The sequence below is a fragment of the Dama dama genome, chromosome 22, assembly GCF_033118175.1.
Source record: "Dama dama isolate Ldn47 chromosome 22, ASM3311817v1, whole genome shotgun sequence".
In the NCBI taxonomy this organism is placed as follows: domain Eukaryota; kingdom Metazoa; phylum Chordata; class Mammalia; order Artiodactyla; family Cervidae; genus Dama; species Dama dama.
This window is the reverse complement of record NC_083702.1, coordinates 40,261,972-40,334,060: the sequence shown is the minus strand read 5'-3', so window position 1 is coordinate 40,334,060 and position 72,089 is coordinate 40,261,972. Positions and strand designations below refer to the sequence as shown.

Sequence of the window (72,089 nt, the reverse complement as noted above, 5' to 3'; positions counted from 1 at the left end):
GCACAGGTCACTCGCTATCTCAGACCTATCCCTGAGCTCTGAATACAGTTCCTGGTTCCCAGCACCCGCCTCAGGGCAGGTATCAGCACTTCCGGCCCTATGCCTGCTGTATCAGGAAGGTGGCATCTCCCGGGGCCCCGCCCCCCACCCCTGCTGCCAACCAGCCAACATCTCTATTGTGCCCAAGCTGGATGAATGAATGTTTGAGACACATGCCTGGGTATGAACACTTCTCTATTTCAGAAGAAAAGATTCTAAATAACACTGCACACATGCATGGCATGGGCTTCTGCCCTGCCCCACTCCCAGCAGTTTTCCTTTGGGCCCTTGCTCCTACAGTGGCTTTCTGCTAGCTGCTGTCTGTGGCTAAAAAGGTTCTGCTCTAGAATGTGGTAGTGTGGTCATGGGAAGCACACAAGTTTGAAGGTGCAGGTCTGCTTTCAGAGCTTCATTCTGTCATTTAGGATATCTGACCCTGATTGTGTTACTGGCCAGCTAGGCCTCATCCTCTGGATGAGGTCAGCTAAAAAGCTGTTTGCCCTGGTACTGTGATTAGTTTACCCCAGTACTGTGATTAGATGAAATAAACCATGAATATGACTATGCAAGGCATCTGTAGTAGTAAGTGTTCAATAATTGCTTCTTGTGTGTTTTAAAAAGACTTTAACCATCCTTATAATTTTTCCTTGGAAATTAAGCTAAAGAAGATTATTGATGTCTAGTTGACAAAGTGCCACTTTAGGTTTTTTGTTTGGTTTTTTGGCAGGAGGTGGAGTAGGAAAAGATTGAAGGGTTAGGGGACGACTGTTTTACTGGTTTCTAATCTGACTCTCCCATCTGCTGTTCTGGGCAGTACAGTAGAAACAGCTGCTCAAATGCACAAGGAATGGATGTGCCTGAACCTGCCTCCGACTCCCAGGTGGTAAGGTGTTTTTCGTGTTTGTATTCAGGCCTCTGTGCCTCTGCTTTGGCCCTGTCACAGGTGAAAGGGAATTGCTCGTGTCACTGGGAGCAGACAAACGCAGTGGTTCGCATGAGGTCTACGCTCAGCCATTAGCAGCAGGTATACAGACTCAATTTCCAGATCAATAAACAGCTTGACTTCAAAAATTAAGTGCATTCAACTTTCTTTCCATTGCCCAGAGTACACACAGGGGGTCGAATAACAAGTCAGCAGTCTTTTCAAATCAGTCCAGCTTAGGTCTAGAGCATGCCAGTGCCTGCGTGATGAGAAGAGGAGTCAGACACACTGTGGTGAGATTTTTAGATATTTAAATCGACTGTAGACGCGTCTGCACCCACAGAAAATTCATTGTAACTGTTCATCTTTTTCTCAACAATGTGAAAAGTTACCATAGTGTGGTAAACCTAGGTTTAATCAAAACTTGAGTCCTGAAGTCGACATACTTACTTCCTTGATACCATAAAGAGGAAGGGGAAGTATAACAAGATATTTTAACCGTGGGAGAGGTAATCTGGCATTTTTTTATAAAGTCAGCACTTCAAATAATACTCCAAAGGGGCATCTCCTCTCACCTAGTCTCTAGCAACTGTGTCTGAACTTGCTCTCCACCAGAGCCACTTAGAGTTGTTTGCCATTTAAAATGATAAATACCAGTCATCACATATAATCATTGGTAAGACACTTAAACAAAGCAAAATAAAGATGTCAGGGAAGGAGGCTGACAGGATTTGACTGGTTGCTCAGACAGGAATGCCTGACTTTATTTAAGTCATAATGCCCAGATCCTCAGCTTTGAAGATCCCCAAACTCCCTATTTTGCTGTATTGGAGGTAATCACTAGGGTTCACAGTGGGAGCTAACAGTAACTAAACTCCTAAAAAACTGATGTGCAAAACCAGCTGCCAATTTATAGTTTCATAGTAAGAAACTATAATACCAAGAGGACCAAATGGTCAGCCCAGTTGTCTCCCTTACGGGAATAGACATGAGCAGTGGGCAGCCACGTGTTAGTCTAGGATAATAGAAATCAGAGACCAGGAGCTCACATCAGGATCTGAGAGGTCAAGAAGCCCTTCACTATCATGATAAATGAAAACCCACGTTATAAAACAGTATGTCCAGTGTAACCCCCACTTTGATTATTTGTTTATTTTTCTTTTTTTGTTATGCTGTGTGGCTTATGGGATCTTAGTTCCCCAATCAGAAATCGAACCCAGGCCCTTGAGAGTGAAAGCATGGCATACTTAGCACTGGACCACCAGGGAATTCCCCCACCTTTGTTTAAAAATAAAAACAAACCTGGAAAAACATACATAATGATGTTTTAATAGCAGTTATAATCTCTCTGTAATGGCATTATGAGCAATTTTTATTTTTCTTATATCCACTTTAAATTTTTTCTACAAAGTAATTATGAGTTCCTTTTGAAGAAAGAAAATAAAAGATAAGTTAAAAGTTCAACTTTAGAGTCTTTGTTAAGTAAATCAAGAAAATCTACATGGAAAGCTATGCTGTCATTAAATGTCATGTTGTAGAAGAGTTTTTAATGCTTGAGGAAGTATTAATAGCCGTTAATATTTGTGAGGTGCTTACCATGTGTTAGGCACATGTGCTTTATGTGTCTGAACTCACTTAATTCTGTACCAGGCTTGCAAGGTAGATGAGGAAGCTGAGGCCGAGAAACGTGAGGAAACTTGCCAGTGTCACCCAGCTGATCCCAAGGTCAATTTTCTCTTCCATAAAATTTTCTCTCCCTTCCTGACATTAGCTCATCAGATTGATATTTGAATTCAAGAAGATAACAAATATAAAGAAAAGAATCCAGCGCCCATAACGGGCGTCAGCAAACTTCAGCCACAGTCCAAATCCAGCCCTGTCACCTGGTTTTGTATTTTATGTGAGCCATGAGCTAAGAATTGCTTTCACAGTTTTAAATAGTTGGAAAAAGTGAAATCAGAAAGAGAATAGTATTTTGTGACACGTGAAAATTACATGAAATTCAAGTTTAAGTGTCCAAAAATAAACTTTTACTGGAACACTATCAAGCTTATTCTTATTTGTCTGTGGACGCTTTTCTGCTCTGCTGGGATGAGTAGTTGAGACAGAGCCTGAACCGCAAAACTTAAAATATTTACTATCTGACCCTTTACAGAGAAAGTTTGCCAAAAGCCCCGGGTGAGGTCTAGCACTGATTATAATAGTTACATGAAGAAGCCTAATATTAATCAGTTAAAGCAGTGGTCTCTGACTTTGGCCGCACTTCAGAAGCTCCTTGCATGCTCCACTGGTCGCCCTACCCTGCTCCCCTGCACAACTGAAGCTTATCCTGTAGCAAGGGAGTTGGGAATTTTGTATTTTCATGTGCATACTGTGTCTCATATGTTTGTGTTTACATATATATCCTATTTAATTTTGACAATAGTCCAATGACCCCAGTTTTACAGATGAGGAAACTGAGGGTCACAAAATGAAGGTAGTTTGCTGAAAAAGTATATAGTTTAACAAGTAGCAGTAATACCAATTTTCTGGAGCTGGTTTAGTGAGTATTCTTACTACACATACTGCCTCTCTGCACCTGTCTTGCTGTTTCACATGCTTTGTTTACTGTATTCTCTACAGCTGTTGATCACTTCCTATTTGGGGTTGGCACCCCGATCCCACATAAAAATCAAACATCAGCCCACTAAGAGGAGTAGCTAATCCTCTGGCCAACCACAATTTACTAATGGGCAAAAACTAACCTCCTTTCAGCCCCAGGTAACATTTAAATCTCAGTGTATTTGAACCCAGTTCTTCCGAAACTGACCTTGCTGTCTTATTGAGGGACACTGTTGGTGGATATTCTCAGTGGAGGCAAGCACAATGGCAGGTTGTTGGGGATTTTTGTTTGGACAGGTGTGACTCCATTAAAAACCACACTATGCAGACTTTCACCATTCCACAGGGCACTTGTGTAATCTTGTATGCACTCATTTTTACAAAGTGAAAATGGCTTTTCCTTTGTACTTTTGCATTTGAGTACCTCATGCTTGCTGGTAATGCCAACTAATAGCAAATGAAAGATCCATAAATAATGTTAAATCCAGTGGCAGAGTGTTTCTTAATGCCAAGTATATTAGTAAACTTTGATTCTATTTTTTTTTTTCTTCTTCATGTAGAAGATGTGTTTATTTTTTCATTATTTTCATGGTTCTTTATAGACTGTTACTTCGATTCAGTCTTTTTCCTTCTGGCATATTTAATTTCTCCCTCATTGAGTCCATACCCTTGTGGCCACTCAGTAGGGCAGGGTAGGCCAAGGGGAAGAGAGTGTTGGGTTCTTTGCCAGCACTAGCTTAGAAGCAATGTTGTCTAGTGAGTGACTCTGCTTGCCGAAAGCATGAGCAATACCTCTGGGGCCCAGAATCAGTAGAAGGTGTCGTGCAAAGTTGCTGCTTTCCTGGAAGAGCAAGTCTTAAATAGTTAATGATTGTAAAGAAACTCATTAAGAGAGGCATATTTTACCTCCTTTTCTGTCATCGTTGTAACAGAGGATTCAATCAACTTTAATTTATTCAGCCAGGTGCCTGTGGAAGCTGCCTCGTTTGTTTGGCTTTGTTTTCATGAAATCCCTTGTCAACTGTGTTCCAAGCATCAGTGAGCTAATCCTGCCCCTCTGTCAGATTCACAGTAGACAAAGGCCACTAGCACAGAGTCTCCACAATGAGGACGGCAGAGGATCTATTAATGTGTCAGTTGCCTGTGAATTACAGCCAAGATATTTGCCTAACATATGGCATAAGGTTATCATGTTGTAAAGCATCTCGTTGCAAGTCAAGTATCCATGCCCACTTATAGATGCTCATAACTACTTAGTTGTATAAAAAATTATGCCCAAGGACAAATATCCTTGGGAATTTGATGCAACCACTAAATTACAGTAGAGTTAATCTATTGGGAGCATTTTACTTTTTATAGGATAAAAATAAATCAGAGATGAAATCAGAGCAGCTTTTAGGGATAAAGTGGAAAAACTGCCACATTTAGTTCTAATCCTCAATTAGGACTGAGAGGCGGGGTCTGTGGGCAGTAAGAGTGTTGTGAGCAGAGTCCATTTTATCCACGAAGACATTCAAATGGAAAGGAATAAGATAATGTCATGGAGACAGATATCACCTGGTTTTCTGATTGCCCCTCCATATAGGCCTAAGAGGTTTGGCTTCCACTTTTGCTGATTAGGAATCTTTAATCAGTAGCCCCAAGTTAAAAGAACTCAGATACCAGCTCACTAACAAAGCTCAAAAACAGGAATGTATAAAAGAGAATGCCAAATTATTCATTTCCAATGAGAAATAGAATGGCCCAACTCAACAGTTACTGAGTCAACCTAATCAAAGATCTCTCTTCTGGCCAGTAAGAGAGGCTGACTTTTCCTCTTATTAATTTTCCATCCACTGACCACCTCCCACCCTGATTTCTTGCTATAAATTTCCACTTTTCCTTGTTATGTTTAAAATCAAGCCCAAGCTCTCTTCCATACTTGTAAAAACCCCCTACTGTGATGGTACCTGAATAAAATCTCCCTCATCATTTTTTAATGATGTTTAGAATAATTCTTATAAGGACACAAGTTACATGAGGTAATGACTCACAGTGGGACACCATCTTAACTACAGCTGAACCTTAAACAACACGGGTTCAAACTGCACGGGTCCACAGTACTACACGATCTACAGTCGACTGAGTCCACAGATGTGGAACCAAAGATATGGAGGGCAAACTAAAGTCACATGCAGATTTTGAACTGAGTCATTGTCCCTACCCCTCCACCCCCATCCCAACTCCTTTGTTCGAAGATCAACTGTAACACAACTGCAATGACCTTATTTCCAAATAAGGTCACATCTGAGGTCCCGGGGTCTAGGACTTCAGTGAGTCTTTTGGGAAACACAATTCAGCCCATAACAGGCAACTTCTCCAGAATGCATGGTGGGCATTCTGATGGTGCCTCCCACACTCTTATTCTTTCTTCTGGCAGTGCACCACCCTCCTTCTGTCCCCTCTTTCCAAACCTGAGATTCCACACCTCTGGCCACACAGGACTCAAGCAGGGCCTGTGGCTGGTCAGTTAACACCCTTCCCTCAGATTTCTCTAAGTAGAGTCAGGGTCGGGGAAGCCCTCCCCCACTGGGATGTGGTACTTGGGCATGAAACCTTAGACCTGCTGCGGTATGTCCCCAAATAAGTGGAAAGAACTTGTTTACAGGATGAGCCAATGAAGCCATCAGAGCAAAGAAACTGAGACGGGGGGCAGAGAGCCCAAGCTTGGAGTTCTGGCTCCCAGCTTTCCCCAGGCCCAGCATCAGCTCTTCCAGGGTCATGAGAACTAATCAGGCCCTCTTTGTGCTCAAAGAAGTTTGAGTTGGGACCTATGATTTGGAAGGAAAAGAGTCCCAGGAGAAGACAAAAGATAAAGAGCATTAAGTGGATCCTTGAGGGCTGTATCATTTGGGAAAACCCTGGAGAGAGCCCCTTGGGAAGGATAACTTCCCCCAGAGAAGCAGAGGGGCTAGAACCCTTCTCTTCAGAAGAGAAGGGAACCTTGAGACATACCTGGGGACACTTCGTGGGCTGAGGCAGGTGGCTTGCTACAGGAGAGCCACTGAATCAGAAAACTTGGTGTTAAAACTGAGGTGGACTCAGTTATGACCCTGTGGGACCTGAAGATGCTTGAATTAGCAATGAGAATGCAAGTTATCGAAAGGCTGGCTGACGAGCCTAGAATCCTAGCAAGGGGTATTGACATGAGTTGAATGACTTAACTGTTTACTGGCACCAGGCTCCGACATCTGTTTTCATAATAGAACATGCCTATCAGAAGAATATTAATCTATTCATTATTGAACAAATATTTATTAAGAGACTTTGATGTCCCAGGCACTGCAGTAAGAATGACTATATACTGATATGCAAAAGACGTGAACTCACCTCCCATGGAGTTTTTACTCTACGGAGGAAAAAAGATATTTGACAAATAAATATACTACTAAATGTACAAATTGTAGTAAATGTGAAGAAAAAGTTATGGGAATTGAGAATTTTAGATCAGAAGGTCAAGAAAGACCTCTCTGAGACTATTGAGGCTTGAAGTTGAGTAGAAGTTAGCCAGGTATGGGGAAGGGTGGTAAGGCAGGAAACAAAAGGAGAATCCACATGAAGGAAACAGTGTATGCAAAACCCCTGTATCCAGAAGGAGCTTGACAAGAAATGAGAGAGAAGCATGGCGGAAGAATAACTAGGGTGGGCGTAGAGTGACCTAAGAAGAGCCTAGAGAGATGGGCAAAGGCCTAATATAAAGATCCTAGAGTCTATCCCAACTAATTAATGTTCCAAGGCACCTTTTAAGAAAGAGAAGTGATTGAAGGACATAGAGAAAAGAGAGACCAATTAGGAGGTTGTTTGCAATAGTTCAGATGAGAGAGGATGATGGGTGATGGCAGAGACGTCTGCATTTGAGACACTTGTTGAAGGTAGAATTTATGGCTCTGGGCCTGGTGTACCTATCATAGGCGACATGAAGGAGGCATTGAGAATGACTTTCAAGTTACTGGCTTGAAATTTTGGTGGTTGGTAGTGCCTAAATGAAGTGAGAAATAATAAAGAAGGATGTTGCAAAGAGATAGGCAAGCAGAATCAAAGAGTGATTTCAGGTTCAACATGTTCAGTCTAAGACTCTTGGAGGACTTTCAGGTGGAGATAGAAAATACTAGTTGGATAGTCAGTCTTGTGATATAGGGGAGATCTAGACTGCTGGTAGAAATCTGTGAATGACTGGAAAAAAAGCAATTGGGATAGGATAGTTGAGACTGCCTAAGAACAGAGTATAGAGCAAGAGCAGAACCTAAGGCCTGAGGGAACTTTTTGCAGTGAGTTGTTGGGTATAACGGAGAAGGCAATGGCACCCCACTCCAGTACTCTTGCCTGGAAAATCCCATGGACGGAGGAGCCTGGTAGGCTGCAGTCCATGGGGTCGCTAAGAGTCGGACATGACTGAGCGACTTCACTTTCATTTTTCACTTTCGTGCATTGGAGAAGGAAATGGCAACCCACTCCAGTATTCTTGCCTGGAGAATCCCAGGGACGGGGGAGCCTGGTGGGCTGCCGTCTATGGGGTCGCACAGAGTCGGACACGAATGAAGTGACATAGCAGCAGCAACAGTTGGGTATAAGCCAGTGTGTTAACAAAGGGAACTGAGAAGGCACAGCCAGACAGATGGGAGAAGAACCAAGAGAAGGTAGTGTCACAGATTCTACAAGGAGAGTGATATGAGGAGCCACTCCTCGTGAAGTCCAGTAGGATGAGGATGGAAAGGTATTGAATTTGGTGGTCTCATCAAGAGCTTCCTCAATGGAGCAGTGGGAGGGTAAGGTAGACAGGAAAGGGTAGAAGGGTCAATGGGAGGTGGGCAATGAAGTTAGGAAGAAGTATAGACAGTGCTTTCAAAACCTCTATTTAGGGAATTCCCTGACGGTCCAGTGGTTAGGACTCTGTGTTTCCACTGCCAGGAGGCCTGGGTTCAATCTCTCATCAGGGAACTAAGATCCCACAAACTGCATGGCATAGCCAAACAACAGTAACAACAAAACCCTCTAGGGCTTCCCTGGTGGCTAGGACAGTAGGACGGTAAAGAACCTGCCCGCAATGACAGAGACCCAGGTTTGATCCCTGAGTCAGGAAGATCCCCTGGAGAGGGAATGGCTAACGACTAACACTTTCACTTCACTTTCACCATGGGAGGCAGAGAAATGGTACTGTGACCAAAGAGAGAATATGGGGTGAAAAGGGGCAGGATTTAAATATGAAAGATAATAGAGCATGTGTGTTAGTGGCTTAGTCATGTCCAACTCTATGGGACCCCATGGACTGTAGCCCACCAGGCTCCTCTGTCCATGGGATTTTCCAGGCAAGAATACTGGAGTGAGTTGCCATTTCCTCCTCCATAATAAAGCATATTTGAATGCAAATGAGAATTATTCCCACTGAGTGGGAGATAAAGCACAGAGTCAGGATCAAGGAATTAGCCTGAGAGAAGGCACTCTCCTCCGGGCAGGGTAACACCTGACTCCAGCTGTGTGCTGCTTTTGTTGATGACCTTTCCTCCTCATCCTACTCCTTCTGGTTGGCAGAAGAATGCTTCATTTTCGTGAATCATTTAACTGTGAGTCAGAGTCTACGTCTGTCTTTGTGTTGTGTTTTGGTTTTATAGTTTTGTTCTTTGGAAAGAATTTCCATTTTCCTTAGACACTACACTAATGAGAAATATTCTGTCCCAAGGTAGCCTGGGTGGTGTGATTGGAATACCTAGTAAAATTTATTCTTGCCCCAAAGTATCATTTAGTAAGAACTAATAATAATTAACTTAAGTACAGGAGTTACCTTTAATGAGCATCTTAATTTCACAGATATTACCTCCTTTCATCTTTTTTTTTTCCCAGCCAGGGTTCACAGCTCGTGGGATCTTAGTTTCCCAACTAGGGATGGAGTTCTGGCCCTTGGCAGTGCAAGTGCAGAGCCCTAACCACTGGACCACCAGGGAATTCCCTCCTTTCATCTTTTATTTTTTTACACTAAAAAAAATTTCTTTCATTGGAGTATAGTTGATTTACAATGTTGTGTTAGTTTCAGGTGGACAGCAAAGTGAATCAGTAATACAGATACATATATTCATGCTTTTTTTTTAGATTCTTTTCCCATATAAGTCATTACAGAGTATTGAATAGAGTTCCCTGTGCTCTAATAAGATAGCAGGTCCTTATTACTTACCTATTTTATAAGAAACTCTGACATGGTTTTTATTATTATTATCTCCACTAGGAAAATAAGAAACTGAGACCAGGAGAAGTTAAGTAATTCATAACTTTTTAGAGCCGATAAATGGCAGATGCTTGGTAGTTTAAACCCAAAATTTCAAGAAAAGCTCTAACTGTGTCTTTATAGATGTAGTTTCATTGCCCTTGAGATAGATGTAGATGATGAAACAATCACAGATAATCTGACAACACCCCTCAATTGTCAGCCTCTAAGAACAGGGACAGGGAACGGGGGTAGAAACAAAAAGCCCACATTTGAAGTTCAGCTCTGAAAGCCCCTTGTGGGTGCCCTGAACCCCCATCACCTGGGAATCTTTCACAGATAATCATCATTCCACAGAATTCAGCTCATGTCCTCACAAGCAAAACAGATTGAGAAATGATTTGGTTCCTGTGGACAATCAGACTGGAACCAGGCATGAATTAACTGCAATTAACCAAGAGGAGGCTTATATTGTTACCTTTCTTGTACCAGCACACAAAGTGGAGGGTAGAATAGAGGTTTCTCACAACTTAATTTTCTGAGAATAGTGTTTGCAGTTGGGATAAGATAATAGATATGAAATCCTCTTGAAAACAGTGCATTCACATTGCTGTGTGATGGTGGTGGGGGAAGGGAACTGGCAGCTCATGGTATTACCCTAGAGTTCAGGGTCTGTGAGCCAATGACCCTTCCTCCTCCCAGGGAGTGTGGAGCCTACAGAGCCTCCCTGAATCCCCTAACTGTGGTGCTCCATTTACCAATGGGCCCTTAGCTCTTCCAGCACATGGGAAGCCCAAGAATACTGGAGTGGGAAGCCTATCCCTTCTCCAGCAGATCTTCCCCACCCAGGAATCGAACCGGGGTCTCCTGCATTGCAGGTGGATTCTTTACCAACTGAGCTATGAGGGAGACCCCTCCATCACACCAAAGAGATTCAAAATAGAAGATGGACAGTGTCCTTTAGAAGCTTCACAGTTCAGAAGCCTAAATCGACTCTTTGTTTATGCAAAGTAAACAAAAGTTTTGGAAAATGTCCACCACGTAGTTAAGCTGTAGGACTCCTCGACACACATTTATTGATAGGCAAACTGAGAAAAGCCACCCTTTTTTCAGAAAATGACCCTGTATAAACTAAGAAAATAAAATGATAGGTGCAATATTTGGATTCAAAAGGACCAGGGGTGGGATGGGGTGGGAGGTGGGAGGGAGATTCAAGAGGGAGGAAACATACATATACCTATGGCTGATTCATGTATGGAAGAAACCAGCACAATATTGTAAAACAGTTATCCTCCAATTAAAAATAAATTTTAAAAAAAAGGACTGGGGTACAACCTCATTCCTATCACTTATAAGATGTGAGGTCTTACTTTATTTCTCTCAAGCTCACTTTGCTCAGTGATACAATGAGTATGATAACAATAATAATGCTTAGTTCATAGCAACAGTGTAAAGTAAAGAGATAAAGTTGTCAGGCGAGTTTACGCTCCTCGGTTCTTGTCTTGTCACACTGAAGATTTGGAGTGACGGACATTAAAGCCCTCGGCGTGTCACAGCTCTCAGGTCTTGGACAGACCGTGTTATAGCTCTCAGGTCTTGATCGGACTGTGTTATAGCTCTTAGACAAATCAGTGTTACAGCTCTATTTTATTTAGATAATAATAGCAGGAAAATCCATCTTCAAAGCATGAGGGCATGTCGACCCAAAGACGCAAAGAGAAGAGCGCCACAGCATGCCGGGGCAGGGGGGAGGGAAGAAAGCGCGCATGCACAAGTGGGAGAGAGAAAGAGAGAGAGAGCCTTTGACTCCTCTTTTTATGTTGTTTCTTCCCCCTGGGGCTGCCCTATGCAAATTGGGCTTGGCCATGCAAATTGGGCTTGGCCAGGAGCGCTGTTCCACCTGAAGTCCTCACTCCGGTCCTTGGACCTTCCTTTGTTCTATTTTCGCGGGCTTTTCCCTTCCTTGTCTTTTAGCCACCGCCATTTTGGACTCCTGTTTTCTATTCTAACTACCTAACAAAGTGACAGACTAGGTAAAGCAGGCAAAGTGCTTGGTGTTTCGTGTTATAGCCATTGATCTATAGCTGACAGGCCACAGTCTGTGGGGTCACAGAGTCAGACATGACTGAGCGACTTTCACATTATAGCTGACATGTAGGAAAGTGGGCTTGTAGACATCTTGAGGAAAGTATAAGGAATCAAGTGAGGTTTTGAGAACAGCTGCTACAGAGTGAAGACGTGTTGGTCTGGAGAAGTGGGTGGTGGGTGTGCCAGAGGCTGGGTTCCCTGGGGGCTGTAGAAAGCGGTCTGCCAGCTTAGTCAGATTTGGACTGGAGGCTATAAAGCTTGTGTCCTTTCTGACACATTAAATAAAGTCCCTCGTGTTGGCTTCTAAGTTCAAGGTTTTATAGTTCACCTTGGAGGTAAAAAGCATTTCGCTGCTAGCTTCACTGTTGCTTGTGTACTCGTTCCCCAACACAGGTGCTTTTCATTTCTGAGAACCAGTTTGTCAAGACTAAAGGCTAATGCCTATGCTGTAGGCTTGTCTGGAGAAAAGAAAGCCATTAATGACAGTTAACATATTAATTGCAGAAAGCGCTTCTTTAGGTTTCTGTTGGCAACAAGTTACCAGTCTAACAGAGTAAGTGAAGTGCATCCAGACTCAATTTAAAACCTGGCCAGGCAGGGCTTTTAATCTCCATGCTTCAGGTTTTCGTTATTACCGTTGCCAAAATGCCAAGCTTATAATTTACAAGTATTACCCGTGTGTCACTTAGAAAGAAACCCAAACCTAAAAATAGAAATGAAACTCAGGAAAACACCAACCCAGATAAATGAATCTCATGTTAAGTGCAGAAAGCTTGTAAACTGTGCTCAAGGTTACACTAATTGCTAACTTTCAATTGACTAAAGCAAGTGCATTAACCAGTCAGTATGTCACTGCCCAGAGGAAAGTGACAATTCAAGAGAATTACCTCAGAAAATTTTCTCACAATCATTTCTTGCCCTTTTTTTCTCCTGTCTGATTATTCAGTTCTTAGGTAACAGACTGCTCTTTCTGTAACAGCCATGGTAATACTTCCATTGTGATTACTTTTTATTTATAATATTGATTTGGCTGCACCAGACCTTAGTTGCAGCATGTAGGATCTTTAGTTGCAACATATGGGATCTAGTTCCCTCACCAGGGATTGAACCCCGGGCCCCCTGCATTGGGAGTGTGGAGTCTTAGCCAACGGACCACCAGGGAAGTCCCCATCATTATTACTTTTACCTAAAGCGTTACTACCGTAGGGTCACAGTCATTGATCATCCCTGTGCAGAACTTTGTTACATTGCCACACACGGTGTCCTTAACCCCAATCCTTGTTAGAAATGTGCGTGCCATTGTTCAGGGTAGGAAAAGAGATGGAAGTTAAGGGTAGAGACAGAGTACTCACTGTTAAGAGTAGGCCAGAAGTGAGGATAGTTGCAAACCATTGCATCCAAGCCTAAAACCTTGGACCTCCTTCGTCTTTAGCCCCCAACCCCCACATTCTAGCCAATCACCAAATCTTCATAATGTTTTCTCAATTTTTTTTTTTTTTAAACATTATCCATCCTTTCTTTCCCTTGTGTGATGGTTTGTTTTATATGTCAACTTGGCTAGGCTATACTACCCAATTATTTAATCATATGCTAATCTAAGTTTGGGTTACAGTGAAGGTATTTTATAGATGTGTTAACATCTTCGATCAATTAACTTTAAGTAAGGGAGATTATTTTGTTAATGTGGTTGGGCCTCATACAATCAACTGAAATTGTAGGGGAAGGAAAACTTTTTATCTGCCCTCTTAGGTTGAGTGAATGGGAGCTGCAAATTAAACTGATAAAGACCAATTAACAGGAAGAGAAAATGGAGTTTATTTATGCAATGTGCATATAGCAGGAGAACTCTGTGAGAACTCAAAGGAGTGGTTAGAATTTGGGATTTACATACCATCTTAATACTAGGTGAAGGGAAGATGGAGAAAGGCATTTATGGAAAAACATTTATCTTTATAAAGATAATGGATTTTCAAGAGAACAAACAGGAGATAAGAAAGGTTGTGATGATGTTTGTCTATACAGGTATGAGTAGTCTTTCCTGCTCCTTCAGGGCCATAAGGAAACCTCCTTTGTAGAAGGGGTAGCTCTTTTTCATAGTCTCCCTTCTGGGAATAGATCTACCTTGAAGAAGAATTTATGGTAGCCTAATTTCCCAGAAGTTGCTGCTTTTAGTCAGAAAAGATGAGCTCTGAGAACAATTTTTCTCCATCTGTTGAATTTCAAATATCTTCAACTTAAGATAATCTTTATACCAATATTTGGTTCTGAGTGGACAAAAACTGAGGTTTCCCAGAAAGGAAGTGATTTTGTCTCCTCAACTTCTGCCTGAATTCTAAGTCTTCAGCCTGCGGGCCTGCCCTAAACATTTCAGACTTATCAGCCCCCACAAATGATTACGCCAATTCCTTAAAATCAGTCTCTTTGTATATACATACATACGTCGGTTCTGTTTCTCTGGAGAACTCTGAGAGATACATGGTGCCACTACCGCTAATGAAGGATCTTATCATCTAATATTTATACTAATGGAAACTTACGCAGTCTTCCTATTTGAAGTATTTCTCTGCTCTAAAGTCTTATACATCAACTTTATCTTCCTTTGGTTGCTCTCCTAAGCCTGAGAACACAGCACAACTCATTAAGGAGGCAATCTAGATCCTCAGCATTTGATGGACCCCACCAACTCAGCCTCCTTTTCCAGCACACTTTTTCTTCTAGTCTCCTAGTTCCTGAGTATGCTGTGGGCATTGTCAGCTTCTTATTATCTGCATTTTTTTTATCACCCATTTCCCCATTCCCTTGTTTTCATTTATAGATGTCCTACCATCCCTCCAATGTCTAACTTTTCTGACAAGTCTTCTTTTACCACTTGTATTATTTTCTTATTTCTACTGTAACAAATTATTACAAATTTAGTAGCTTAAAACAACAACACAAATTTGTTCTGTTATAGTTCTGAAAGTCAGAGGTCAAAAATCATTAGGCTAAGGTCAAGATGTCAGGAAGTTTGGTTTCTTCTGAAGGTGGGAATATATTCACTTGCTTTTTTCAGTTTCTAGCTGTCACCTATATTCTTTGGCTTGTGGCCCCTTCATCCATCTTCAAAGCACATCACTTTAATCTCTGCATCTGTCATTGTCAAATGGCTTTCTCTCTCATAATAAAATCTCCCTCTGCCACCTTCTAAGGATGCTTGTGATGAAAGCACTCTCCCCTACTCCAGTCAGCAATGGTTCCCTCACAATTCTTCTCAGTCCACTCAAGCACTTGACTTTTTCTCTTAAGCTGGCTAACTTGCTTCCATTTCATTAACAAAATCAAGGTCATCAAGCAACAGATATCTAAACTTCTCCCACTCCTAGAAATGTGGTTTCTTTTCCCACCATGGCCACATCATTCCCACAGGTCTCAAAGGATGAGATATCCTTCTAGTGCTCCAGGCCAACTCTTCTACCTCTGCCCTTGGTTTTTCTATGTCTTGTTTTCCCAGGACCTTGCTTTATCAGACATGCTCCCTCTTTATCTTCAGCATCTTCCTCTCAACTCATTCTTTGCATTCTTTCAACAAACAATTTATTGAGTGCTATGCAGCATAAGATGCAATGCTGGGTCTCATAGCCTATGAGCATGATCAAGTTATTCACGCTAAAACATAACAAAATGTATAAACAAAAAACTGTCTTTGAACTTTCATTCCTTTCTAGCTTCTCCTTTCTCCTTCCCTTCCTCAAATTAGATCTGTTCATCTATTCCTCTAAACCTGTTGATTTCCCACTTTTCTCAATCTCAGTTTATGTGACCATTATCTAAATTAAAAAAAAACAACCCACTTATTCCAGACGCTATGCTCTCCTTCATATACATCCAATAAATAACCAAATACTTCTTATTTTCCCTCCTTGAAATCTCCCAATCTGTCCTCTTTGGATAGTTCATTTATATCCAATTATGGCCCTTAATGATATTTCGCCTAAACTACAGCACTATAATCTTAAGTAATCAGCCTGCCTGCGGCCTTATTTCCTTTAATCTGTCCTCCATGCTGCACTTAGATATTTAAAAACATGAATCTAATTATGTCATCCCCCTGCTTAAATGCTTTTAATGGCTCCCACTGCTTAGAGCCTAAGTTCAAGCTCTTCATTAGCATGGCTCACAGGCCCTTCATGACCTGACCAAACTTATCCCCCATAAATCCTAATCATGCACTTGACACCGTAATAATTCTGCATGTTCCTTCAACATGGCATGCTTTTTCCCACTTAAGAGCTTTTGTTTATAAGCAGTTATTGTAACTTTGAAAGGCCTGCCCGTGTTTGTTCATCTGTCAATCTCACATTCATCCTTCCAGGTCTGCTCAAGCTGCATTTTCTCCAAATCTTCTCTGAACAACAAGCTGTGCTAAACATTCCAGTCTTGTGTTTCCTTAGTACCTTGTGCATACTTTATCATGTTATGTTGAAATTATCTATTTACCTATCCTAGATCTTTACAAGCTCCTTAAGGACACAGACCATGTGAACTCATAAAGTAATATGGTGAGTATATTTCATTTAATACAGAACTTATATTACTTTGTGTATTTGGGTAATTACTTTTTATGTAACTGTTATATCTCCCTGTGAAACTGGAAGCCCATTAAAGGTAGGAATTATATTTTATAATATTGTGTATCCTTATCAAATAGCTAATGTTCTAAAGATATTAATTAATGATTATTATTGTGAATATTATGAAAAACACCTCAAGGATATACTTTACTATTTGTTCAGTTGCCAAGTTGTGTCCAACTCTTTGCGACCCCATGGACTGTGGCATGCCAGGCTTCCCTGTCCTTCACTATCTCCCGGAGTTTGCTCAATTTCAAGTCCACTGAGTTGGTGATACAATCTAACCATATCATCCTCTGTCACCCCCTCTCCTTTTGCCTTCAGTCTTTCCCAGCATGAGGATCTTTTCCAATAAGTCCGCTCTTCGCATCAGGTGGCCAAAGTATTAGAGCTTTAGCTTTAGCATCAGTCCTTCCAGTGAATATTCAGGGTTGATTTCCTTTAGGATTGACTGGTTTGATCTCATTACTGTTACAGGAACACTTAAGAGTCTTCTCCAGCACCACAGTTCAAAAGCATCTGTTCTTTGACATTCAATTTTCTTATGATCCAACTCTCACACCCATACATGACTACTGGGAAAACCTTAGCTTTGACTATCTGGACCTTTGTTGGCAAAGTGATGTCTTTGCTTTAAATATGTTGTCTAGGTTTGTCAAACTTTTCTTCCAAGGAGCAAGTGTCTTTTAATTTCATGGCTGCAGTCACTGTTCATAGTGTTTTGGAGACCAAATCTGTCACTGTTTCCACTTTTCCTCCTTCTGTTTAAAATGAAATAATGGGACCAAATGCCATGATCTTAGGTTAGTTTTATGTTGAGTTTTAAGGTAATTTTTTCACTCCTCTTTCACCCTCATCAAGAGGTTCTTTAGTTCCTCTTCACTTTCTGCCATTAGAGTGGTATCATCTGAATATCTGAGGTTGTTGATATTTCGCTTGGCAATCTTAACTCTATCATGTAAAGAAAGTAGCCCATTTCAGGGAAAATCTAATTACAACAGATTCTAACAAGACTTCTAAATTCTTGTACTGATCGTTAATGCAAAAGATTGACTGAGAAAAGTGAAGCATCAGTTAGTATGTATTACGCATACACACAAAAACTTTTTTGTTATTATAAAAGTATCCCACTGACAGGCAGAGATATCAACAAAATTGGGCTGCTTTAATAGATAACTTCTTAGGTAAGGAACACTATATTTTATGTGGCATTTGTAGTCAGTCCTGTTCAACCACATTCTTGCTGTGGTCCCCTTAAATCCCCTTCTCCTCCTAGATAAGTTCATCTATTTTTAAAGCACTGCCAGCATGTTCTGGTCTTCTTTTGCTTTCTTACAAATTTAAGGGAATTTGGGAGAGTCAAGGTAAGCTTTTTTTTTTTAGAAATATTATTTCCACTTGGTCCACTACTTGTGAGTGGCTCCATGGTGGTTAAAAAGCTATCTAGTACACATAAAAAGATACTAAACATTGCTAATTATTAGGGAAATGCAAATTAAAACTACAAGGAGTCAGATGGGTCACATGGGTCAGAATAGCCATCATTAAAAATCCTACAAAATGGGGGCTTCCTTAGTAGCTCAACGGTAAAGCATCTGCCTGCCAATGCAGAAGACATGGATTCTATCCTGATTCAGGACAATTTTGAGAAAAAAAAAAATTCTACAAATAACTAATGCTAGAAAGGTATAGAGAAAAGGGAACTTTCCTACACTGTTGGTGGGAATATAAATTGGTGCAGACACTATGGAAAATGGTATGCTCAAAAACAGTTGCTCAAAAACAGTCAAAATAGAGTTGCCATAAGATTCAACAATCCCACTCCTGGACATATAGCCAGACAAAACTATAATTTGAAAGATAATGCACCCCAATATTCATAGCAGCACTATTTATAATAGTCAGGACATGGAAACAACCTAAATGTCCATCAACAGATGAATGTATAAAGAAGATGTGGTACATATATACAGCAGAATATTATTCATCTATAAAAAGAATAAAATAATGCCATTTGCAGCAACATGGATGGACTTAGAGATTATCGTACTAAGTGAAGTAAGTCAGAAAGAGAAAGATAGATACCATATGATGTCACTTACATATGGAATCTAAAATATGACACAAATGAATTTACCTATAAAACAGAAACAGACTCGTAGACATAGAAAACAGACTTACCATTGCCCATGGGGAGGGAAGGTGACAGAGGAGTGGACTGGAAATTTGGGATTAACAGATGCAAACTATTATATGTAGAATGGATGAACAACAATGACCTGTTGCATAGCACACGGAACTATATTCAATATCCTGTGATAAACATAATGGAAAAGAATATGAAAAAGAATGTATATATATGTATAACTAAATCACTGTTCCAAACAGCAGAAATTAACACAACATTGTAAATCAACTATCCTTCAGTAAAATAAATTTTTTAAAATGTTGTTTAGTGGCTGCAGGGAGTCTTCAGGCCAATGCCCTAAAAGCAGGGGGATGCCAGGGCTCCTTAAATGACACTGGGCTCCATTCTAGAGGCTCCTTAGCATGCTTGAGGGTGAGCTCTTTTGAAGAGATACCCGCTTAGCCCAGTCTGGGGGCCTCCAGCCTGTTGAGTTTAGTTAGATAGTGGCCGACTTCTTGATGAGTTTCACCTTTTCATCTAGAAAGTGGCTCTCCAGGAAGTCACAGAGATGGGGGTTTATAAGGGCAGAACCCAGGGCATGCAAATCCAAAAAGCTTGGTTCATGAGATGGTTGTAAACCTAGCATCTTGGGTTTACCTCATTCATCTTGAGAACACTTCTCCTTGTCTTGGAAGAGGGCTCAGCTATTGCACTGGTTTTGCATTCTCAAGAGATACACTTCTCCATGGCCCATTCATGAAAAAAGTGGCTCACACCCTCCAGAGCCACATCACTGCCTTCAAAATAGAAGCCCAGAGAGAGGTAGGATGGTGATGGCCTGCATCTTGGTGGAATAATTCTTATGAATCTGGAAGTTTATGGTTGATCAGCAATAAGGAGCTAAGCTCCATACTGTTGGCTGGTCCTGGAGGTTGAGGATGGCTGAATGGTTGGTTCTGAAGACTGTGACTGGAAAAAAGGTTGGAGGATGACAAGAGGCTGGAAGAAAGAGTGTCCCTGGTCTGTTCTGACCAAATACTGTTGAAACAAGAGACACATCTGTGGACCAGGAGCAGAATGAATGCAAACTCCTTATTCTCCTAATATAGCATAAACATTTTTATGCATGTGTGATCAGGATAACATAAGGGTGCCTTTCAAAGGAAGACGAAGAGCAAAGCCATCATAAAAGGCCAGTATGTAGCCTGAGTAAAAGTGTTAGTCACTCAGTCATGTCTGACTCTTTGCAACCCCATGGACTGTAGCCCGCCAAGCCCGTCAGTCTCTTCTGTCCATGGGATTTTCCAAGCAAGAACACTGGAGTGAAAAAAAAAAAGAATACTGGAGTGGGTTGCCATTTCCTTCTCCAATGTAGCCTGAGGGAATGACCTAATAAGTCTGTTTTCCTTATTCTTTATGGCTGTTTCCATGTTAACATCTAAAATATGTTTGAGCACACCTTTGTGCCCCAATTGTTTCACCTCTTAACTTCATCGTCCACTACCTCCCTAGAGCTTATGCTATTTTATCTTCACAGTGTTTCTATCACCCAAGCACTTGGAATTTTCTTTCTAGAGATGTATCTCTAATTTTACATTTGAATTTACAAAAATCATTAATGATTATGAATAACAATGAATATTATTAGGCAACTGCTTTTCACAAAGCACTATGGAAATTCAAAGATGAATAAGGTGTGGATAAGCCTAGCAGTCCTCAAACCTTGGTATCAGAATGGCTTATGTAGTTTTTTGTTTGTTTGTTTTTTAATCTGCAAGTATCAACTGCAGAAATTCTAATTCCATTGGTCTGTGGTCTAAACATCTTTTAAAAATTAACACATCTATTAATATCAAAGTCAGACAAAGACACTACAAGAAGAGAACACTACAGATCAACATCCCTTATGAATGTTGATACAAAAATTCTTAATAAAATACTAGCAAAACAAATATATCAGTATATTAAAAGTATTACTTACCACGACCAAGTGGGACTCATTTCTGGAGTAAAAGGATGGTTCAACATACCAAAAAAAAAAAAAACACCTTACTTATATGATTATCTCAATTGAGGCAGAAAAAACATTTGGAAAATTGAACACTCTAGTATGATAAAAACACTCAACAACCAAGGAATATAAATAAATTCCCTCAATATAATAAAATCCATGTTGTGAAAATCACAGAGTGAAAATCATACTCAATGATGAAAGACTGAAAGTATTCTTTCTAAGATGAGGAACAACAACAACAAAAAAGATGAGGAACAAGGCAAAGATGCTCACTTTTGTCACTTCCATTCAACATAGCACTAGAAGTTCTACCCAGAGCAATTAAGCAAGAAAAATGAATACAAAATATCCAAATTGGAAAGGAAGAAATAAAATTATCTTTGCTTGCAGATGCAAAGAACTAAAAGATTTCCCTCAACCCTCTTATCCCTGGTTGCACCTGAGAATTAAATGGGCAAAGACAGAGTAACAGGAGAAAACCATAAAAATTTGGTTGTTTTATGTGGCATGAGAACTTTCATAAGGAAACAGAGACCCAAAGAAACAGTTAAACCTAAATATTTTTATGCCAAGTTTGATAAAGTATAGAGAGTTATGAAGAAAAATTATAGTTCAAAGAGTATGAAGTATAGTAAACTGAATGAAACTTAGCAAGGCCAGTTTGATTAGATTTTCCTTAGTGAAAGGCTCTCAGTCATGTCCAACTCTTTGTGACTTCATGGACTATACAGTCCATGGAATTCTCTAGGCCAGAATACTTGAGTGGGTAGCCATTACCCCAACCTAGGGATAGAACTGAGGTCTACGACATTGCAAGTGGATTCTTTACCAGCTGAGCCACCAGGGAAGCCCTTTGTGACCCTTTATTTGGAGATGAGGATGCTCCTTTCCTCTTGGTAAACAGAGGGCATCTCTCACATGAGATAAAACTTGCTCATGAAACAAGGTGACTTGCTTCAGGGGAGAAACTTTGTGGGGGAAGGTGAAAATTACTTTCCTGTTCATACCGTTTTCTCAAACTCCTTTAGCCAAAAATATCCAACATACCAAGGTGCCATATTATGGGGTGAAAGTGTGAAAGTGTCACTCGCTCAGTCGTGCCCAACTCTTTGCGACCCCATGGACTGCAGCCCATCAGGCTCCTTTGTCTGTGGTATTTTCCAAGCAAGGATTCTGGAATGGTTTGCCATTTCCCTCTGCAGGGGATCTTCCACACCCAGGGATCAAACCTTGATCTCTCGCACTGCAAGCAGATTCTTTACCAACTGAGCTACCAGGGAAGTCATATATTATGGGGTTGCATGTCTTAAATCTCATCATAGATATGTATTTTATATGTAGAAAACCTTAAAGATTCCACAAAAAGAACCATTAGTACTAATGAACTCAGCAAAGTTCAGTTCAGTTCAGTTGCTCAGTCATGTCCCACTCTTTGCGACCCCATGGACTGCAACATGCCAGACCTCCCTGTCCATCACCAACTCCCGGAGTTTACCCAAACTCATGTTCATTGAGTCGGTGATGCCATCCAGTCATCTCAACCTCTGTCGTCCCCTTCTCCTGCCCTCAATTTTTCCCAGCATCAGGGTCTTTTCCAATGAGTCAGCTCTTCGCATCAGGTGGTCAAAGTGTTGGAGTTTCAGCTTCAACATCAGTCCTTCCAATGAATACCCAGGACTGATCTTCTTTAGGATGGACTGGTTGGATCTCCCTGGAGTCCAAGAGACTCTCAAGAGTCTTCTCCAACACTGCAGTTCAAAAGCATCAATTCTTCGGTGTTCAGCTTTCTTTATACTCCAACTCTCACATCCACACATGACCACTGGAAAAATCATAGCCTTGACTAGACAGACCTTTGTTGACAAAGTGATGTTTCTGCTTTTTAATATGCTGTCTAGGTTGGTCATAACTTTCCTTCCAAGGAGTAAGCAGCTTTTAATTTCATGGCTGCAATCACCATCTGCAGTGATTTTGCAGGCCCCCAAAATAAAGTCTATCATTGTTTCCATGTTTCCCCATCTATTTGCCCTGAAGTGATGGGACCGGATGCCATGATCTTAGTTTTCTGAATGTTGAGCTTTGAGTCAACTTTTTCACTCTCCTCTTTCACTTTCATCAAGAGGCTCTTTAGTTCTTCTTCACTTTCTGCCATAAGGGTGGTGTCATCTGCATATCTGAGGTTATCAGCAAGGTAGCAGGATACAAAATTAACCTGCAAAAATCCACTGTATTTCTATACATAAACACTAAACAATCTGAAAAGAAACTTATGAAAACAATTCCATTTACAATAGCATCAGAAAGAATAAAATACTTAGGAATTAACCAGTGACGGAAAACCTGTACAGTGAAAACTGCAAGACATTGTTGAAACAAATTAAAGAAGATATAAATAAATGGAAATGTACTCCTTGGAAGGAAAGTTATGACCAACCTAGACAGCATATTAAAAAGCAGAGACATTACTTTGTCAACGAAGGTCTGTCTAGTCAAGGCTATGATTTTTCCAGTGGTCATGTATGGATGTGAGAATTGGAGTATAAAGAAAGCTGAACACCGAAGAATTGATGCTTTTGAACTGCAGTGTTGGAGAAGACTCTTGAGAGTCTCTTGGACTCCAGGGAGATCCAACCAGTCCATCCTAAAGAAGATCAGTCCTGGGTGTTCATTGGAAGGACTGATGTTGAAGCTGAAACTCCAACACTTTGGCCACCTGATGCGAAGAGCTGACTCAGTGGAAAAGACCCTGATGCTGGGGAAAATTGAGGGCAGGAGGAGAAGGGGACGACATAAGATGAGATGGTTGGATGGCATCACCAACAAAATGGACATGGGTTTGGGTGGACTCCGAGAGTTGGTGATGGACAGGGAGGCCTGGCATGCTGCGGTTCATGGGGTCACAGAATCAGACACAACTGAGCGAGTGAACTGACTGAACCTATGTTTATAGAATGGAAGACTTAGTATTGTTAAGAGATGTCAATTCTACTCGAAGTGATCTACAACTTCAATGCAATCCCTATAAAAATCCCAATGATTTTTTTTTTTCAGAAGTAGAAAAATCCATACCCAAATTAATGTGAAAACATAAAGGATTCTGAATAGCCAAATAATCTTTAAAAAGAACAAAGCTGGAGTATAAAATCATACTTCCTGACTTCAGAACTCACAAGAAAACCATAGCAGTCAAAACAGTTTGGTATTGGCATAAAGACAGACACTTATAGGCAAGTGAAATAGAACTGACAGCCCAAAAACAAACCGATGCACTTAACCCATGGCTAAATTATTTTTGACAAGAATGCCCAGACCATTCAATGGGGAAAGGGTAATCTTTGCAAAAAATGGTGCTAGGGAAACTGGATATCCATATTCAAAAGAATGAAGTTGAAACTTATACAATACTATACATAAAAACTAACTCAAAAGGCATTAAAGACTGTAATACTTAAAATAATTCCTGAAACTATAAAAACTCTTAGACAAAGGAATTCCCTGGCAATCCAGTGGTTAGGACTCAGCACATTCACTGCTGTGGCCCAGGTTCAATCCTTGGTCAGGGAACTAAGAACCCACAAGCCATGTGGGCCCTCCCCCCCCCCCCCAATAAAAAATGGCCATTAAAAAACTCTTAGATGAGGTATAGGGCAAAAGCTTCATGACACTGGATTTAGAGGTGAATTCTTGGATAGGACATCAAAGCACAGGCAACAAAAGAAAAAATAGCCAAATTGCACTTCACAAAAATGAAAACATTTTCTGCATCAAAAGACAACATCAACAAAGTAAAAGGTCAACTCGAAGAATGGGGGGAAATATTTGCATATGATATATGGGGGATTAATATCCAGTATATAAAGAGAACTACTAAAACTGAATAACAAAACAACCTGATTCAAAAATGGGCAAAAACTTTATGTTTTAATTTTTCTTTTTTACTTTTTGGCTGCACCAAGTGGCATGTGGGACCTTAGTTCCCTGACCAGGGGATGAACCCGGGCCCCCTGCAATAGAAGCAGGGTCCTAACCACTTGGCCACCAGGGAAGTCCCCCCAAAATGGGCAAAAACTTTAAATAGACATTTCCCCAAAGAAAATATACAAATGGCCAATAAGCACATGAAAATATGCTCAATAGCACCAATCTTCAGGGAAATGCAAATCAAAACTACATTGAGATGAGATATCACCTCATATATGTTGGAATAGTTATTGTCTAAAAGGCAGAATATAACAATTGTTGGTGAGGATATGGAGAAATTGAAATGCTTGTGTGCTGTTGGTGGGGATGCAAAACGGTGTATACTGTGGGAAACAGTACAGTGTTTTCCCAAAAAAATTAAAAATAGAATTACCGTATGATTCTCCTAACAACACAAGAGAGGACTTTACACATGGACAGCACCAGATGGTCAATACTGAAATCAGGTTGATTATATTCTTTACAGCCAAAGATGGAGAAGCTCTATACTGTCTACAAAAACAAGACCAGGAGCTGACTATGGCTCAGATCATGAAACCCTTATTGCCAAATTCAGACTTAAATATAAAAAAGTAGGAAAAACCACTAGACCATTCAGGTATGACATAACTCCAATCCCTTATGATTATACAGTGGAAGTTACAAATAGATTCAATGAGATCTGATAGATAGAGTGCCTGAAGAACTATGGATGGAGGTTCATGACATTGTATAGGAGGCAGTGGTCAAGACCATCCCCAAGAAAAAGAAATGTAAAAGGGCAAAATGGTTGTCTGAGGAGGCCTAACAAATAGCTAAGCAGAGACGCTAAAGGCAAAAGAGAAAAGGAAAGATATACCCGTCTGAATGCAGAGTTCCAAAGAATAGCAAGGAGAGATAAAAAAGCTTTCCTCAGTGATCTGGGCTTCCCTTGTGGCTCAGCTGGTAAAGAATCTGCCTGCAATGCAAGAGACATGGTTCAATTCCTGGGTTGGGAATATCTGCTGGAGAAGGGATAGGCTACCCACTCCAGTATTCTTGGGTTTCCATTCTGGCTCAGCTGGTAAAGAATCTGCCTGCAGTGCAGGGGGCCTGGGTTTGACCCCTGGGTTGGGAAGATTCTCTGGAGAAGGGAATAGCTACCCACTCCAGTAGTCTGGCCTGGAGAATTCCATGGACTGTATAGTCCATGGGGTCACAAAGAGTTGGACACAACTGAGCGACTTTCACTTTCACTTTTTTCTTTCCTCAGTGATCAATGCAAAGAAATAGAGGAAAACAATAGAATGGGAAAGACTCGAGATTTCTTCAAGAAAATTAGAAATACCAAGGGAACATTTCATGCAGAGATAGGCACAATAAAGGACAGAAATGGTATGGACCTAACAAAAGGAGAAGATATTAAGAAGAGGTGGCAAGAATACACAGAAGAACTATACAAAAAAATCTTAATGACCCAGATAACTATGATGGTGTGATCATTCACCTAGAGCCAGACACCCTGGAATGTGAAGTCAAGTGAGTCTTAGGAAGCGTCATTCTGAACAAAGCTAGTGAAGGTGATGGAATTCCGGCAGAGCTGTTTAAAATCCTAAAAGATGATGCTGTGAAAGTGCTGCACTCAATATGCCAGACTATTTGGAAAACAGTGGCCACAGGACTGAAAAAGGTCAGTTTTCATTCCAATCCCAAAGAAAGGTCATGCCAAAGAATGTTCGAACTACTGCACAATTGCACTCATCTCACACACTAGCAAAGTAATGCTCAAAATTCTCCAGGCGAGTCTTCAACAGTATGTGAACCGAGAACTTCCAGATGTTCAAGCTGGATTTAAAAAAGGCAGAGGAACCAGAGATCAAATTGCCAACATCCGTTGTATCATTGAAAAAGCAAGAGAGATCCAGAAAAGCATCTGCTTTATTGACTATGCCAAAACCTTTGACTGTGTGGATCACAACAAACTGTGGAAAATTCTTTATGAGATGGGAATACCAGACCATCTTACTTGGCTCCTGAGAAATCTGTGTGTAGGTCGTAAGCACCATTTAGAACCCGGACATGGAACAATGGACTGGTTCAAAGTTGGGTAAGGAGTATGTCAAGGCTGTATATTGTCACCCTGTTTATTTAACTTCTACTCAGCGTACATCATATGAAATGGCCAACTGGATGAAGCACAAGCTGGTATCAAGATTGCTGGGAGAAATATCAAGAACCTCAGATATGCAGATGATACCACCCTTATGGCAGGAAGTGAAGAGGAACTGAAAAGCCTCTTGATGAAAGTGAAAGAAGAGAGTGAAAAAGTTGGGTTAAAACTCAACATTCAAAACCTAAGATCATGGCATCCGGTCCCATCACTTCATGGCAAGTAGATGGGGAAACAATGGAAACAGTGATAGACTTTATTTTCTTGGGCTCCAAAATCACTGCAGATGGTGACTGCAACCATGAAATTAAAAGACGCTTGTTCCTTGGAAGAAAAGCTATGACCAACCTAGACAGCATATTCAACAGCAGAGACATTACTTTGCCAACAAAGGTCCATCTAGTCAAAGCTATGTATGGTTGTGTATGGTTGTGAGAGTTGGACTGTAAAGAAAGCTGAGCACTGAAGAATTGATGCTTTTGAACTGTGGTGTTGGAGAAGACTCTTGAGAGTCCCTTGGACTGCAAGGAGATCAAACCAGTCAATCGTAAAAGAAATCAATCTTGAATATTCATCGAAGGACTGATGTTGAAGCTGAAGCTCCAAAACTTTGGCCACCTGATGTGAAGAACTGACTCATTGGAAAAGACCCTGATGCTGGGAAAGATTGAAAGCAGGAGGAGAAGGGGACAACAGAGGATGAGATGGTTAGATGGCATCCCGACTTGAGGGATATGAGCTTGAGCAAGCTCTGGGAGTTGGTGAAGGACAGGGAAGCCTGGCGTGCTGCAGTCCATGGGGTCACAAAGAGTTAGATGTGACTGAGTGACTGAACTGAACTGAACTGATGATTCAACAATTCTACTTCTGGATATATATCCAAAGTAACTGAAAAGAAGTACTTGAAGAGATATTTGTATGTCCATGTTCATGGCAGGATCATTCACAGCTGCTAAAACAGGGAAGCAATACAAGTGTCCCTTGATAGATGAATGGGTAAGCAAAATGTGGTAATATACATATAATGGAATATTATTTATTCTTAAAAAGGACGAATATTCTGACATATGCTGCAATGTGAGTGAACCTGGGGACATTATCCTAAGGGAAACAAACCAGTCATGAAAAGATAAATATGGAATGATTCCATATGAAATACTTATATGAAATACTTACACTAGTCACAATCATAGACAGGAAGTAGAATGGTGGTTGTCAGGAGCTGTGGGGAAGGAAGAATGCTGCTGCTGCTAAGTCACTTCAGTCGTGTCCAACTCTGTGCGACCCCATAGACATCAGCCCACCAGGCTCCTCCGTCTCTGGGATTCTCCAGGCAAGAACACTGGAGTGGCTTGCCATTTCCTTCTCCAATGAGGTAAAGAGAAAAGTGAAAGAAGTCGCTTAGTCGTGTCTGACTCTTAGCAACCCCATGGACTGCAGCCTACCAGGCTCCTCCATGCACAGGACTTTCCAGGCAAGAGTACTGGAGTGGGGTGCCATTGCCTTCTCCGGAAGGAAGAATGGACAGTTACTATTTAAGGAGTATAGAGTTTCAGTTTTACAAGATGAAAATAGTTATGGAGATGGATGCTAGCAATGGTTGCACATTATGGATGTATTTAGTACCACTGAACTGTATACTTAAAATAGTTAAGATAAATTTTATGTTATGTATATTTTAGCACAATAAAAAAACTGAAAAAATATTCTCTGGTGATTTTCACGCACTGCAAGGGTTGAACTATTGGAAAATATCACTTGCTGTTTGAGGAATCAGGGTGAAGTCCATGAAGAAGTACAGTGGAATTAATCCAGAATTTCAGTCTAAGAGACCTGGTTTCCTTTCGTCTTTGCCTCTTACAATGACATATGAGACACTTAGTAAGCCTCATAACTGCTAAGCCTAGTTTTTATATGCAAATAAAAATGTGACAAAGACTCACATCTGTCACAGAATTTTTATGAAGATTTTAAACAATGAAGAGAGATATAACATGTGGAAGCACATAGAGTAATACCAGATCTAGAGCTGGCAATCAATAAATGATAATTATGTCTGAACTTGAGCTGGCATTTGAGTCAGGCCTTGAAGGATGGATAAAATTTAAACATTCAGACCTTAGAGGGAAAATGTTTCCAGTAAAAAAAAAGAAGAGTTTTTATGGACTGCATGATTTTATGGCTATTTATGTGTATGTACCATACAAAACACTTAGAAGCTTTGGAGTCAGATCAGATATGGATCTTTAATTCAAGAAGCTAACAGTCACCTTAGTAACTCATTCATTAAACTGATACAGACACTTTTTCTTTTGTAATGTTCCTTGTATTCCTAATGTGCCACATATGTTTTAATAGGTGTTTTATACCTTAAAATATTTTACAAGTATCTATAATAGATGTTCATAAAGGTTCAAAGAGGAAAAATTATATAACCTAAAAATTACTACCCCCACTTTCTCAATTCTATCTTCATCAGACGTAACGTGGTATGTCTGCTTAAAATCACTTTTTGGGCATGTACAAATACATTATATATGTACTTCTTTTTGCCTCTCAAATGAAATCATACTTTACCTGCTGTTCTGGAAACTGCTTTTTATCCACTTTAAACAGAGTGCCAGTATCTTACTAAGTCAGTAAATATAAAGCAACCTCATTCTTTGAAATAACAGTATAGAATTCCATTTTATGTACATTTCATCATTTCTTCAATCAGTTACCTATTGATAAGCATTTTGGCTATTTCCATCACGAATAATGCTGGAATGAATACCCTTAGACATATCTGTGCGCTCTGTATAAATATATCTTAGGGGAAATTCCCAGAAATGGAACCAAACAAAATTTCCACATTTCAATAGATAATGTTAAATTGGTATCTTAATGGAATGAATAATGTATACGCCCAATAAAAGAATATGACAGTTGTTGTTTCCCTACATGTTCATCAACCCTGGATATTATCAAACAAATTTATTTATAGTCAAATCTAGATAAAAGTGGTTGATTTTCTTTATACTAAAATTATTAATAAAGTTACTATAAAATTTTTAAATACACAATCTTATTATAAAGTATGACTAAAGTTCAGCATCTTTCCATGTGTTTATTTCTATTTATATATTTTTGGGTGAATTATCTTTTTATATTCTTACTCATACTAAGAAATTATTTTGCAAGATTTTTTCAGTTTGACTTTTTTTCGTTGGCACTATCATATCTTTCCCCTTGTACAAATTTTTAAATTTTATGTAGTTAAATTTATTAATCTTTCAAGTCTTTTGAATTCCTTCATTCCAGGATTAAAAAAAAAATGATATAAATTTTAAATTCCAGGGTTTCCATGGTGGCTAGCTGGTAAAGAATCTACCTGCAATGCGGAAGACCCAGGTTTGATTCCTGGGTTGGGAAGATCCCCTGGAGAAGGAAATGACAACCCACTCCAGTCTTCTTGCCTGGAGAATTCCATCGACAGAGAAGCATGGCAGGCTACACCCTATGGAGTCACAAAGAGTTGGACATGCCAGAGTTGGACATGACTGAATAACTAACACTTTCACTTTAAATTCCAGTCTTTAATTGCAACATTCTATTAAAATAATATTCATGATATGACAAAAAGAGGGAAAAGTTCATAAATTTTATCTTCTGATTACACTATATCAATTATGGTAAAAGTTAATGAATGTGATTTTTTTATGTTCAGTTTTCCAAATCAAGAATTTGGACAAAACTAGTTAATTATTCAAAACATGAAATTTATTCTAGCCCCACTGGCAACTATTCTGATTTGAAGAAATGACTGGTAAAATTTTAAAGAATGCATTTTTCAGAAATCGTTTTAAAGATCTGGGAGTCCTGTATTCTCCTCCACAAAGTATTATTTTGTAAATTATTAGTCTAAGTATAGATTACATTGCTGGCATTATAGCAGAGTTTTAGTTGTCAACAGTTGAGTACTAACACACCCCCTATTTTCAACAAGCTTGAGGGTATGTTTTAATTTTATTACTGTAAAGAAATTTAAATTATGTTCATAGTCTAAACCTTGCCTGCTAGCAAAACAGGATGTAATGTTTTATTCTCTGCTGATACCATCATGTCTAACCATTGCCACAGATGCAATATGGTACATTGATTACCTCTGTTGCATCTGCTCTGCTTTGTATTTCCATTTCTGGAGCACTAAAGCACTGCCAAATTAGCAATATTATCTAGATAAACTACTAATGCTTGCATCATCTGAAACCTTGAAACCAGTATCTCTTATTTGCTGAGCTAAGCTAGGAAGTTGCATTCTTTTTTTTTTTTAATTCATGCACAAAAATTCAAATTCTTTAAAATATATATTTAAATGTTTTAAAAAATTAACTGTCAACAAAATTTTCTAGGTTCCTAGTTTCTAGGTTCAAAGTTTTTAGAAATGGCATCCCAGCATGTATCTTTTACTTTTCTGTATTATGTAACTGCTTGTTCACCTGTTCACCTATTGTTCATCTGATGTAGCATATTTGCCTTGAGTAGTGATCTGAATAATTAGAACAAGGATTCTTTCAGGAAGTGGATTCTATGGATGGGGGATCAATTTCTTATTGACATTTAGAAAAAGAAAATTGCAGAAGAAATATATATTGATCATACCAGTTGTAATCTAATCACAGGGGTTTGTCTCTGGAGTCTCTGCACTTGCATGGTGCAACAACTTCCAACTCAGTGTAGATACTTCCAAATCCATAGGGCTTACATTCCGATTTCTACTAGACTCCAACACGTGACATGATCTTTTCCCTCAAACAAGATTCATGTGTGATTTTTATTCAATCAAACTTATGATTCTTCCAGTCATGTCTTTTCTCACCACCCCAAGTACCTGACTGTCTTTAAGAACTTGTTCCTAAAATTGCCATTGGTTCAACACTCTTTCCACCCTCCAATCCTCCATCCTATCCTGCTGATAATTCAACTTTACCTCTTCAAAGACGCTTTTACCTCCAGATTATATCAGATCTCCTTGCTATACATGATTAGGTTCACAGTACTTTTTCCTTTTATTTCTCATGGTCTGTCATCATATTTGTGCTGTTATTTGGAATGCCTGCCACATTCCATGAGAGACTGTTTCTGCATTGCTCACCATTTTACTGTCAGAGCCTGGCAATTAGTAGACACTCAGTAAGTACTGGTTGAATGAATCAATGAATTCATGTCCAAACTCCAATCTCACACACTCCGAAATGACATTCCTCACCTCTCCAGCCACAGTGATTGACAAATTCCTTTCCTGAACTTAAGACTCCTCTTGTTGATGCCATTCATTTATCCTAAGGAATCACAGATTCACAGAATTCAGTAGGAATAGATAGCAAGCTTTCTACTGTAAATAATGTAACTCACTGAAATAAAAGTCTTGGTTTTACTTTTGTGAACACCATCATTACTGATGGGGACTTGACTTCTAAAGTATCGTGAACCATCCTTGGACTATTCAAATGTTTAGAAATATTTCTTATATTTAGCAAGACATTCTTGGGCTTTTCAAGATGAATTTGGCTCCTAAGCATAAAAGAATAAGCCCATTTGCTCTTCTAATGATGGTCTTTTCAGGTAGTCAAAGATTGCTCTCTTGCTCAATCAAAACATAGCCCCTCCTTCAATTATTGCTTTTTATGCTGTGGTTTCTGGACTCTTTCATCATCGTGATTTCCTCTCCTGTGAACTCATTCCAGTTTGTCAATGTCCTTCTTGAAATAAAATTACTTTTGTTACCAGTAATTTTATTTCAAATTTAAAAATTTTTATTTTTTGAAAGTTAAAGTCGCTCAGTCGTGTCCAACTCATGGGATTCTCCAGGCCAGAATACTGGAGTGGGTAGCCTTTCCCTTCTCCAGGGGATCTTCCCAACCCAGGGATTGAACCCATGTCTCCTATATTGCAGGCAGATTCTTTACCAGCTGAGCCACAAGGGAAACCTGAGAATACTAGAGTGGGTAACCTATCCCTTCTTCAGCAGATCTTCCCAACCCAGGAATCAAAGCAGGGTCTCCTGCACTGCAGGCAGATTCTTTACCAATTGAACTCTCAGGGAAGCCTAATTTTTATTATTATTATTATTAAAAAGAATTTTTAAAGTATGCTAATATCATAGTATTTAAAATTTCTATAAATTCAGAGGTTGCTCTAAGAATAAATTTGTGACAGTTCTTTAAGTCTAAGTTCAGAAATTTGAAAAGTTAATTTTGATTAAGTAATAGATACCTTTTCTGGCAGCTGTGAACAGTTGCTGGAGGATTGCTTAGATTACATAACCAATTCTATACTTACAGTTTAAAATTATCTGATTTGCTCTGTCCACTTGCTAGTTGAACTTCAAAAGGACTTAAACAAATGAGTAACAAAATACTGTGCTTGTTTAGGTGTGAGGAAAAGGTTTAGTCTTATAGCTATTGCCTGTTAAGGATCCAAACCCAATGGTTAATAATAATAATCAACTCTTTCCTGGGCTCAACAAAAATGTTTTGATGTGGTTCGTACCAGCCTCTGATGAGGGTATCAGCCTTCATTTAAAAAAATCATCTTTAGTTTCAGTGGTCATTACAAACCTTACTAAATTGCTGATGATATCCTACACTGCCAAGCACTAATTGTCCTTTTCAGTCCTTTATGTAGAATTTATCCTCCATTCTAAGATCATAATAAATTGTAAAGTTGCTGATAATAGTTAATCCTCAAAACAAGACAACAAATGCTACAGAAGAGAAAGTAGCAAGTAAAATGGAATAAATTAGAAGAGGTAAGAAGGGCTTGAGTCTCTCTACTTCTTAAATGGTTTTACTGTCTGGCACATAGTTATGATTATTAAATGTTTGCTAAATGATTGAAAACATCTGGGCAATAGAAATAATTCTACAACAGGGACAACACATAAGCAAGGTACTTGGCTTATCTAGTAACTTATTTTCAATTTCAATTTTTACTACATTTTCAATTTCAATATTTTTGATAACTATGAGTTCAAAATAGCACTACAGTCATTAAAAATACTCAAATATTTCCCGAACATGGTATAAATCAATCTCCTATAATCCAAATATAATCTAAACTTGTATATTACAAGTTTCTTCCATCCTACCTTCCTTCCTTATGAAAAATTCACTTAGGCTATTTAAGAAATAGTTATTTTAAAAGTAGCTCATAAATGAAGCTATTAGTTGGCCCTGGATAGAGCCAACTATAACAACATGTTCAAGCAATGAAAGGAACAAAAGAACCTTTGGAATGCACCAGCTTGTTCAAAAATAGCAGTTGTTTTTATTTTAAGACTTTAAGGAACTGAAATTTCTCTTTAAGGATTTTGTTGCTACCTTTCCTACAGAAACTACCTAGATTGCTTCTTGACCTCTATTCTGAAAGTAGAAGTCTTGTTGTATAGTATTAGTTCCACAGCACGAAATATCCAAAATACTGTAGTTATTGCATTCCCTGCACATTTGGACCTATTTCACCCCTGTATTAAAATATATATCCTTTTTTGTTTATATTGAGCTATAGTTGATTTATAATATATTAATGTCAGGTGTACAACATAGCAATTCAATATTTTTGTAGATTATACTCTGCTTCAAGTTATTAAGAACCAGTGGCTTACAATATATATTCTTTACATAAATTTTCAAGAGAAAAGGCATTGAAAGTACATATTTATATTTTACATGAATATACATTACATATATATTCAACACATTTATGTATATTAAACTATATAAATATATCCTACAAGCAATAATTGAAGTTTGAAAAATATTACTATATTTGTAAGTTCCATCCTTTCAGAAGCATACACTAATGTGAAATAATTTTTGGACTATCTGTCATAAACCAAATAAGTACTCGAGACAACCTGGGCCACATTTTAAAAATCCTCTTTAAAAAGAAGAAAATAGAAGTTTATGTTTAAGAGTCCAATTTGCCATCAAAGTCCAGAAATGATTATGAATCTTATTCTGCTTTACTTATTATGATTTAAGGACCATAACTTCCAAAATCATTTTAGATAAAATACAAAAATTCTAAACTAAAACTGTTTTTATGTGAAATAAGTCTGTAATAAATTTGAAAACGTCCATTGATTTATTATTTACAAGCAGTCTGTCAGAGTTCATTACATATCCTGCACTGTTTTAGGCACTAGGGTACAAAAAAGAATGTAACAGAAAATTCTCGCCCTTAGGGAGCTGACATTTTAGTGACAGGTGTCAGGTTTTTTCTCCTTTGTAGGTATTTAGCATATAGTTTTTACAAACAGTTACACATAGGATGCTACAGAACCTGAAGAAAATGAAGAAGCATTAGTTGAAGACTTCAAAAGTGTGTTTGTCTTGTTTGTACTAGGAACTGACTGTCGCATTAAATTAGCATTTCAGAAGAAGCTGTTTAAATCCATATTGTTGACACTACAGTGAAAGCAGTGGAACTAGTCAGCAGATGATTAAGTTTTATGGTTGATGTCCACACTTTTGTATCCTGGAACCAATATCAAGTTTCTGGGAAAAACATCCTTGCTCTCTCCCCATGTCCCTCTATCATTAAGTCTAGGTCTCAGCTTGTTGGTGTTAAATGTGTTCTGGGAATAAAGATGTATCTCAATCATTCTTTCTGCATTTTTCACTTATCAATCTGAGAAGATTTACTTCAGCTTTTCCAGGTTTTTTCCTCTTCTGAGGCAAGAAGCATTTAGATTGTTTATTATATATTCCACAAGGGAAAGTCTGCATTTAACTGGCTACTTTTTCAATTCCCAAGACCATCAGTTAGTAGAATCAATATTATTTCTGGGTGAGTGGAACAACCTTTACTAGCAGTTGGAGGTGGCATGTACATTTCTAGCTAGATTACTGACTTCCCACTAACTAGTCTATTAGGAAAGCGACACTGTTCCCACGGAAATTAACCACCATTCAATTCAGGCTTGAAATCTTAAGGCTGAAGTGGAGAAAAAAAATGGATTGTCATGGGTTATGTCACTGTTTGAGGAGGGCAGACAGGAGTTAGTGAATTGGTAGTGTTAAAATGGGACTTTACTAAATGACTCATTAAAACTTCAAGAAAGACGAACCTCTACTGGCCCCAGAAGATTAAAACAGAAAAAAGACTCAAAAACCTGTTTTCAAACAGAATTTAGCAACTGTGGGAAACATATAAATTCAGTCTGGATGCTTGCAAGACCACCTGCCCTATCACTCAGGCCAGAAACCGGGCACAGGTATGAGAATTTTGCAAAAACTGCTTTCAAAACTATTTTCTAACGCGAGACGGTGTGCCTGAAGAGCTTCGAGGTGGAAACCACTTCACGCAGTCTAGTATTCTCCCTGGCTTGCTAACCTCTCCGCCTTTCCCATTCCGCCACTCCCACTTGGCCGCCGCCTGCAGGCAGAGGGCGTTTGTTTACGTGACGTCAGCCGTAGTAAGCAGCCCCCGCCCCCGTTTCCCTCTGGCCGCCGCGTTTCCCGCGCCACGGCGCTTCTCCCCTTAAAAGGACAATAGAGGCCTCGGGAGCGCGCTCGGCCGCCGGGCCTTTTCCCCTCCCAGCCCTTACGCGCGCGCGCCCGTATGCAAATAAGTTCGATTCAGGAGAATTTTGTACCGGGAGCCGCGCGTGCGCAGAAGGAAAACGGAATCTACACCTTCCCCGCCAGCGGTAGCAACTGCAGAACTGCAGGAGACAATCTTTCTAGACAAGGCTGTTGAGGAGGAGGGAGCGATTGAAGGGGGGTTGACTTAGCGTGCACTGCGCCCCTCGGTATCGTTACTGCGCGTGAAACGGCTGCTTTTGGAAGGTGAGTAACTCGAACCACTACCGTGGTGCAAAACTGTCTCACGAGGTTTTGATTTCAGAGTGGTTTCTTTTCTCTTTTCACCTCACCTCACTGCCTCCCCCAGTCCTTCCACAGACACACGCACACATTTATACACACAGGAAGTTTTGTCTTGGAGATGGCATTTCGAGGAGCCTGTTTTCGTGATCTTCAGACCCCAGATTCTTTTGTATCTGCATGATTTAGTGTGCCCTTTTTAATTGGGGAGGGTATTTGAGGAAAAGCGAAAGTCTTGGGGTGGGGGAAGTGAACGGAGCCTGGAAAGGGGTGAGGAGTCGCCGGAGTTGAGGGATCCACGTTGAAGGTGACAATGACTTTTCGCAGCCGCAGTGTTCGCTGGCCAAAGGGAGCCCGGTGGCTTAAAGGCCCCAGAGAAAAGGACTTGCTGGCGATTGCAGAGGGGCCCCGGGTCTGTGCACCCGCGTGGGCGCGCGCCCGGGAGTGGCCGGGCGCCGTTGTTGGCCCTCGTGGTTTAGTTTCTTGCGGCCCCTCGCGCGTGTTGTCATGAGGGTGGACAATGAACGCCCCTTGCTCGGAAACTAAGTTGCCGCCTACTTGCGAGCTGGAAGGCTGAGGGGGTTTAAATCGGCCTTTCGGGTCGGTGCCGGCGTGGCCATAGTGCACGCGGGTGGCGTTGTCCGCCCAACTCCGGAGGGATGCGGATGCGACAATGAGCAACACGCGGCCGCTCGGAAGCGGCCCCGGCTCGCAAACGCCTCTCCCCCGGCCGCGCCCAGACAGCGCGGGCGTCCGGGGTGTCGGTGGAGCCTTAAGTTTGGTTCGCAAATTTATTCACCTGTAGCGTATAAAGTGGGCGCCGCGAAGCTCTCTAGGGCGACGGTGCGCGGCTTAAGATGGCCAGTCGGAGCCGAGTTGACTCCGGGATGGAGGCAGCGGCGTTGTCTGCGCCAGAGGAGTGCGGGAACTCTGGAGGGCACTGCTTTTTGTGCGGAGCGTGACAGACCACGTGCTAGGGCTGCGACCCGGGTTTGGTCCGGGGTCCGACTGAGCGTCCGGCTTGCGGTCAGCGGGGAGATGCGGACGCTGTCGGGGCCGGCCGGCCGGCAGGACAATGTGACTTGCTGATGATGGCGTCTTGCCAGTTTAAAAAGCAGAGTGAAAGTCGCCAACTCTCGGCCGGTGCGGGGCGGGGGATCCGGGCGTTTCTCATCAAGGACATTGCAAAACTTTGATTAAATGGGCCTACTGCTTGGGGAGGACGGCGGGACCGGCTCCGGACTCCCGGGGCGCAGGGTCCGGACCCTTCCCCTGGGCGATCGTCAAGTGTCTCCCCCTGGGAAACAGTCCCACGCCCCTGATGCTGCACGTAGGCAGCGCCCGGCTGGACAGAAAACAAAGAGCTGCATGTGCCGGTGCGGGCCCGGTCGGCGCTGGAGGCGGCCGCCTGGCAGGCCGGGCCCTCCTAAGTTCGGGCGAGTTTCGGGAGGGGCTTTTGTCCCTCGGCCCCTCGCGGGGAAACTTTGGCGACGCTACTTGTGCGCGGTGCGGTGCCGGAGCGCGGGGGGGAGGCGGCGTGCTTCCTCGCGGTGGGCGACCGAGGGGCAGCAGTCGGGGCTTGGCGCTGGAGCCGGGGCGCCGGGTGCCGCGACGGCCGAGGGCCCGGGAGAGAGCGGCCGCGAGGGCTCGGCCCGCTCTCCGGGGCCGGAGCCTGCGTCTGGGAGGTCTGTGGATCCGCCTTTGAAGTCGAACTGTTGCCATGTTTGAATTACGTCAGGGCAAAGCCATGAGGAGGAACAAGCCCCGGCAGCACGGCGTGCGGGAGGCGCGGCCTGCGGGAGGCGCCGGGCCGACCGGGTGGGCGGGCGCGGGGCCCGTTGTTCCGGCGCAGGTGAGGGAGGCGGCGGAGAGGGACGCGCTTCCCTCCCGCCGCCACCCCCTCCCCTGCGGGCAGCTCTCCACTGGAACTTTCCTCCCGACCCCAGCTGCTGTATTTACCCACGGGTCCGCTGGGGAGCGGTTCTGTTTGCTGCCTGGGTGTCTCGGCCGTCGCCGCGTGCCCGGGGGGCGGGGGGGGGGGGTGAAGCGCAGCCTGGGGCCACCGCGGAGGACTGGGGCGGGACGGGGAGGCATTTTACTGCTTTCGGGGAAACCGGCGAGCACCCCTTCCCCCCGGCCGAGCCGCGGCCCGCACGTTCAGGGGACCCAGCCCCGACGACACCCAAAAAGCAACCGCAGGGAACTTCGGGGCTCCCGTTGTCCTACAAAGGGAAGTGAGGACTGTGGGCGAACCGTGCGTGCAGCTCTGGTCTTTGTGTGTTTACGTGTGGGAGGGGGCCGGCTGTGGCCAGGGCTGTTTTGGTTGGGGAGGTGCTACTTGGGGTGGTCGGGCGGTGCAGAGTTTGTTCTGCTAACTCTGACCCCTACTAGATTTCTTTGTTTTTATTTTCTCGCTCTAATCTTCGATTACTCCAGGCACCCGGAAGACCAAGAATTACTGTTTAGCCAAACATGAACCCAGTGCTAGACAGTTTCTCCCCATCCGTCCTTCCCCCACCCCCGCACTCCTCACTCACATTATCCTAAGGAAGCTTAAGAAAAGTCCCCCCCACCCCACCCACCGCGCCTTCCTCCTAATAATTAAAAAAAAAAAAAAAAAAAAAGAATTTGACCTTGTCATTAAAAGTACTTAAAGCACCTGTTTTTTTAACTGGAGTTTCTCACTCTTGAAGAGCGTTTTCATAATTTGTTACAAAACCGAACGCGTTTATTAGTTGCTCAATCTAAATAAACTTCTGGGACTTTGTTTCTGGTGGGCCATGGCATTTAAAGTATTTACGTAATGGTTTGGGAAAGGGGGAATCTTTTGGCCTAAAGGTATGCTCAGCTCAGTTCCTGCATTATCTTTGGACGACCTTGAAGAAGCTAGCACGTAGGAGTTAGGCCTTTCTAGGAGATTTTCTGTGGGGGCTGGGGTGGGGGGGCGCTACTCGGGGGGATGACACAAGGTAATGGCTAGCTGTCCCTGCTAGCTCTTCCTAGTTCTGTGAACTGGGATTGACCTGCTGGTTACCCCTCTTAGATTTTCTTTTCAAGCTAACTTTTTTTTTTTTTGGTATGTGGCCCCAGGCATAGCTCAGAAATTATGCTGGTTTGACACATGGATGCTTCTTTGGTATTTGGGGTTTGCTTGCAGTCTAGACATCCGATAAGCAGCACCGTGTCTGTTGTTTCTTTCCTTATTTCTCCTGTATTTTGATCATGTTTAAGGGTTAGAATCTAAAAGTGGCCTTTACTGAAAAATAAAAATATCCTTTGAGGGCCACGCCCACACATACCAGAATATCCATACAAATTGAAACCAGTTTTGTGCTTTATTGTTTTGCTATTCAATATACTATTTTCCCCCAAGTTTTGGTTGACCAAATGACAAATACCTAAAGGCTGCCAATATTAGTACATTTCTGAAATGAATAGAAAGATCTTGTCAAGAGAATGAGAAGCTTCAGATTTAATAACCTTACAGCTTTCCTTTGGGGAGTTATTTCTCTGGGTCAGGTATTTATTAATAAAATGCATATGAGGAGCTTTGCCAATACACTGAGATTCTTTGTTTTCTTAATTAGTATTTTGTAGCCAAGTTACAGCTAGATTTCAGTATTCTGAGAGATTTCAAATGTATCTAGAGTTTAAGGCTTTTGTTTTGAATATCAGATGATATGTGCAGCAGAGATTTGGTTTATCAAGGTAAATGAGTTGAGAGTGGGAAGGACACAGACAAGGTCTCTGCTGCCTTCCCTTTTTGCATTACTTTTGCAAGAGATTGGAGATAAAAAGTTCTATACATAGTATATCCTAGAATCTTGGGTGGGTCTTAACGGCTGCTATTGCACAGTACTATTCTGTATATCTGGAACCTGAATGATCAGTTTTTTCTCCAGAGTTGGCAGTCAGACCCTGGGAAAACCTGGCTCATAAGCTCACAGTCAGGCAGATTTATGTCACAGAAGCACTTTGAGAATGATTTTCCATGTAAAATAAGTTTTTCACTGGGAAAAACTTAAGCTAATTTGAAATGTAGACCAATGTCATAAGCTGTTGCAAGGACAAATTAATTTACTATGTGCTAGGCACATAGTAGGTTGCTTTAAAAGTATTACATTTTCTTTTTTTCCCCTAAGCAGTGCTAGGCATATAATTGGCTAAGAAGGAGGGGAGTATATTTGTTGAGGCACTAGGTTAGTGTTCAGAAGTCTATGGGGTTGAAATGCTTGGTTTCCAAAGACTTGATCATCTTAAGCAAGTTACTTTGTAGTCAGATTTTGTTATCTGCAAAATAGGAATAATCATACCTGGTTCTCAGGGATGTAAATTAAGTAAATCATGTGCTTGGTAATACAACCTGTTGTCCTCACAACTTTGAAAAGTAGACATTTTGCAGGAGACAAAACAGGTTTGGATCAGTTTCCTTGCTGGAATGCATAATTTAGTAAATGAGAAGTGGAAAGAATAATTGTTTTTGGCCCCATCCCCCACCTTCAGAAACTGTTTCTGGGAAGACACTGCCTTAAACTCCTGGTTGCCAATCTAATTCTGATTCACCAGGTAACATCAAAAAGTCCGGTAGAAATCAAGAAAATACCATTTTCTTTCTGATTTGTCCACAAGAGTGTCCTGTTATAAATTGAAAATATTTTGTTATCTTTTGGTTCTCCAGTTTCTCTTTTTCAGTTTCTCTTTAATTGAATCTGCAACTGAGTGGTTTTCTGTATTATGGAAATGCAGCTAATCCAAAAGAAGGGAGTTTTATTTTCAAGGGAGAGTTTTCTTTTTGTACTAGAAATATAGAAGTCACAGACACATTTGCTATTACATATTCAAGTACAAAATTTCAATTTAACTAAAACAATTTTTTCTAGCTTCATATTTAGTTGTTTGCACCTACTATAAGTTTGATTTGGCTTAATGTTATTTTAATTTGTTTGATGTTAATGTATGCTGAGTTTAAATAGCTCTCGTTTTGAGATTCATTTCTACACACATTGTTCTCCTAATCCTCCCTTCCTCTACACATTGCTTGCTTGAAATCAGCAAGAAATATTTTTTCTACCAATTATTATGAAAATATTGACTGGTCTGCTATTAGTCTTTTCTGATTAAAGTCATTCATTTGGTTTACATTTCTTGGAAATCTTTAAAGCTCACTTTTTTTGGGGGTGCAAAAGTCTAGAAACTAAATATTAAAAATGACATTTTTAAAAACATTTATTGTGGACACCATTCCTGTTTCATGCCCTTAAAAACACTGTTCAAGTCCATTTTGTCTACCCCACACTTCTTAGCAAGTTCCACCCAGTTCTGTATATGATGTACAGTCAGCACCTGGTTGTAATATAAGACTTATTAATAGTTTCTGTCCTGTAACAGTTTATCATTGAGTAGAGGGAGCAATCCTCTGGAGGAAGGCATGGCAACCCACTCCAGTTTTCTTGCCTGGAGAATCTCCATGGGCAGAGGAGCCTGGTGGGCTACAGTCCAAGGGGTTGCAGAATCAGACACCACTGAGTGACTAAGCACACAGGGAACAGTACCTTAAACAAGTACATGAAATCCAGTGTGTTTGTTTTGTAAAAAGATGTAATTCTCAAATAATTTCTTAGGTTAAGAGGATGAAGGAGAAACCATTTGGACAGAAATAGAAGACTTAAGTATTGATGTGGTTAGTTATTAAGGTTGATTTGACACTCCTGGAATATCAGAATTCTGTGTTGGGAGTAGCTGGTAGACAGGACTAGATCCTGAAAAGCTTTGAATTTTCTTGCCAAGGAGTTTGGATATTATCCTGATATCCAGGTGTTGGTACCTTGGAAGGAATATTAATATTTGAACTTTAGGACAATACCACCTATTTGAAGGGTGCAGCCTTATAAGTCAGTTATGAGGCTCTGACAGAAGTTCAAACACGTAATGAGGAACAAACAGGCAATGGGAATGGAAGGAATATGAACCAGAGAAGTGAAAGAAGAAACAGATTCTCTAAGGACTTCATCATGGAGATGGTAGAGATCTTGCAGAAGATGAGAAAGGAGCACCTGGTTGACTTTCAGATTTTTTATGTGATTATGTGGATTAAAGTCAGGTTAGGTGAACACAAAAAGAATGTGTTTGAAAGAGAAGACTATATAATCAGGAGGGCATTTAAAGGTTAGGACTGCCAGTCCTTGTATTTATTGGTGCTTCAGAGAACTTTAGGAACTTTACTGAGATTTGGGTTAGACCAGGTATGTGCTTTCTTGACATTTTTGTCAAGTTTGAAAATGGAGAACAACCTTCATGGAAAGGAATATGGTTGTTTCGTAAACTTAAAATCTCTGGAAATTTTAAGTTCCTCCTTCCCCACAAACTTGTTCTTAAAACCTTCTGAAATCAGGATTCTACCCTCATTTTAGTTAGTTGGGTGTGTCTTGGGACAGATAAGAGCTTATATTTCTATAATGTGCAAGTCATAAATTCAAGGAAATAAATGGTATATATACACTGATGTTTTCATATTCTTGCTCCACAGCATCCCTGGAAAATAGAAGTAAGATTTTACCCTAATATTACAGAGGACAAATAAAATTTGAGGTGACTTCCTATTTACTTGTAAAGACAAAAGCAGAAATGTAGACTCCACCTTGACTTCATCACACTCAAAATAGTCATATTTCTTAACTAATAATCATCCTTTAAAAGCAAATAAGTACTATTCCCGAAACCTTTAACTTTCTCATTCACTGGAATTGCTTTTAATCTAGTGTTGGAATACCCAGGTTTGTTTTGTTTTGTTTTTACAGTATCAAAATGGGAAGACCTAGTATTTCTTTTTACACTGTCTAAAATGCAGAGACCTGGATTTGTGATTTTTATTTTTAACCTGTGCTATGTCAGCTGAAGACTTAATTTCTGAGTTTGACCCCTTGCCTGTCAGAGGAGTTCTAGGGTCTTCTACTGAGCGTGGATTCCATAGGCAGCACTGGGTAAATATTTTATCATATAATTTCTCAGCCTGGGTACATGTTTGGAGAAGCTATTGGCAGACAAGTGGGCGTCCACCACGTCTTTCAGTTTTTCTCCAGGCAAGTTTAAATTTTTAAATTTCACTTTAAAAAGTGAATTAATAAATTCAGAAACGTTGGTATTGGGATGTGGGTAGGTACCTACTAGAAGCAGGTAAAAGGAAATGGTAGTGTTTGATTGCCCCATGGTTTTCCTTAAGCACTACTGAAATGTATCTTTTTGTAGGGGAATACCGCAACCAAGTGGCCTAGCAGTGGGAGAACACAAAACAATCCTATTTGACCCTTTGTGAAGTGTTGCTACAGTTACACTGTTAGTGTTTACTGGATCCTGTACTTACATGTGATTAAAGATAGCATACCGTTGACTAAAATGGTGTCGAAGGTGGCATTACCAGTTTCAGGCACTTGAGGTGGCACTTCACTTTGGATCATAAGTGCTTTTTCGCATTTATTTCTCTTCCTTTCCCATAATCATGCCGTTTAAAGTGCAGCTCTAAAAAAATGCCTCTCCTTCACTTCAGACTTGTCTCTGGTTGCTGGGTTCCTTTCGTCTTTATTCACTGCTGCTTCCTTCAAACTTTACACATCTTTTGCTTGTCTCGTTTCTGCAGTTTCCTTCCCATTCTGTTCTGTCTGTTCTGATTTTACTATTCTGTATGCTCCCTTGTGGAGTATATTTCCTAATGGGTATCTCTTCATCTATATGTCTTTGAGGAAGTTTATTTAAGTTCTTTGGGCTTTTTCAGATTCCTCTTTAAGTCAAGTCAAGATATGTGGTGATGACTGAAGTTTTGGGGTGTGGTGTTCTTGATTAAAAAAAAAAACAGTATAGAAGGGAGTAAAGTGAAAGTAAACCTCCCTCATTCTTAGCACCCCTCAGAGACAATTGCTAGTTATTGGTTCTTAAAAGTCTGTTTTAAAAAGCCAGTTTGTGTATTCAAGATCTCATTGAAAACATACTATATAACAAGATAATCTTGGGAAAAAAGTTCCCTCCCTGCACATGTTGTAGACCTACTGCCTTTTAAGGGCTGAAAGGGTATCCTGTAATATGAAGACACCATACTTTAACCAGTCTGAGAATCCATGGACATTTACATTGTGGCGCAGTGGTAAAGAATCTGCCTGACAGTGCAGGAGATACAGGAGATGTGGGGTCGATCCCTGGGTCAGGCAGATTCCCTGGAGGAGGAAATGGCAACTCACTCTAGTATTTTTTCCCAGAAAATTCCATGGACAGAGAAGACTGGCAATCCAAGGGGTCACAAAGAGTCCCGGACACAATGCCTGAGCATGCATGCACGCACACTATCTTACGTGTGCGTTTTTAAAAAAGAAGTCTAGGTCATTTGGTTTTTTTAGAAAAAATGATTAGAAGCTGTAGGCTTTGGTCTCTTGAAAACAAAGAACAATTTAGAAACATTTTAATTTGAGAGATTGCACCCCTGATTTGTGCATCAGAATTTCACTTCTCAAGATGGTATGGACAAGTTACAAAGTTAACTATAAAAGCTGATTTATCATCATCTTTGGCATATTTACTTCTGTTTTCTTCTACCTAGTCTATCCAGTGCATTTTGCGTTTTGAAAAAAGATTTTTTTAAACATTTGTTTATTTTGTTTCTTGGATGTGTTGAGTCTTCCTTGCTGTACTGGAACCTTCTCTAGTTGCAGCAAGCTGGGGCTGCTCTCTAGTTGTGGTGTGCGGGCTTCTCATCGCAGTGGCCTCTCTCGTTGTGGAGCATGGACTCTAGGTAGGGCATGCGGCCTCAGCAGTTGGGCACAGGGCATGTGGAATCTTCCTGGACGAGGGATGGAACCCATGTCCTCTGCATTGGCAGGCGAACACTGGACCACGAGGGAAGCCCCTGAAAGGTATTTTTGAATATAAGAAAAACAACTGCCCAGAAGGAGTCTAGAAAATGGAATTGGGAAAGTTATTATTACATTGGAGGAACTATTGGTGTCCTTCAAAGCTTACCAACTAAGGTGAACCTAATAGATGTTACTTGCATACATCATAATAAGAACCTTCTCCATTTTCCTAAGTGTTAATTAAAATCACACCCTTATAAGATTTGAAAGATAAGAAAATACTCTGCAGAATTAAGATCTTCACCTCACTGTCTCCTAATTGCATGTTAAAAAGGGTACTAAAAGCTTGAAAATTTGCATTTTTCATGATTCTTCATACTGTTTCATAGTTGATACCAAATCAAGTATTTGGTATTACTAAAAATTATAAGAGATCATCTTTAAGCTTGGAACTATCAGAAAACTTAAACAGCCTTTTACTATTGATTGTGAAGATTACTGCCCCATCATATTATATTTTGCTCAGTAAACTTACATTATGTGTGCTGTATTAAGTGTACTAAGACATCATCCGCTCTTTGGCTTCATAGTCTCATTAAATGAGATTAGAATTGGCTCCTTTGCGTCTTGGTAAATAGTGGTTACTTCACGCTTTCCTTGCTTCAACAGAAAGGATGCATTCCCCATCCTTTCATTAAGCTGATCATTGAATTTTTATGAAATTTACAGTTTTAAAATAGATGAAACCCCAATAAGCCAATCAAAACAAATGTTCAGAATTGATTGTTGCATTTTAAAAATTCGCATTGCTGTCTCTGTATGCTATTTGTTCATGTAATTACAGTTCTTTCTCTTATGGCTTTTGCTGACTTAGCTATTAGCTTTAATCTTTGAGATTGAATTAAATTGGACAGAACAGTAATTTCAGCATGGTTGGTTTGTCTTTAACTGTTATAATATTTTTAAAAAATTGTGGCTTTTTGGCTGACAGTAGGTAAAGAAATGTCAGTGAAAGTGCTTTATCTAACATGAAGTACTGTACAAAGGACAGTTTTTTAAGAAAGTTTAATCCACACATTTGAGTACATATTACATGGTTGATAATATTCTAGGTGCTGAGGTTACAAAGATGAATAAAGTCAAGAGAATTCCAAACCCAATCTTTTTAGAAACAAGCTTATTGTAATAATTTATGTATCATAAAATTCACTCTCAAAGTATACAATTCAGTAGCTTTTAGTATATTTAGAGTTTTGCAACCATTGCTACTGTCTATTTTTAGCAGGCAAATGAGTTTTTAAATCAGCATTTTAAGCTTTTTTTTCTTTTTGCCTTTATTTCAAAGGTAAATTTTCTTCTGCTTCTGCAAATACATGCTTAAGGGTGATATTATATGGACTCTCCTCTCATCTATAACTATTCATCAGTTAGGAAGCAGATGGCATTGGCTTCCTTCTATTAAAACACTGCTGAGTGATGTGACATCTGTAAGAATACATGCAAAAATCACTAATAATTTGAACAAATAGGTTGTTCTGGAGGGATCATTTAATACTGCACAAATGTGAGCTTAGGAAAGAAATACTCTTTTTTTTAAAACTGAAGTTGATTGTTTTATTATGTTACTTATTATTTTTATTATGTTAATTTCAGGTATACAAAACAACATAGTGATTCAATATTTTTATAGGGAAGAAGTATTCTAAAGACCACTTAGTTTGTTGAGATAACAGAAATCCCAAGTTTAAAATCAAATTGTGCCATGCTCACTCACCACCTGCTCAAATATATAAAGTAACTTGGTTTCAGAGCCATTTTGTGTCTTAGTTTTTTCCCAGAGATTAGATAAGGTTTTTAATTTTTTAAAACATTAGTGGGTCTGTAGGTTTTGTGAAAATACTTTCAGTTAATCTCTGGCCTCCCCAAAGCTCAAAATGGTTAAACACCAATCACTGCTTAAGTGGGTTGCTTGTAAACAAAGCCCAGAATGAAACCCCTGTGTCTTTACTGCAGATTCCCAGGTGCCTCTCAAGTGCAGGAATAAGCTCAGAAAAGGTTTAATAGGTTTATTAAGTAGTCATCCATTAAAAGGCTCATGTGCTACTTGTGTGTTGCATCAGGACGGGTGCCTGCCTCCTTACTGCACTTAGCACTGAAAGAGGGTGAACCCTAGAATTTAGACTCCCCAGTCAGCTCTTTAGGCAGAAGAATTTTGTTAGGAAAAGCAAGGTTGCAGAGCTACATAAAAGATATCAGTCAGAAGACATCAGGCTATTAGATTTTCTCTGATGTGTAAGAAGAACATTTCTCAGGCTGAAGAGTGGATTGTTTCACTTACTATTGGGTCAGTTTTGTGGTGATTCCTACCACCAACAAAAATTGATTCACAATCGCTGATGATGGAAAGGAAAGTAATATTTAGCTATAGCCTTAATATTCCTTAGCAGCTTGCCAGCATGATAACTGGCACAAATTATGACTTCTTGGTCAAATCCAGCCTCAGTGAAGGTAGTATTTAGTTCATATCTTGGAGATGACCTGAATTTTTATAGTTTTGATAGTATGTTTATTATTTGTGGAAGGAAGGGGATTGTGAGGGTAGAAATAGTCTGTCCTGTAATGGGATTTGGCCTGTGTATTAATGGAATGAACTGACCTTTCTTGCTGTACTTCCTCTGTCCTTGCTGAGAAGGGAGAAGGGAGGTTGAATTTTCCTAGAGTTATTGATGAAGCTGGCCCACTGTAAGAGGAACTGTGGACTTTTGACCTTGGTGATAATGGAAGGTATTAGGGGAATTTGGAGAGGCCACAGGTTGGTATAAGGACTAGAAAGAGTTGTGTTACATTTTTGCCTCAAAATATTGTTACATTTAATATACAAATTAAAGCAGTAGTTTCTACTTTCTCAGTACTTTTAAAGTTTGTATAAACCTATGTAGTTTGACATTGTTTTTTCCAAAGCAGTGCATGGCCATTTTCTTCAGGAGGCAATTTTCTTTTCATTTATCATGTGAAGTTTTGTTAGACTGAAAAAAAAAATCTACCTCATTTCACAGGTCTATGCCTTTTCCTATTATATATCGAGCACCTTCCTCATTTTTTTTCCTTTCAAAAAGTCTCACTTAATGAAAACAATTAAATCAACTAGAAATATTATGTTCTTCTTTGTTTTAACAATTCTTAAACTAACTTTTAGTTTAGACTTAATTAGTGAAATGCATCAGTGGCCTTCTGATCCATCACATCTTTCTTTTACTTGCCTCTCAAAAACATCAAAGAACACTAGTCCCTGTTTAAAAGGAAAACTTAAGTGTTTGGCTAATTATTTGCTGATGAATTATTTTCTTAAAAGCAAATTTTAAATCCTTTGTATTTCAGAATCCCTTCGTCTCAAACACACACACGCACACACACAGAGTCTGACTATTTGGTTATTTTTCTGAATCACTTTCATAAATACTCACTCTGGTATGGCTAACCAGAATTGTTGTGGAATGAGGTTAGGGAAGAGGTCATTCAAAGACAAACACCAAGGCTTTTGTTTTACTCATATATTTGACTGCATTTCTAAAAGAACTTTTAAAAGGATGGCATTCCTTTTAAAATGTGGTTATAACTCCTGAAACTGTGGGTACAAATCTAGTTAATATTAATAATTTTCTCTCATGCTTTATGTGATGTTTGTGTGTGCACATGTGTGTGCGCACTCACACACATGCACACGCCCTGCTCTGGATTTGTCCTTTGGGGTTTAGTTTCTGTTCATTACATTTACATCACCTCTTAGTCCAGATGTTTTGTGAAGTTGGTCCTTGGTTTGGATATTCTAAATTATTTATAAGGTATGTGTTTACTACCAGCTGCCTTTTTGTTGCAACCAGCCCTAGAGTTCTTCCTTCCTTCCTTGATGGATGTTGAGGGTTTTTTTGATCATGGAAATCACAGTTTATCTCACTCTACATTTTTGAGCATCTGCCTCCCACTATTACAGCTCTCAGGCACAGCACCTCATTGAAAAACTTCAAAAACCTCTGTAACGACTGAGGGGCAGACCACTGGTCAGGCAACATGAGCTCACTCTTAATCTGTCTTAATGATTTATGAAATTAGCATTCTTAAACTATAACCCTGGTTTTTTGTATATTTTACATCCTCTTTTCCGTAGTTTCAATTCAAGGATAACTTGCCTGCTTAGAACTCCCCGTTTATCACAGAGAAATCCCCTCTGATTTCCCACAGGGCGAAGTAGTGTGGGTTGATGCATATTGAGCTACTTCTGTGCTTAGTATCAAATTGTAGTCCTGTGGTAAATGCTCAGAACTTTCCAAGAGGGGAATCACAGTAATGCAAACATGCAGAGTAAAAAGACGTACCTTTAATTTTAGGATGTGTCCTCCACTAGGTATGATTCCGGCGTTTCATAGGATAGTGGAGAGAATTTGTTGTGTTCTCTACTTTGTTGTCAGACAGTCACTCAGTTGCATTTGACTCTTTGCAACCCCATGGACTGCAGTACGCTAGGCTTCCCTGTCCTCCTCTACTTAGAATCTTGAATTTTAGAAAACGCCTGCTTCCTGCAGTTTTAGAGTGAGTTTTTGCCAGGAGAGTAGAAGGAGGTAGGAGAAGCCTTGTTATATATGTAAACTATTCTGTTTGTTTTAGACACTGGGCATGCTCGTGTGCCAAGAATTGAGGTGGATCCAGGAGGTCTTCACCAGAGCCCTGCTGTCTGGCTTGGTCGTGTAATACCATGTTGCAGGGGGTGGGGTGGAGCAGAGAGCTTGCTTTTAATGGTTTCTTGTTATAGCCCTCAACAAAGCTGTGTCAATTCCCTTGGCTTTACAGGCTATTGCCCAGAAGAAAAGATGTTTGGTTTTCACAAGCCAAAGATGTACCGAAGTATAGAGGGCTGCTGCATTTGCAGAGCTAAATCCTCCAGTTCTCGGTTCACTGACAGTAAACGCTATGAAAAGGATTTCCAGAGCTGTTTTGGGTAAGATCATGTGATGTTTGTACCATTTTTTAGAGTGAAAAAGATCACAGTCTAAGGAGATACTTCTAAGCAAAGGGATCGGAACAGTGCAGTAATAATTAAAATCACTCATATTCTAACCTAGGTTGTTTCAAGGCACTTGCTCTTAAATCCAAACGATGCTGAGAGCATACCTTTTTTTCCCCCCTAGATTATGAGGAACTACCAAGTTTATTGTGAAGCCCTTAATCATGGGGGAGTTGAGAGGGAGGCTCAGAAGGGAGGAGATACTTGTATACCGATAGCTGATTCATGTTGTACAGTAGGAACCAAAACAACATTGTAAAGCAATTATCCACCAATTAAAACTATATTTTTAAAAAGTTATAATAGACCCTTTCATTGTTAATTTCAAGATGTATAAAGAGATTAAAAAAATAACCCTTATTCTCTCAGAGTAATTGTCCTTTACTAGTTTTCTGTACTTTGTATTGTTTTTCTAAGTTATACAAATAAATTTTAACGCGATCTGCTGAGGATATTAACGGGGTTTAATATTCTGCCCTGAAACCTGTCAGGGTACATTAGTTTTATTTTATAATTTTGTTCTTTATTTATCTTTTGACAGTAAGCCTCTGCTTAATAAAATGGAATTTACTTTCCAAAAAATACTTTGATGAAACAAGATACTTAATGTTGAGCCATTTTTGATGTTAGGAATTAATTTCACCCCTACATTTTCTTGTCAAAGCATTCTGTTGATTAGTTATTGTTAATCCTAGACTGTATTTATTTTGAAGAGTGTTAGAGTCTCCAGCAACCAATGTTGCCATTTGAAGTCACATTTTTTTCTTAATGTCTTTATTTCCAATTGTATATATAATAAATGCTATTAGTATTTTTCTGTATATATTTGTAATGTAGGAATATGTGTAGTAAATGAAAAATTCCTCAGAGAGACAATTAAAAAATAACTTGGAAACTATACATTTATTTCCCCTTATGCAGATACATTCATTAAAATAATATTACAGTGCCTCTCTGGTTTTGTTTGTTGTGAAACTAGAATATCATGGCACATTATTTTTACTTAAAGGGTAGTGTTTTATTGCTTATGTATCTATACGTTTCAAGAAAGATTAATTTGACATCATTGTTTAAAGCCATGGTGACCAGGCTCTTCTCTAGGTCTTAAATTTTACCATTGTTTAATTAAAAAAACATTCTTTATTTTAAAATGACCAAATTGCAGCACATAGGAGTTAATTAGACTTCTGAAATATTCTACAGAAACAGTAGAACTGGATCACCCCAGACAACTGGAAATAACATCTATAAACTATAAATAGTGTTTTTTCTTAAAGAAATGTAAAAGGAGACAAGTAAAGGTTTGATCTTTTTCTTATCAGGTTACATGAGACTCGTTCAGGAGATATCTGTAATGCCTGTGTCCTGCTTGTGAAAAGATGGAAGAAATTGCCAGCAGGATCAAAAAAAAACTGGAATCATGTGAGTTTATCTTTTTCTCTTTCTCAGTTGTACCTCTGTTATATTTAAAATAACACTGGTTTTCCCCCTAATTTAGGAAATGATATGTTTCTGGGGTAGAAAAGTCTGAAAAAAATAAAAATACTTGTTGCTGCTTAGATATAATCATTTAACATTTTGGCATGTTTGGGAGCAAAATGTTAATAGCTTGGTATGGCGTTTCCCCTGAGGTTGTATTGAATATACCCATTTTGGAGATTCACAGTGTACATTTAACATATTTTTAGGTTCAACCCAGAGATTCCTCCAGTTAATTAGACATGAATCCTTTTTTTCATCTCTTAGGACAACAGATTTCCTAACTCAGGCTGGCACTAATGAGCACATGGGTTTACATTCAGAACTGGATTTAAACCCTCGTTTTTTACCACTTACTACTTGTGAACAAGTGACATTTATTTATTAAGTGCAAAAAAGGATAATAGCCATGTCACAGAACTGTTGTAAGAACTGAATGAGATGATATAGAAAAAGAATAATTAGTAATCACTCAGTTAAATAGAAGCTGTTTTTATTCTTTATGTTAAATTGAGATTTGCATTTCACTTTATAATGTCGCTAGAATTCTTCAGAAAATATTTTCAGTGACCAGAACAACACTGTTAAGTGTTATTTATTTTTCTATATGCTAGCTTTCAGAAGATTTATGACATTTATACAAGAGACTTGTTTTTAAGCAGGCAGGCATTTATTCTTTACATTTTTTCTTAGGCTAGCCTTATGCTGTTCTTTGGTGACAATGTCACATTATTATAATAGGTTTCTGTGTGTCTGTTAACTTATAACATTGTGAGTTTTTCTTTAATTAATAGCTTATGTGGGGAAGATCCAAATTGTGATTTTGAAGGTGATGTCAACCTTTTTACATCAGGATGCATGCATGCTAAGTCACTTCAATTGTGTCTCTTGGCGACCCGGTGGACTGTAACCCACCAGGCTCCTCTGTCCATTACATAAGGATAGAAATCTGTAAATAGTAAATGTGAATGAAGACATGAGAAATGAGACCATATGGGGCTAGACCAGTGGCTTTACCAGGCTGTGGGAAAACATGCCGTTGCCCACACGTGGCTGACCTCAGGCTTAAGAGTGTGTAGTAAAAAGAGCATAAAGCATAGGCCTGAAAACCCTGATTTGAGTCTGGGCACCTTCCCTACCTACCTTGGCCTATTTACTAGTTTAGTGAAATAAGGCAAAATACAGTTTAATATCTCTTGGTTTTCTTTACCCTAAAATTGGAATAACAAATTACTGCTTACTGCTTTGTGGTGAAGTTAGAATCAAAAGTATATGAAAACGTTTTGTAAACTGCAGACATCATCCAGTAGGAATGTTAATTGTTGTAAGGTCTGGTTTTTCTTAACCTACTTGGCTCATTTTCACCATATATAAAATCTATATAAATTTTTTGTCCAGCAACTCCTGCTGTACTACTTCAAAGTAAAAAAAAAACGTAGATAAACTGTTTTTAATACCATGTGATGATTCAAAGTGCACATGAGCTCTTAAACCTGAGTAGAAAACTATGGTTCTCAAATTTGGCTCCTTCAAATAAGTACTCATCTGAACTAAGGGAATACAGAGGTGTCATTTTTAAAATGGTATTAAATATTCAGTATTTTCTTCCAGGTGGTAGATGCAAGGGCAGGACCCAGTCTAAAGACTACACTGAAACCAAAGAAAGTGAAAACTCTATCTGGAAACAGGATAAAAAGTAACCAGATCAGTAAACTGCAGAAGGAATTTAAACGCCACAGTAAGTTGGTTATTGAGACATGAGGATTTAAGAATGGGTGTTTTGTTTTTGTCTGCGGGTGGCACATGGCATATGTAGACCATTTTTTCTTTTGTTGCTTTTTTAAAAAAGAGTGGGAGGCAATGTTGACTTGGTAGAGATATTTTATTTCTAGGAAATCTTGGAACTTTATCTTTGATTTTGATGTCTTAAAAGTACTTTCATTAGCCGCTTCTTCAAACTGTACTTAGAACACTTGGACCATTCTCATCTCTTTATTGACATCTTTTCTAGAAGATTAATGTTTCAAGTGTGTTTACTTGATTTTTATCCTTAAGGAGATTGAGGCCTGAAGATATGCAGAAGGGCATGTAAATAATTAGTGGGCAACCCGAGACTAAAACCCAGGTTTTCTGGAGAGTAATTTTGGAAATCATAACTCACATATTGCAGCCTCAAGATTTTTAGGTTTAAAGGGGCTTAATGTGTTGGGTCAGAGGATGGGAAAGAAATGATAAATTACTAATAAGTTCGTCTGCTTTTATGGGAAGTCATTGGGGGCAGGGGACCTGTTGTAGTACTTCTGTATTTAGGAATTTAACTTTTGAAAAGGAAATCCACTGTATATAATGTTATTACCCCCGGGGGTTTGAGGCAGCGCTATTGAGACAAGCACAATAGTGTTTCTGCAGGAGAAATGGAGACATTTATATCGGTGGGATAAACTAACTGTAGTCATGTTTGCCCACCTGATTATGATCCAGATCAGACCAGATTTTGTGGCCAAATGGGTTAGAAATAAACGTTTGTTTTAAGAACCATTTCAGAATTGTAGGTGGACCTATATTGGAGTTTTCCGGATTAAAAAAGATCTGGGGACTTCCCTAGTGGTCTAATGGTTAGGATGCCACTGCATGGGGCATGAGCTGTGGCTAAAAAAAAGATCTGTAGGCCTTTGTTGGACAAAATATTATTAATCGATGTTTGTTTTAGAGTAATGGAGAAAGACAGTTAAATTTACTGATCAGACAGAAGGAAAGGAAGGAAGGAGAATTATCATATCTTGAGCATTTTGGTATATATACCAAGCATTTTACAATTATCCCAGTGATTTCAGTTTTAGAGATTAGGATAGGAAGTACAAGGTAGTGATTTCACCTTGATCTGGGGTCATTTAATAAGTGGTAGAGATGAACTTGACCTGGGGTTTGTCTAATGTCAAAACCCTGTGCCCTTTCTACATGACATAATCATCCTGCTCTTTTGGATAGCATAGCTAGCTTATGCCCCAGGACCCCAAAGTCTTTCCAGATCTGCTACTGACTCCATGCTCTAAGTTGGTGATACTAGTAAGTTGTTGGTGTTACTAGTCCATAGTTATTTTGATATATAATTAATTATATATTTAATTAATATATATTTAATCTTTGGCTAAACTTTTATAATACATTGGTAGTAAAATATTTATATAACATCAAATACGTGTATATTTTAATCATAGATGTTTCTTTCTTAACCAACTACCACCAAGGGGCAAATAAAAACTGACTCTACTACCCTTTATTCTCAGTAAATGTTTTAGTGAACGTTTAGAAAACAGTAATTTTCTTATCATTTGAGGAGTAGAGAAATTGAAAGTTTGTATGTATATTCTTAGCATCTTCCTTTAATTATAGGGAAGGTGACACCTAACTTTTGCCTTACCTAAGGGAATATGTCCAGTGTAATTTTAGATTTTTGTGATAAAGCTATGTTGTGGAGGGATTGGAGATTGAAAATTAATGGGTTTGGAGACTCAGTGAAACAAGATTTCCTAGGTGCATTGTGAATTGCTAGCAGCTGTGTTCAATGTAACAGTTTTGAGATATTTGAATTTTTATACATCACCCACTAAATGGTTTCTCTGCCTTAGTTATGTATTTACTTCTGTGCATCTTACGTGTACCTGACATGTATTCCTCGCCTTGGGATATTCTTTCCTTTGTGATATACTGGAAAGGCATTGGATCTAAGGCTTGAAGATCTAGATTTGAGTTCTTGAACAAATATGTGACCCTGGTGTTGCTTAACATTAAACCACAGTTTCCTAATCAAGAGAAGTAAGGATAAGCAAGTAAAAAGGACTTTTGTAAAACAAACAAAAAAAATTCCTCTAGAAATGTTAGCCTTTTTTTTTTTTTTTTTTTTTGTCATTTTCCCTAAAATCTGCCATGATTCTGGTTGCTGTAGAATAAAATTGAAAATCCCTAGCAAGTCTTTGGATGTCTCCTTTAGGGAAAGGGTCAGTTCCCTTAATGTGCATGGTATATTCTGTTTCCATCACTTTGCTCATCATCCCTGTCTATCCCATGTCGGGGATGGGATTTCCAAATCCTACCTAATGTTTAAAATTTTAAAAATTTCTGTTCTTATATAGTTAGAAATGGATAAATATAACTGCAATTTCAAATGGTTCATAGATATGAAGCACTTACTAGGATAGTGCATTTTCTTCAGAAGCATAGCACTGCCATTGCTGTTAATTATTAGGGAAGTCTTTTAAGTATTCCCATAGCCTTACTCCTTTAAAGCCTGCTACTCTTTTCTTTTTTTTACATTAAAAAAAATATATTCTTTTACCATTATGGTTTATCATAGGATATTAAATATATTTCTCTGTGCTATACAGTAGGACCTTGTTGTTTATCCTATATGTAAAAGCTTCCATCTGCTAAGCTCACCTTTCCACTTCATGCCACCCCAACGTCCCCGCCTTGGCAACCACAAGTCTCTGCTCTATGTCCATGATTTTGTTTCTGCTTCATAGGTTCGTTTGTGTCATATTTTAGATTCCATGTATAAGTGTTATCATATGGTATTTGTCTTTCTCTGTCTGACTTATTTCACTTAGTATGATAATCTCTAGTTGTATCCATGTTGTTGCAAATGGTATTATTTTGTTCTTTTTTATGTGAAGCCTGCTGTTCTTAAGGATTTTGTTTGGTTGTTTTTTCCCATGGAGTTAAGCTATTCATAGATTGGAAGTAAATGTACATATTAAAAACACTAATGGTGCTTTCTTTGTTTTAGATACTTAATATTATGCTATGTTATGTAAAATTTTGTTAATAGAAAACACTTGTGAGTGCTGTTCAAAAAAGCTTTCTTGAGTCTTGTTTCTCCCCATGGATGGTGTGACACAGGGTTTGTTGTCTAGTGGATACTTCATGAATATTTGATTGGTTCGCTAAATTGAAGGCTTGTCCTGTCCACCTGTGCTGGGAGTGGGGCGTCTTTAGATAAAGGGGAGATGTGTAGTGGACTCAGCCCCTGACTGGTGTTTCTGATGCTGAGAATAGCAGTAGGATGGCTTTATAGCTCAGTGACTATTAACCAAAAGATTAATATTCTGGTTTGTAAATGTATGTGATACCTTCTGAGGGCAAAAATACTAAATCATGTGTAGCTTGTATCTGATTAACTGCCTTTATTCCTTACTAAGTTAGAATCTCTTGTTTTTGGTTTATAGGTAAGCTTTCGTTTTTCTTTTGATGCTTTCAAGATTTTTCTCTTTTTCTTCAGTTTTTGGGAGTTTAATTATAGTGTGTTTTCTGGCAAAGATGGTAAAGAACCTGCCTGCAATGCAGGAGACCCAGGTTCGATGCCTGGTTTGGGAAGATCCCTGGAGAAGGGAATGGCTACCCACTCCAGTATTCTTGCCTGGAGAATCCCATGGGCAGAAGAGCCTGGTGGGCTACAGTCCATGGGGTTGCAAAGAGACATGACTGAGTGACTAACACTTTCACTTTGGCATTGGTTTCTTTGGGTATATCCTGTGTGATGTTTGCTCAGCTTAAATCTGTAGGTTTGTCTCTTGCCAAGTTTGGCACATTTTCAGCCATTATATTTGAGTACTTGTTCACCTGCGACTGCTTTGTCCTCTTCCTTCAGGACTGCAGTCTCATGGATGTAGTTCCGCAGGTCTCTTACGGCTCTTCATTTATTTTCTTTAGTGTTGTACAGGTTGGGTGATTTCTGTTTTTCTTTCTTCCAATTCACTGATTGTTTCCTCTGTCCCCTCCATTCTGCTGTTGAGCCTGTCCACTGTCCTGTCATTTATTGTATTTTTTGCAGTTTGGATTTTAGTTTCTTGGTTCTCTATAGCTTTTTTTTTTTTTTTTAACTGAGACCTGCTTATTGAGCTTATGTTTCCATTTATTTTAAGCTTGTTTATAAAGGCTCACTGAAGCATTTTTGTCATGGCTGCTTTAAAATCTGTCAGATAATTCTAGCATCTGTGTCATCTTGGCCTTAATATATACTTGACTTTTCATTCAATTTGAGATCTCCCTGGTTCTGGATATGATGTGTTTTTTTTTTTTTTTTTTTAATTGAAACTTAGACATTCAAAAATTGTGTGATAAGACTCTGAGTTTTATTTAAACCTTCTGTTTTAACTGGCTTTTTTTTTTTTTTGGTCAGAGGGGGAAATGGGAGAGGGGCACACACAGCCCTGTCCCTGCCGGGTGGTGTTAAAGTCAGGTTCCCCACCCAACCTCTATAGGTATCTGAAGTGGGAGTGGCTCCTGACTGCAGCTGGGTGGGGGTGGGATGGGAATTCAGGCTCCCACATGGTGGGGCCCTTCGGTTCTTGGTGGGCCATCGTGAAAGCCCAGACACTCTAGTCCGCTTCCACTGCCATCACCCTGGTGAAGGTGTTGGGGAGGCCTCATAACACTCTTGATAGGATGGAAATCTAGGCTTTCCAGTTGGCCTTTGCTAGGGTGGGTGTGGGTAGGGACCTGTTTTTTCTGTTTGGCTGCAGTAAAGTGGTTATTGTGTTGTAAAGATTTCCTGTCTTGCTAGACTGCCCCTTTTTTGGTCCTCTGAGGAGAGAGAGCAGACTTTTGTTGGGGGGTGTGTGTGAGAGCGCGTGTGTGTCTCACTGTGTACCCACTGGCTTTTCTGAATTGCTGGCTTCTTCAGCTTCAAGACTGGGATTTATAAGGCAAAAATAAACCCCATAAAAGCTAGGGTGCTCACCTCCACATCCTTCCTTTAAGTCTTAAGCCCTCTAGCTGCTGCCAACTTTTGGAGTCTTTAGTTTTGTTTTATATGTTATATCCTTATATGTTTTTAGTTGTACTTATTAGCAGAAGAGGGAAAAGTATGTCTACTTTTGGTTTTATCAGAAGCTCATTTTCTTTTAGATACACTTTAGTACAAATACAGTAGAATAGAAAATAATTTTTTTCCGTTTTCGACTATCTCCTTCACTGTTTTATGCTGAGGCTTAGTTGCGATGGCATATAATGAAATGATCATTTTTGTTTTCTCTTTACTTCAGATTCTGATGCTCACAGTACAACCTCAAGTGCCTCTCCAGCTCAGTCTCCCTGTTACAGTAACCAGTCAGATGATGGCTCAGATACAGAGATGGCTTCTGGCTCCAACAGAACGCCAGTGTTTTCCTTTTTAGATCTCACATACTGGAAAAGGTAAAAGCAACAGAAAATACTCTCTAACCAGCAAACCTTCTTAATTATAGGCAACTGTTTCCCACTTCCTTAGCAATTATATGGCATTTGGCAAACAGCTGGTAGCATGTGTGGTTGGAGGTGGATTAGGCAAGAATGGAGCTGAGAGTTTGGATTTTGTGTGTTTTTCCTATTAAAATTGACTTAAAATAAAAACCATGTTAAGGAGTCTAAATTTGCTATAATGGAGTATACTTAGGTATTCAACTCTCCCACTGTAAAAAAGTAAAAAGACTAGAAGTATATATATTTTTTTATGTCTTTAAAAATGGCATTAACAAGTGGACAAGTTAATAAGAAATATATATGCATGCTCAGTCACTCAGTCGTGTCTGACTCTTTGTGACCCCCATGGACTAGCCTGCCAGGCTCCTCTGTCCATGGGATTACCCTGGCAAGAATATTGGAGTGGGTTGTCATTTCCTCCTCTAGAGGATCTTCTCGACCCAGGTATCAAACTTGTGACTCCTGCGGCCCTTGCATTGGCAGGCAGATTCTTTACCCCTTAGCAGCCTGGGAAGCCTCTAATAAGGAATCACCAGAGGACAAATGCCATGTGAATGAGAAACCCCAAAGTCAAAAAAGAGATAATAGACCAGGAAAGAGAGAATATTGAAAGAGAAAGTGGTTAAGGATTTTGTAGCTCATAGATTTGGGAAGACTATAACAAGTTAAAAGCAAGGTAATAAGCAGTTATCCTATGGGTAAGGAAAATTCACCTATAAACTATGGAACATGGGAGGCGAAACAGTTAGTGAGAAAATAAAGGCTTTATTTTCAGAGGAACAACAAATACACAAGCTGAGTTCTTAGCATGAACAAAGGATGCCAAAAAACCATAGATTTAACACCTGCAGTGGCCCCAGAGATAATTCTCCCAGGCAAGAATACTGGAGTGGGTTGACGTGTCCTTCTCCAGGGGATCTTCCTGACCCAGGGGTCGAACTCATGTCTCTTAGGTATCCCTCATTGGCAGGCGGGTTCTTTACCCCTAGCGCCACCTGGGAAGCCCTTACATGACAACAATAGCATGTAAATCAAAGTAGTAGAAGTAATGGGAGTTAAAATGTCCTCATATCTTTGTATTGTTGAGAATAAATATATTGAATAACTTTAAAGCTTGGTTAATGAACTGTATAACCACTAAAAGAATAAAAATAGCAATGTAAAACCTCCAGAGAAGAAGTGAAAGACCACGAATTTAAAACTATACCTAACAAGATAAAATGATGAAAACTTCTATATATTTGAAAATCGAGAAACCTTGGGCCAAGAAGAAAGTGTAAGTTAGAACATCCTTATAACTAAAAAATAACTGGAAAATACCACAAATCAAAACGTGTGGTATGAAATTAAAGAGGTAAATAGAAGAAGAGTTGCTTTTAATACTTAGTTTTAACACAAAGGTTTAAAATAAATGAAGTTATATATATCCAGTTTATAGATTAATGAAGCTCAATATAAAGAAAAATAAAAGCAAGAAAATCCTAGAGATAGAAGTAGGAATATATGGAGTAGAAATGCAATATGAATGAATAGTATCAGTAAAGCCAAGAGTTGGTTCTTGAAAGAGATGACCAAAGAAGTTACTAGAGATAAAGCAGATCAAGAAAAAGATGGTACCTTCTTATTTCTTGGATAAGAAAGTGATATTCAACTCTAGAAAAACAGAAGTTTAGAAGACAAAGGATATGATAAACAACTTTATGCCAATAAATTTGAACATACAGGTGAAGTGGATACATTAGTAGAAGAAGACAGTTTACCAAAACTGCCAAGAAATAGTAGAAAACTTGAAGAGTTGCATAATAAAGAAAATGGATTCAGTGGTCAGAAGTCTTCCACAAAAAACCCAAGGCTGAGGTAGACAAGTCCTACTGAATGTTCCAGAAACAAATGAATCTGATCTTGCACTGGCTTTTCCAGACTATGGATCAAGCAAGGCCTAGGCGGCAAGCATTCTTTGAGGCTAACATAACGTTGATATGTTATAAACAGTTTATCATAAGCATATTAGATTTATTCTAGGGATGTGAGATTGTTTTAAGCATTAGAAAGCCAACTAACATAAATTGACAGTTCCTAAAGGAGAGAGGAAAATGCCTATTGTATTAGTGGTGTATTGAAGATATTTGATAAATTTGAACTTTGCTTCAAGGTTTAAAATAAAACCTTTAGCAAAATAGGAATAGAAGGGAACCACACTGATAAATACTTTGTATTTTCAGGTAAAATTGAACATGTTCCTATTCCTATATTTCAGCAACATTACCTAGAAGAAACTTTCAGACATGTGCACTGATATGCACAGTGTGTTTGTAATAGCAAAAATCGTCCCATCAGAAGAAGAGTGAATGGCCCTTTCACCATTCACCTAAAACTATCACAACACTGTTAATTGGCTGTACCCTAATGCAAAATAAAAGGTTTTAAAAAGGAGAGTGTGCAAACTGGTATATTCACATGGTGGAATACCATACATAAGTGAAAATGAAAAAAAGCTCTAACAGCATAGTATATATGAACTTCAGTTATTGTTGAGGAAAAAAATTGCAGCATACAGTATGATTGCATATATGTTCATTTCTGTATATATTTTTATTTTTTGTATTACATATATGAGATAACTAGCAATATGTTTAGAGATGCAAACATGTATACAAAGAAAAAGGGGAGTGATAAACCTAAAATTTTAAGGCGAGAATGAGATTGAATGGAGTGGGGTTGAGAAGGGCATACAAGGGGATTTCATAGGAAATAATCATTTTTTTTCCTTTAGGGTGTGTGATCCATGGGTGATTTGCTGTGTTGTCATTTTTGTATGCCTTAATGTGTATTTGATAATATGTATATATATTTTTTGTCTGATCAATATTAAAATAAAACCTCCAGCTGTGTCAGCCTGTTCATGGTGGCTGTTTTTCTTTAAGATGTGGTGACTTTTGGAGGAAACAGTTAATAACTTTAGGAGCAGCCTCTGAAACTGAGGAATGCCTTCTCCCCCTTGATACTTAATAAGATTCAGTGTGGGATTTGGGCTTCCCTTGTAGGTCAGCTGGTAAGGAATCTGCCTGCAATGTGGGAGACCTGGGTTCGATCCCTGGGTTGGGAAGATCCCCTGGAGAAGGGAAAGGCTTCCCACTCCAGTATTCTGGCCTGGAGAATTCCATGGATTGTATAGTCCATGGGATCACAAAGAGTCAGACATGACTGAGTGACCTTCACTCACTTAGTGTGGGATTTAAGGGGCTTGGGTAATTCCCATTATCTGGCAAATTGAGGTCACTCTAGGAGACCATTCGTTAGAAATGTGATGAGATGGTGGAAGTAGAACCTTTCTTTGATCATGTTCTACTAGTTATAATGATTGGTGTGTATGTGTTTATGTTAGTCACTCATGCGTGTCCAACTCTTTGCTACCCCCATGGACTGTAGCCTGCCAGGCTCCTCTGTCCATGGGATTCTCCAGGCAAGAATACTGGAGTGGGTTGCCAGTTCCTTCTCCAGAGGATCTTCCCGACTCATGGATTGAACCCAAATGTCCCACAGTGCAGGCAGGTTCTTAACCGTCTGAGCCACCATTAAACTAATATAATGGTTGGTGGATCGTTCATTTTTTTGTATTCTTTTTCTGCCTTATTGATACATTTTGTTCTCTCTCCATTTTTTCTTTTAGACAGAAAATATGCTGTGGCATTATCTATAAAGGCCGTTTTGGGGAAGTCCTCATCGACACACATCTATTCAAGCCTTGCTGCAGCAATAAGAAAGCAGCTGCTGAGAAGCCGGAGGAGCAGGGGCCAGAGCCTCTGCCCATCTCCACTCAGGAGTGGTGACTAAGCTTTATGTAGAAGGGGAGCAAAAATGATTTAAATTTTGGAAAACAAAGCAACAAAATGACCCTCCTATTTTTAATTTGGATACCTGCTATTCTGCCAAAAGATGGATTTGTAGAATAGTTTTGAATGGGTTATTTTTCCTCCAGTTCCACAAACTCTGAAGCCAGTGAAGCTTACTAAGAGATAAAAAAGAAGTGTACATAATATTTAAGATGCTGAGTATTTCATAGGAAAGCTGAATGCTGCTGTAAAGTGCTCTTTAAGTCTTTTTTAAAAATCCCCTTCTAATGAATGAAATTAGGGGAATTTTCAGGGGACAGAGATGGGATTTGTTGTATGATAAACGTATGTAGTTTTAGTCTTTCTATTTTGAGAAGCAGTGGTTGGGGCATTTTTTAAGATGGCTGGCTACACTTGTTTTCCTTCGTTATAATAAATTTGTCATAACTCAGTAAACATGGACTTGCCCCTAGAGGTAGTTGTTAATAACTGAAATATTAAGGTCTTGCCAAGGTTCTGGTGATTCAAACCTGTACTACTGAATATTAAGCGGGACAGACAGCTCTCTGGTGCGAATATCTTGAAGGAGCAATTTCTAAATAGGCAGAGGTAACCTGACTGTATATGTTGCATCCTGTGTCACCTCCCTCCATATTGATATTTGATACAGATTTTAATTTATATGAAACTTAAAAAGCAGAATCAAAACTTAAAGCAGAATCAAAGTTCCTCTTGGGGAAATGTCAAGTCTTTAGGATAAGCAATCCTATATGAATAGTACCAAAGCATTACCACTTGGTAGAGAACATTCTCTATTAAAAATGTTAGATTATCTGAAAAATAACAATGTGCAAGTCTTTAGGATGGCACATGAAAACAACAAAGGTTAATGCTTCTTGGGGCACAGTTCTTAGAGGGCTTGCAAGTGTGTAAATAATTTATGTTACGTGACTGGTGACTTCACTGAAAAATCTGCACAATTCAGTTTTAGCTCTGGATTACTTCAGTTGACCTTTGTGAAGGTTTTATCTGTGTAGAATGGTTGTTTGACTTGTTTTAACCTGTTAGGGTTTTGGGTTTGTTTTTTGTTTTTTTTTCATTCTATATTAAAATTCTACTAAAAGAAAAGAGGTGTGTGTTAATGCTGAGTGGGTTGGTTTTGGTTTGGCTTCTTTTAGTCAGGCTTTCTGAACATTGAGGTGTTAGATGATACATCCTAAATGTGGAGCTCTTCCATTCTAAAACCTTCATTAAAAGCCTTTTACTTGAACCCAAACCAAAGTACTATCTATTGCCTCTTTTCTAAAAGTACAGGAAAAATATATCACCCGTTTTCATAATGAGGAAGGATCGTTAGCCTCCCTGGTAAAACATGACTCAGTGCTTATTTTTAAAACTGGATTTTAAAGATTGGATAGTATACGTAACAAGAGAGTGAGCCACTTTTTATGGGCACCCTATAGTTTTATAGTTTTTAATCGAAACTTAAAATTTTATATTTCTTCCTTTGGAAAAAACTACAAGCCACCATATGCACAGACTACACAGTGAGTTGGGTCAGTGCTCCCACAGACTTTGAGGTGTATTACAAGAACCCCAGCCATTATCATCTTCCTCCTGAGTTATTTTGAAATTTTTTTTGTACATTTTGGCTGCAGTATTGGTGGTAGAATATACTATAATATGGATCATCTCTACTTCTGTATTTATTTATTTATTACTAGACCTCAACCACAGTCTTCTTTCCCCCTTCCACCTCTCTTTGCCTGTAGGATGTACTGTATGTAGTCATGCACTTTGTATTAATATATTAGAAATCTACAAATCTGTTTTGTACTTTTTATACTGTTGGATACTTATAATCAAAACTTTTACTAGGGTATTGAATAAATTTAGTCTTATTAGAAAATAAAAGAGGCTGTTTTGTGGTTTTGTTTGAAAGGTGTTCCTAAGAATAACTAATACTTTTGGCCCTCACAGGTGTTACTCAGTATAAGCCCTTAGTATTGTAAGAAGCCATGAAGGAAAAAAGTCCTCTTTTCCAAGAAGTACAGAATATAGACTGCAGAATCTGCCTGCAGTGCAGGAGACCCAGGTTTGATCCCTGGGTTGGAAGATCCCCTGGAGAAGGAAATGGCAACCCACTCCAGTATCCTTGCCTAGCCTGGTGGGCTACAGTCCATGGGGTCGCAAAGAGTCGGGCACGCCTGAGCGACTAACACTTACTTACAGACTTTAAAATACAGATCTCCTCTGCTTACCTTGGGGTTACACCCCAATAAATACAAGTTGAAACCATTGTAAATGAAAAATGCATTTAAGTGACTTTCTTCCCTGTGGTCCAATGGTTAGGAATCCGCCTTGCAGTAGGGGGAGAGGAGGGAGAGGGAGTGAGGAACACCCAGGTTGGGAACTAAGATCCCACATGCTGCAGAGGCACTGAGCCCTTGTGCAACAAGCAGCTAGAGTCAGCTGTGAGGAAAGATCCTGCATGCTAAGTGAAATAAATATTTAAAAAATGCATTTAATATATTATAGCTTAGCCTGGCCCACCTTAAACATACTCAGAATATTTACATTAGCTTACAGTTAGCAAAATCATCTAACACAAAGCCTATTTTTAATTAAATATTGAATGTCTTATGTAATTTATTGAATGTTGCACTGAAAGTGAAAGCCCAAATGGCTAAACATACTGGTAGTTTACCTCAGGGTCATGTGGCTGATGGGAAGCTGTGGTTTGCTCTGGCTCCCTGCTGCCAGTGCATCATAAGAGTATCCTACTGTGTATTGCTAGCCTGGGAAGGGATCAAAATTCCAAGTCTGATTTCTACTAAAAGTATGTCTCTTGCACGATCTAAAGTCAAAAAATTAAGTTGAACCATCATTAAGCCAGAGATTGACTATAAAGGACATTTTAATTGATGTGCACAATGAGGTGATTTTAACAATAAAGGACAAAAGTTCTCCAGTGATTCAATGACTACAGTGTTTTTATTACTGTTGTCTATGTACATATGGGAAGCACCATTGAGACTTTAGAGAAACTAAAAATTGTTTGGAGACAGATTTTGGCATTGGGATCAGACCTGGGTTCTCTAATTTCCGGTCCTACATTAGTTATGTGAGTCACTTGACTTTGTGAGTCTCCAAACTTTCTGTTAAGGACTTCCCTGGTAGTTCAGATGGTAAAGAATCTGCCTGCAGTGCAGGAGACCTGGATTCAGTCCCTGGGTCAGGAAGATCCCCTGGAGAAGGGAATGGTAGCCCACTCCAGTGTTCTTGCCTGGAAAATCCCATGGACCGAGGAGCCTGGCGGGCTATAGTCTATGGGGTCACAAAGAGATGGATATGACTGAGTGACTAACACTTGCATAGACTTATGTTACTTTCCTTCACAGAATTGTTTCTAGATTTATGAGGAAACCAAGAGGTATAATTCATACCAAAGGTTTTTGTTTTTTTCTGTACCACTCTGCCTGTGGGATTTCAGTTCCCTGACCTAGGGATTGAACCGGGGCCATAGAAGTGAAAGCCCAGAATGTTAGCCACTAGGCCACCAGGGAGCTCCCATATATCAAAGTTTTAAAAACAGATTGTTAATTGTGCAAGGTATATTCTGTGGGTCAAACCTTTTATACTACAGTTAAATTTGCTTTGGGATAATCCAGGTGATTTTTGCCAGCACCTAACCTAGTTACTGTGAAGCTACTAAATTATTAGGTAGTGAAAGATGATAGCACCTACATTATTATCTATTGCTGTTTAATGGAATTACCACAAATTTAACTGCTTACAATAAATTGATTTCAGTTTCCATCTAGGTGCAGTGTGGCTGGGTCCTTTGCTTAGGGTCTCATAAGGCTGCAACAGGTGTCAACTTGGTTGCATTCTCATCAGATGACTTGAGAATAAATCACTCCAAACTCGCTTGGGTTGTTGACAGAATTCTTTCCCTGTGGCTGTGGGATGGCAGGCCCCCCTAGATCCTTACCAGTTGTTCAATCGCTTAGTTGTGCCCGACTCTTTGCGACCCCATGGACTGCAGCATGCCCGGCTTCCCTGTCCTTCACCATCTTCCAGAGTTTGCCCAAGCCCATGTCCATTGAGTCAGTGATGCTATCCAACCATCTCATCCTCTGTTGCCCCCTCTCCTCCTGCCCTCAATCTTGCCCCGAATTAGGATCTGTTGAGGTTTTCCAGCATGGCACAGACTGCACCAAGCCGGCAGGTCTCCAGAGCAAGTGTCGTCTGGTCCACATTCAGGTCATACAGTGAGCACAAGTGGTGGAGTGTGGAAACCATACAGTTTGGTCTGCCACAGCACCTCTTTCATAAATGAACCACTTGAAAGTGTCCTATAATACAAGCATTTGGTGTAGCAAGAAAAAAGAAAAAGAAGCTCCTCCTATTAGGAAACAAACTGTGGTGGGCCTGGCACCTTTAAACTTTGTTCAAACAACCTCACAAGTGAAAGAAAAAAACAAAAAATGCTTTTACAGGTAGTGAAGGTGTGCAAGGGGGCCGTATAATTTAAATCAGCTTTCCTGATTGCAAAGCCTTTGCTCTTCAGACTGGCCCTTGTCCCTGCTCTAACTCCAGTCTCCTCTGAAGGCTGCAGATGAGGCAAGTTTCACCCTTGCAAAGAGGTTGACCTTTGTCTAAACCAGTTACTCGAATTCTGATAATTTTGATGTTGAAAATGCATAGTATATACTATCTTTTTGTGGGGAAGGTAGTCTCCAGGAGGCTTAGTAAAACACAGAATCATCTAAATAAAGGAGCCAGAACTAACTGCTTGCTCTGTACTAAAGAATGGAAGATCCCGAGGGAGCCTCTTGATGCGCTGGCCCTAGAGCGGTTTCCCAATCACCCAGATTTAGCATTGTGCTGCCCTGGCAATCATTGTTGTGTTCAGTGAACTGGGAAGGAGGAGAAAGCCAAACTGGATCAAAGTTAGATATTTCACAGGCTCATGTTCTCAAAGAAAGGGATCTGAGGGTTCTAACAATTTCTCAAGCTATGGAGTTTGGTTACTCATTGTGATCATGAGAATGCTTCAGGTTTCAAATATCTTGCCCCTGGTTAGAAACTGCTTGTTATTTTATGTCGAGTAGGGGGGTCTTGGACATGCTTAGTTACAGGCTTCAGTGTAAAAGAGCTTAATCTTTCAGTTTGTTTGTTGTTTAGTCGCTCAGCCGTGTCCGACTCTTTGCGACCCCATGGACTGCAGCACGCCAGGCTCCTCTGTCCATGGGATTTCCCAGGCAAGAATACTGGAGTGGGTTGAAAAGACTTTGGCAAAGCTTGCCTTTTGTCTCAGTGACTGAAGGAGGGGGGAAGTAATTTACTCTGTTTTAGAGCTTTGATTCTCTACACTCCTGTAGCTTACATTAGCTTTAGTATTGTCCAGGTATTTTTTTTTTTTTTTTTGCAACTGCAAGGAAGTGTGGCTGTTTTATGTTTATACTTGCACCTCAAAAATTAAGATTCAAAATTCTTCAGAAAGTCCCTGGAAGAGTTAAAAAGTTAAAATAGGAACCTGAACAGTTGTGTCTTTTTCTGAGGGTAACAAGTGTGTTCTTTGCCTCCAACCACCATTACAGTCCACTCAAGTTAATTTTGCCCCCACCACCCCAAGGATGGCTTTCTCATGGGGAATTCCAAGGCCCTCATTTTACTCATCCAGCCTCTCAACAGCACTTAATACAATTGTAGTTTCTCTTTTGAAACATTGGTGGCTGATAAGGCTGGTGTTTACCGGTTTCCTACTTCAGATGTTCACTGGACCTGGGTGCATCTTCAGCCCTCTTCTCAGACCATCTCCATTACCACGATTCCAAATAACATCTAAAACATGCAAGCATCTCCCAAGTCTATCTCATCAGGGTGCCAGTGGGAAACAGATGGCTTTTTGAAACTGGATAATTTGAGGAAAGTTTAATAAAGGGACTTTACAAAGCTGTGCACATGGGGAAACTCCAAAGTAGGATGCAGTTCTCAGGACTGGTAACATTGTCGCTAGTAACCTCAGGTTGCTGTTAACTACCCCTGGGTCTGAAGGGTTGGGAGTAGGGCATTATTGCAAAAAAGGGTGGGGGACATGGTGAAGCCATAGGAATAAATATTTTTGTCACTTCATATTGACCTACACCATCATTGGTTTACACATACTGTTTGTTCTCTCTGATCCATTTCCCCACCATACTATAGCTCGGTAAAACCTACTTATCCATCAGGTTTCAGCTTAGGCACCACCCGAGGAAGGCTTCCAGAACAATCACTACGCTTCCCAACACACACACACACACACACACACACAGAATTGTATGCTAAGTGGGTCCCATGAAAGCAGAAACCATGTTTATTTTTTACCACACTAGTTCCCAGAATCTAGTATGGTTGTTAGTAGTATATGAGTAGGAGCACAATAAATATTTATTAATTGGCTCATTGGTTACAACTTTGTGTTTTTATAAGTCATGATCATAAAAGAGTTGACTTTATGCTAATGGTCTTGATGAATTTCAAGAATTTTTAAAAATATTTTGACTTTGAAAATTTTTTAAATATCCAAAAAGTTGACCCACCAACTTTTAAATTTTACCACAAGTACATTATCTGCTTTGCTGAATCATTTGAAATTGTTATGACCATTGATACTTCATCCCTGAATACATAAGCACTCATCTCCTAGGAATTCTACATCCTTAAGTGTGCCATTGTCATACCTGAGACAAATAGCTCAGTAATATCTGATATGACAGATCTGTATGGAATAATTGCCCCAGTCATCCTAATGTGTCTTTCAAAACCTTTTTCCTCATCCAGAATCTAGTCAAAGTTTATTTATTTGGTTATGTCTTTCCTCTTTTCATTTAATCAAGATTAGCCCTTTTCTGCTTTTTTTTTCTTCATGACACTGAACTTTTTCACATATCCAAATCAGTGTATAATATCCTAAATCTTGAACTTTTTCTAATTGTTTTCTTCATAGATTTAGATTGCTCATTCTGTGTGGTTCATCTCTTAGCACATCAATAGAGGTGCTGGTGATGCTAACATGATCACTTGTTTAAGGTAGTGACAGCCAGGTATTTTCAAAGTACATTTTTGTCTTTTGTAAATGAATAATCAGTGGGATGATACTGTAAACCTTTTAAAACACCTTTTCATTCAAGTGTTCATTGAGCACATATGTCCAAGACCCTCCTAAGTGTCCCAAACAGTCCTTGATACTTGAGAAATCATGTAATCCTTAATTCCTTTGAGAATCCTTGCTTGCTGAGGTTTTTTGCTTATTCTTGCCATTTGACTTTTACTTTCTTGATTTCCCTGTGATTCCCATTCAGAAGTAGAGGGGTGATGGATGGGAATAGGGGTTGTGTTTGGCGTGTGAGCTTATTAATGTCACTGGGGCATAGATGAATAAACAATGGAGTTAAAGTCAGAAGACTTGGATTCAAATTCAGATCTTGATTTTGGTGCTTAATGGCGTTATGATCTCTGATAAATTTTCTCTGAGATCATTTCCTTCTCTGTAAAGTGAAGTAAATAATAGCAACCCGAGTTGTAGTAATACGAAATGAGTAATACAGAATGAATACTGCACAGTGAGGCTTTGTGCTATCCCTTGTTCTTTTTAGCACCGAGGTCTATTTGAATATGGAGAAATGAAAACCTTTTTTTGTTATCTGTAGTTATGGTGAACACAGGAAAGGTCATCACGAGTTCACATCAAGACAACTACCTCCTCCAAACCACCCCCTCTAAAAAAACTACAACCCTAAAGCTTTCTTAAGTTTCAGTGCTTTAAGGAGAGAATGTATTCACTGCAGGATAATTACCCTTTGGCAGCACACGAACTCCAGGACTGGGAAATTGTATAGAGGACACAAAGTGATGCCAAATATAATTACACTATCCAAAAGTGTGCTGAGATCCAGGGAGTGGCCAAGATAGGCTTGCGGGATGGTTTTTGAACGGTTAAATTTGGCTGTGCTGTAACAGTATAGTGGAACCAATTCATAAACAAGGTGAAATAGTAGAACATACCTCTTAGCCTCAAGGCCTAAGTCTTCAGTTAGTTTAAGCCAGACCAGTTGCCTGCTTCGGCCAGCCTAACCTCCTGGAGCAACTCCAAGGGTGAACCGTTCATATCCTACAGAAACGCTGTCCCTCCTCCTTGCCCCCTCCGCCGCACCCCCTGTTATGCTAGCACTGAAGATAATGTCAGTGGAGTGCATGATTTCCGGAATGCTTGTGGCTCTAGCAGCTTGAAATTCTTCCTAAACTCCGTGGGACAGAGTTTGGTTCTCTGTAATGTTTTCTTTCTTTCCCAAATAAACGAGTGATGAGGGGTATCTTTGGCTGTTTATAGACCATCCTGGGGATTAAAATCTGTCAATTGTTAAAGAAATCTGACATAATTAAAAATTCTAATTTTCATTTTCTTCTAAAGTACTTAAACCATTATTGAGGAGGAGGCTGGACATTTGGGCCACCAAGATTCCCTTATCATGTTATTACATGAATATCCACAAGGTGGTGCTAGTCACACAATAGTTTTAGGGCCATCCAGTTTAGCGCTTTCATTTACAGAGGAAGAAATTTACCAAATGATCACCTAGCTCATTAGTTGAAGAGCTAAAACTGGAGCTAATCCATTGTTGAATCCACAATCAGCTAAACAGTTGTTTTAGTTTAAATGTAAGTCTTAGAAACATATTTAAAATGTCTGGAGAATCTATTTGTATTTCCTTTGACAAGATAACAAATCTTTTTTAAGAACTGAAAGCCAACCCTAAGTGTTTTCTGCAGTTAAATTTTCACAAAGGAGAAATAAAACATACTTGTGTTTTCCTTCTTCTAATTTCCAGTCCCAGAAGACTGCCATTGTGGATAAACATATGCTACTGGGGGAATCAATTCTTGAATATCACAGATACTGTGGCCATAGTCCTAAAGATTTAGGACAGCTGGGATGTCTGCCCAGTGTACATTTGGAGATTAAGCTGGTGCCAC

General features: G+C 39.5%; 1 protein-coding gene across 3 annotated transcripts; it reads left to right on the top strand.

Moving 5' to 3' along the window:
- The first annotated feature begins 36,363 nt into the window (after nucleotides 1-36,363).
- On the top strand, nucleotides 36,364-64,979 carry SINHCAF (SIN3-HDAC complex associated factor). 3 transcript variants are annotated; one of them, XM_061125225.1, is made up of 6 exons: nucleotides 36,364-36,582; nucleotides 50,301-50,448; nucleotides 51,837-51,936; nucleotides 53,605-53,731; nucleotides 59,037-59,187; nucleotides 62,903-64,979. In XM_061125225.1, the coding sequence occupies exons 2-6, from the start codon at nucleotides 50,321-50,323 to the stop codon at nucleotides 63,060-63,062; spliced, it is 666 nt and encodes a 221-aa protein (XP_060981208.1). In that variant the 5' UTR covers nucleotides 36,364-36,582; nucleotides 50,301-50,320; the 3' UTR covers nucleotides 63,063-64,979. The 3 variants fall into 3 exon arrangements, with proteins under 3 accessions (XP_060981208.1, XP_060981207.1, XP_060981209.1); XM_061125224.1 differs by lacking the exon at nucleotides 36,364-36,582 and adding an exon at nucleotides 37,403-38,054; XM_061125226.1 differs by lacking the exon at nucleotides 36,364-36,582 and adding an exon at nucleotides 46,429-50,197.
- The last annotated feature ends 7,110 nt before the right edge of the window (nucleotides 64,980-72,089 follow it).

What these genes read in the sequence shown, in the direction of transcription:
- SINHCAF (XM_061125224.1), top strand. Translation starts at nt 37,940, where the DNA reads ATGCTGCACGTAGGCAGCGCCCGGCTGGACAGAAAACAAAGAGCTGCA. An exon ending in CCGGGCCCTCCTAAGTTCGG is followed by an intron (nt 38,055 to 50,300) that starts GCGAGTTTCGGG and finishes TTGGCTTTACAG; the next exon opens with GCTATTGCCCAGAAGAAAAG. An exon ending in CAAAAAAAAACTGGAATCAT is followed by an intron (nt 51,937 to 53,604) that starts GTGAGTTTATCT and finishes ATTTTCTTCCAG; the next exon opens with GTGGTAGATGCAAGGGCAGG.